General features: G+C 39.3%; 2 protein-coding genes and 1 pseudogene across 2 annotated transcripts; 1 reads left to right on the top strand and 2 right to left on the bottom strand.

Annotated features, from left to right (window-relative positions):
- The first annotated feature begins 52,963 nt into the window (after nucleotides 1–52,963).
- LOC114311549 (septum-promoting GTP-binding protein 1-like) lies at nucleotides 52,964–55,927 on the top strand (annotated as a pseudogene).
- Nucleotides 55,928–66,378: 10,451 nt separating this feature from the next.
- On the bottom strand, nucleotides 66,379–67,296 carry LOC145796096 (uncharacterized). Its single transcript, XM_082881099.1, has one exon. The coding sequence runs from the start codon at nucleotides 67,294–67,296 to the stop codon at nucleotides 66,379–66,381; it is 918 nt and encodes a 305-aa protein (XP_082737225.1).
- A 288-nt stretch (nucleotides 67,297–67,584) lies between these two features.
- On the bottom strand, nucleotides 67,585–68,247 carry LOC145796095 (uncharacterized). The gene has a single exon (XM_082881098.1). It carries the CDS (start codon nucleotides 68,245–68,247, stop codon nucleotides 67,585–67,587), a length of 663 nt encoding a protein of 220 aa, XP_082737224.1.
- Nucleotides 68,248–72,089: the final 3,842 nt, after the last annotated feature.

Here is a 72,089-nt window from a genome sequence, read left to right as displayed (position 1 = left end):
TATTGCTTTTCTTCCTTGAGGGTCGACACCTCTACCCGAAAGGGTCGACCCTTGCGTGTTTTTTTCAGATTTTTGGGCTGGTTTGGGCCCTACTTTTGAGGGGCTTTGGGCCCATTATTTTATTGAGTTTAGGGCCACTTTTGTACCACTATAAATAGGCTCCAAACATGTTTGATTTCACTTTTTCTCTTCTTTCCTCTCTCTCAAACCGTGAGCTCTCCTCTCTCTCTCTAAACTCAAGCTTTTGGCAGTAAGATCTCTAGATCTACTCACCTAGAGTGATTGTTCCACCATGGTCCTTTGAGAAAAAGTGTAGATCTCATCAAAAGTTTCCTTTTGGTCCGATTGGTTCGTGGCTTCGTCGCCATTGATTTTTGGGTCGTCATCTCTTGGCTTCAAGAGGTAGGGGTTTCTAGTTCTCTTTCAATATCTTCGTCTATGGATAAATTTGTGGTATTTTCTTTATCTAAACACAAAAGTTTATATTTTTATGCATATTGTGATGAATCACGAGATTGGGGGTTGGGGTTTGAAGAGAGTTGGGATCATTTGTTGGGTTATTATCTTGGGTCATGAGTTTGGGTGTAAAAATAATAGAAGGGTTTGAATAAAATGTGCTTTGTGAAAAGGTTTAATTTCGCTTAAAAACCCTAAATTGATTCATGATGATAATTAATGATTTTGCCCAAATTGAAAGTAAAATCATGAAATTGAGGTATTGAATTATATATATACAAGTTTAATTTGAACTTTGGAAGTGTTTGAAGATTATGTTAAAAATTAGCAAATGAACCCTTATTATGGACATTGTAGATCATATTATAAAGTAAAATGAAGATTGGGGAAAATGATTTATTAATGATATGGATGACATGAGCCTTGGGGTGAAATGATGAAGTGAAAGTTTAAGAGTTCACCTTGAATTATGTTGAATTGTGTTGAGTTATGTAAAATTGTGTTGATTATGTTGAAGTGAGTTGACTATGTTGAATTGTGTTGAATCATGGTGAGTGTGTTGAATTGTGTTGTGTTGGGTTATGTTGAGTTTGAATTGTGTTGTGTTGGGTTGTGTTGAGTTTGAATTGTGTTGTGTTGGGTTGTGTTGAGTGTGGGTTGAGTTGTGTTGGGTGGTGTTCTGTTGGTATCCGCGTGGGGAGTTGAAAAATGGTTTTTCGGTGCCCACCGACCGTCCGTATCATAGCCGATAAAAGTGGGGTATTGTTTTGAAAAATTGAAAAATGGTTTTTCTCGGTGCCCACAACCGTCTGTATAATAGCCGGTAAATGTGGGGGTGGTTTAAATTCAAGGTGCCCAATTGCCCTATCCAGGCTTATCGCTGGACGAATGTGGGAAAATGATTTTGGGTGTCCACACAGTCCTGCCGTATTGTAGCCGGCGAAAGTAGAAAAATGTCTTTGGGTGTCCACATAGTCTTGCCGTATTGTAGCCGGCAAAAGTGGAAAAACGGATGGTTTTCGAAAATGTTTTGTGTGCCCACGTCTTGCCGTATGATAGCCGGCAAATGTGGGGTATGGTTTTTAAAAGGTTGAAAGCGATTTTCGGAAAAGGCATGGTTTTTGAGAAAATGATTTTTGGGAGTTCACTTCCCGTCGTATAATAGTCGGCAAAAGGTGGAATATGCTATGAATTGGGTGCCCGCTATCCCACCGTATCAAGCCGGCCAAAGGTGGAGTGTGTTGTGACATGTATTAAGGTCAATGATGATATATGTGACTTGTGATGAACTTGTGAAATTACCATTTGATGTGTGAATTGGTGTGGAATGGAAATGCTTATGGGAATTATTTGAAACGAATCGATAATGAAATGGTAGCTGGATAAGGGATTGGTGATAAAGAACTCACCGGGTTATTTGTATCTATAAAGAAAACTTAAGAGTTTTGCTTTATGATTAATTGAGAAATTGAATTAAAAGAATTTATTATCCTAGTGATATATCAAATTATAGTTGGTAATGCAAATGTGGATGTGATGTAAGTGTTATTGGATTTCTATGTTAGAGAGTTATAGCAATAAAAGATCGGCAGGTGGGAATGGAGTGTATGAGGGTTGTTTTGAGTATTAAGGGAACATGAATTTGAGGTCATGGAGTTGTAATAAATTTAACTAGTAAAAGAGGAGAATGGGAATAAAAGGATAAATGTTAAGATGGATATTTTGCAACACCCTCAAATTAAACCCATAAACCATACATTCTTGATATGCTTAGACATAAAAGAATAAAGCATAATTGCATATCATCAGAGTATTCATTACATAATGTATTACATGTTGACAACAAAAGTAAGTGTCCTATAGGCTTACAACTTTCCAAGTCAACACTTGGTTACAAAACAAGAGTACTAACTCAAGATACAAAATAAGCCCTTGACTTGATATACGTGCAATACAAAGGGAAACAACAAAAAGTCCAATAGCCTCAAGCCTACCAAGCTACGTCCTTGGACGTGGCATGCTACCTGTACCTGAAAATGATGTCCCATATAGGGTGAGCCAACGCCCAGTAGAGATATGCTAAACATGATATAAGCAAATACTAAAACATTGGCCAATGATAAATGTTTAACTCATATGGATCATTTCATAAACCATTTCTTATCCAATTCTCATGCATACCTATGGCTCAGAACCTGGCCAAACAATTTGATTGAGATCACATCTCATATCAACAACATTTCTATTTCAGATGAGATAATAACTCATATTAAACATTTCACACTACATATCAGATACACATTTTGGTGCTGTATAAATAACACCTGACGCACTTCCATACCTCATAAATGATACACATTTTAGTGCTGTATCAATATCAAACAAAAACACTTTCACACTTTGCAAATGATACACATTTTAGTGCTGTATCAATGGAGTCTATCCCCTATCTCCTCCCACACAATATCCGGTTTAGAGGTCTATCCCCTATCTTCTCCTAAACCGTGGAGTACATCCCCTATCTCCTTCTACATAACACAATGTATATAAATACATATCATATACATAATCAAATCAATACATAAAATTCATGTATTATATCGACCGCCATATTCGATGGCATACTCATTTGATTAGTTTTAGTTTGCCTAATCATCATGCATTGTCTACAACAATCAAGACTATCCTCCACCGATAGCCCATAGCAATTATTTCTAAACAGATAATAAATGCGTCAACAGATAAATAATCAATATTTTCAACAGTGAGCGATTAATAAATCCAACTCCACAATCTCATCTCATAATGAACCATTTTCATTATATTCAACTCAATTTCAATAAACCCATAATTTTCTCGAATTAATTATACCAATTAATTTATGCACAAATTAGGGCTTTCTCTCTCATTTCTCAATATTAACCCAAAGGTTCAAATATCGACAACCAACACAATACTACCATTTTGAGACCCAAAATACATGTTTAAGAATCAAAATAACAAAACCCCCTTTATACATTTTGAAACCCTAAGTCCCAAAATTTCCCAACTTCCACATTTTATCCAAATGACCAACAATTTAAGTCAAAGCCCATAAGAATGAGTAGTTATCCCTACCTCAAGAGATGAAGCCAAATGGTGATGATGAAGAAATTCGAAATGCTCCAAATCATGAATTTTTCAGATTGATAGGAAGCCCACACCAAGCTCTACAACTTTTGCAAAGGAACTAAGGTAGAAGGTCACTCTAACTAGATCAACCTTAGAGAGAAGGTAGGTTCTAGAGAGAGGAGCTCTCAAAATCAATTTTGGGAAAGTAAGAGAGAGAAAAGAAATGTAAAAAGTGATCCAAAAAGTCAAATCCCGAAGTGATATACCAGTCGCCCCGCTCGGGCGTGGAAACCCCCGCTCGAGCGTCAGACACAGACTCACGCTTAAGCGTTAAAAGAGCCGCTCGAGCGTCGATTGCACACCTGCAAAAGTTTTGCAGACATGGTCCCCACTAGAGTGTCAAACTCCCCGCTCGAGCGGAAGAACAAAAACAAGGGATCACGCTCAAGCGTCAAAACTCCCGCTCGAAGACCTGCAGAGCAAAGTACTGGGAGATGGAAAATTATGCTCGAGTGTCAAAACTGCCGCTCGAGCTGAGAAGCAACAACAAGGGGCCCGCTCGAGCGTCAAAAGCCCCGCTCGAGCCTAAAGGCCAAATTCTAGGCATCAACCTTTGGTTTCAAAAAACAACCAACCTGTTCCAAACCCACCCAACACAATCCATGACTCAAATATAACGAGTAAAGGATGGAAATGAGAATGAGACAACAACACAACCACGGAACCAAGTCCGGAATACAGTATACAAAGGAAAGGAAAACCGGGATCGCTATAACCTTCCCCCTCTTAAAGAATTTCGTCCTCGAAATTTAGTATGCGTTTTCAAAAACAAGTTTTCTCAAATCCCTACAACATTACAACTCATTATTCAACATTCCGACCCGTTACCAGTCATCTCATTTCTTTCCAAGAGGCAAATCACAATATAAAATTCAATATGCATTATTAACATGCTTTCCCTTGAAATTTACCAATTTCAACACATTCTCCACAATTCTATAATATTTGCAGCATTAATATCATGCTTGCATTTCCACAATATATTTAACATACACAATGTTAAAATAACTTCCATTAATCACAACATATACAGTGTTTTACAACTTAAGACATATTCAATGCTCTTAAAGTTCAACAAGATCACAAGATTCCCATTACATGATTACACATTAACAAACATGTCCGGATATTTTTCACGGACTTCCAACTCACGTTCCCAAGTGGCTTCCTCCATTCCGTGATGCTTCCGCAAAACCTTTACCAAGGGGATGGTCTAGCCTCGCAAGACTTGATCCCGCCTTTCCAAGACCCGAACCGGTCTCTCCTCATACGAGGCATCCTCATCTACCTCCAAATCAGTCCAATCCAACACATGGGACGGATCCGGCTCGTACTTCCGAAGCATACTAACATGAAACATGTCATGCACTCCGGACAACTGCGGCGGTAAAGCTAAACGGTATGCAACCTCCCTAATCCCCTCAAGGATCTCAAAGGGACTAATAAACCGAGGGGATAACTTCCCGCTCTTCCCAAACCTCATCAAACCCCGCCTAGGTGATATTTTTAGAAAAACATGATCACCCGTCTCAAATGCTAAAGGCCTCCTCCTACGGTCGGCATAACTCTTTTGGCGACTATGGGCTATAACAAGCCTCCTACGGATAAGCTCAACTTTCTCCGTCATTTCCCTCACCAACTCCGGACCCAACAAAGGTGCATCACCCACCTCGGCCCAACAAACTGGAGACCTACAAGGTCAGCCATAGGCCTCAAACGGTGCCATACCGATGCTCGACTGAAAACTGTTGTTGTAGGAAAACTCCACCAAGGGTAAGTGCCTCTCCCACGTCCCACTAAAGTCAAGGACACAACCTCAAAGCATATTCTCAAGGATCTGAATTGTACGCTCGGACTGCCCGTCAGTCTGAGGATGGTAAGCCGTATTAAAGGTCAACTTAGTACCTAAGGCACTCTGCAAACTCTGCCACAACCTAGCAGTAAAACGAGGATCTCTATCTGAGACGATCGTCACTGGGACCCCGTGCAACCTTATTATGTCCCGAACATACAAATCGGCAAGATAATCTACCGAATCTGTCACGCGCATAGGAATGAAATGCGCGGACTTGGTCAACCGGTCTACAACCACCCAAATAGGCAAGGGTTGTAACAAACCCGCTGGCCTCTGATGCTCGGCCTTCACTTGCTGACAAGTAAGGTACTTCGATACGAAAACTGCCACATCCTTCTTCATACCCCGCCACCAAAACTGGCAACCCAAATCACGATACATCTTGGTGCCTCCCGGATGCACAACAAGGCACGAATGGTGAAACTCTCGGAGTACCTCCTCTCGGCAAGACTCCGGCACAAACAAACGGTCTCGATATCTCACACTCAAGTCGGGATACTCAGACAGACCCTTCTCAACCTTCCCGCTGGATATCTTCTCTCAGAGGGACTCTACCTCAAGGTCACCTCTCTGTGCCTCTAACATTCGAGTCACAAGTGTAGGCTGTGCAATAACGAAAAACAAGGCTGCAGCCTCAACAGATTCACCCAGAAGCAAATCAAACTCGCCAAGTGCACCCAACATCTCCCACTCCCGGATGGCTATACAAGCTACATCACTAATGCATTTTCTGCTAAGGGCATCGGCCACAACATTGGCCTTACCCGGGTGATAGTGCAACTCAAAATCATAATCTTCTATTAACTCCATCCATCTTCTCTGCCTCAAATTCAAGTCCCTCTGTGTAAACAGATATTTCAGACTCTTATGGTCCGAGAACACCTCGAACCTCTCACCATAAAGGTAGTGCCTCCAAATCTTCAAGGCAAAGATCACGACTGCCAATTCTAGGTCATGGGTAGGGTAATTCTTCTCGTGAATTTTCAACTGACGTGAGCCATAGGCAACCACGTTCCCCTCTTGCATCAACACAAAACCCAAACCCTCTTGTGAGGCATCACAATAAACCGCATAACCCAACCCTCTCTCCGGAATAATCAGAACCGGAGCGGTGGTCAATCTAACCTTCAACTCTTGGAACGACTTTTCACAAGTCTCACTCCATACAAACTTGACCCCTTTCCGCATTAACCTAGTCAGCAGCGAAGCTAGCCTGGAAAAATCCTTCACAAACCGACGGTAGTACCCAGCTAATCCCAGAAAAATGCGTATCTCAAAAATGCTCTTAGGCTGTACCCAATCTTGCACTGCCTCCACCTTGGATGTATCAACAGGCACCCCTTTCTCGGATACCATATGTCCTAAGAATTTGAGCTCTCCTAGCCAGAACTCACACTTCCCAAACTTGGCATACAACCTATGGGCTTTAAGCAATTCAAGCACCACTCTCAAGTGTTCCTCGTGCTCCTCCTCTGAAGGTGAATAGATAAGAATGTCGTCCACAAAAATGACCACAAAATGATCTAAGAATTCCCGGATGATCCGGTTCATCAAATCCATAAAGACTGCTGGTGCATTGGTGAGCCCAAATGGCATCACCAGGAACTCATAATGGCCATACCGCGTATGGAATGCCATCTTAGGAATATCCTCCTCCCTGACCCTTAACTGATGGTAACCCGATCTCAAGTCTATCTTAGAGAAACAACGGGAACCCTTCAATTGGTCAAACAAATCATCTATATGGGGCATAGGGTACTTATTCTTAACCGTAGCCCGATTCAACTTGCGGTAATCGATACAAAGTCTCAAGGCACCATCTTTCTTTTTAGCAAAGAGAGACGGTGCTCCCCACGGTGAAACACTAGGGCGAATGAAGCCCTTATCTAGCAATTCCTGGAGCTGAATCTTCAACTCACTCAACTCAGCTGGGGCAAAACGATAAGGTGCCATAGAAATCGGCGTCGTGCCGGGCACTAAATCAATAGAGAGCTCGATCTCTCGGTGAGGTGACAAACTAACGAGATCCTCGGGAAAAACATCCGAATACTCACAGACCACTCTCGGCAACTCAACCCCAGTCTCATTACACTCACTACTCATAAAGCTAGCGAGAAGACCACTAAGCTCACTCTGCCCTCGCGGATCATACACCGGTGGCAACACACTACCAACCCGATCCCCCAGAAAATGGAAACAATCCCCGCTCAAGGTACATACTGTGACCCTCTGGCAGTAACAATCGATAACAGCCCGGTATGACGATAGCCAGTCCATACCCAAAATAACATCAAAACCCGACATAGGCATAACTACAAAAGGAAATGGAAGTCGGCGATCTGCTACCTCTATATCACAACCTCTACACCCTTGGTTCAAAATCAACTCACCCCCAACAGGTGATACAACACAAATAGGAGATGCTAACTGTGCCAACTCTAAACCCAAAACAGATGCAAATGCAGCAAATATAAAAGAATGGGATGCACCCGTATCAATCAACATATTAGCAACCGAGTTACAAAACAAATAGGTACCTCTCACGACAGATAGAGCCGGTACTAGATCTTGCGCGGTAACAGCATACACACGCCCTGTAGGCCCCTGATCTACCTGCTCACCTCTAAGAGCAAAAGACTACTGCACAGACTGGGACGATGAAGCCCCCTGATTGGCCCTCGAGGCCTGAACTGACTGTGCTGGCTGAAAACTCTGCGTCTGGCTAGAACCAGACGCCCCCGAAGTGGCACTCAACTGCGGGCAGTACCTCTTCAGGTGCCCCGCCTGACCACGCTGATAGCAAGACAGTCGCTGACCTCTGCCCTGATTCTGGCCCTGAGATCGAGCCGAAGACGAAGTTGCTCTCTGCCCTCTGCCCTTCTGCGGGCAAGCTGGAGACTTGTGGCCCAGATGACCATATTTGTAACTAGTCACATCTCCCTGACTGCCTCTCCCATAGCCTACACTCGGCACTGGAAAGGTCGATCTAGCAAAACCTCCCTGAGACTACTGAGGGTTAGAACCCCTCTGTCTCCTGCCATCACCCTGGCAATCCTGACTCCTCTTGGAGCCTTTCTACCCCTCATCCTCCTCCTCCTCCTGTATCATAATCTCCATATGTGCCGTAGCGTCTACAAGACGTCCATAATCTCGAGTCATAGACCCTCCAACTCTCATCTTGAGGCCATGCCTCAACTTCTTCTCAAACTCCAGACAACGGCGTTCCTCAGACGCCACAAGCTCAGGTGCAAACTTGAACAGACTAGTAAAAGCGGCCTCAAACTTGGCCACAGATAAACTCAGCTACTTAAGCTGGTAAAACTGGTTCCTCGGCTTCTCTCTGGCAGATGGAGACAAGAACTTCTCCTGAAAAGCATCTATAAAAGCCTCCCATGTGCCACCAATACGGCCCCTGATGAACTTCCACCACTGACCCGCATCTCCCTTCAGCTGGAAAGATGCCAAGGTCACTTTCAATGCTTCGTCTTCGATGCCAAGCATCTCAAACGTCTTTGTCATCTATTCCAACCACTCATCCGCCTTAAGTGGCTCCTTCGGATTCCCAACAAACTTGTCCGGGTTAGAACGGAAGAACTCCCTCATCTCAAACGTCTTTGTCATCTGTTCCAACCACTCATCCGCCTTAAGTGGCTCCTTCGGATTCCCAACAAACTCGTCCGGGTTAGAATGGAATAACTCCCTCTTCAAGAAGGAAGGCCCTGCATCAACAACCTGGGCCTGGACTTGTGCCTGAACTAGATTCTCAGCTCTGAGAATGCCCATAGTCTCCCTCAAAGCATCAGCTATCCCTCGGGCTAAGGCGCCCATAGACTGCTGACCTGATGGCTTGGCCACATTGGCTTGGCCAACCCCCTCCTACTGCGTCGAAATATCCTCCAATAAAGGCATCTCCTGCCTACCATGCCTATCACGTCTGCCACCTCGTCCTCGTCCTGACATCCTAATAAAGGTAACGAAGACATTAGCACATTCACAAATGTGCCGAAGCTATAACACTCGCGTCCTAATACATGGACAACGGTAATTCATTCCACGTAAGCACATAAACACATAAGCACTTACGAATTTTGTTTCTGGATAATGATAGTTCCGAGGCGTTACATGAGTTCCGGTTAGAAACAACATTGATCAAGTGCTTTTCCAACAAGACTCACAGAAAACTAAATCCCATACCCAAACAATCACGTAAACATGTTATCACATAAGCACATAACATTACATCTAAGTCTCTAACAGGCGAGACAAACCCATTGTGATACTAATCACTTCCCACGTACCCAAAGTATTCAAACCTGGTACGCTCTGATACCAAGTTGTAACGCCCTCAAATTAAACCCATAAATCATACATTCTTGATATGCTTAGACATAAAAGAATAAAGCATAATTACATATCATCAGAGTATTCATTACACAATGTATTACATGTTGACAACAAAAGTAAGTGCCTTATAGGCTTACAACTTTCCAAGTCAACACTTGGTTACAAAACAAGAGTACTAACTCAAGATACAAAATAAGCCCTTGGCTTGATATACATGTAATACAAAGGGAAACAATAAAAAGTCCAACAGCCTCAAGCCTCTCAAGCTACGTCCATGGAGGTGGCATGCTACCTGTACCTGAAAATGATGTCCCATATAGGGTGAGCCAACGCCCAGTAGAGATATGCTACACATGATATAAGTAATAACTAAAACATTGCCCAATGATAAATGTTTAACTCATATGGATCATTTCATAAACCATTTCTTATCCAATTCTCATGCATACATATGGCTCAGAACCTGGCCAAACAATTTGACTGAGATCACATCTCATATCAACAGCATTTCGATTTCAGTTGAGATAATAACTCATATTAAACATTTCACACTACATATCAGATACACATTTTGGTGCTGTATAAATAACACCTGACGGACTTCCATACCTCATAAATGATACACATTTTAGTGCTGTATCAATATCAAACGAAAACACTTTCACACTTTACAAACGATACACATTTTAGTGTTGTATCAATAGAGTCCATCCCCTATCTCCTCCTACACAATATCCGGTTTAGAGGTCCATCCCCTATCTTCTCCTAAACCGTGGAGTACATCCCCTATCTCCTTCCACATAACACAATGTATATAAATACATATCATATACATAATCAAATCAATACATAAAATTCATGTATTATATCGACCGCCATATTCGATGGCATACTCATTTGATTAGTTTTAGTTTGCCTAATCATCATGCATTGTCTACAACAATCAAGACTATCCTCCACCGATAGCCCAAAGCAATTATTTCTAAATAGATAATAAATGCGTCAACAGATAAATAATCAATATTTTCAACAGTGAGCGATTAATAAATCCAACTCCACAATCTCATCTCATAATGAACCATTTTCATTATATTCAACTCAATTTCAATAAACCCATAATTTTCTCAAATTAATTATACCAATTAATTTATGCACAAATTAGGGCTTTCTCTCTCATTTCTCAATATTAACCCAAAGGTTCAAATATCGACAACCAACACAATACTACCATTTTGAGAACCAAAATACATGTTTAAGAATCAAAATAACAAAACCCCCTTTATACATTTTGAAACCCTAAGTCCCAAAATTTCCCAACTTCCACATTTTATCCAAATGACCAACAATTTAAGTCAAAGCCCATAAGAATGAGTAGTTATCCCTACCTCAAGAGATGAACCCAAATGGTGATGATGAAGAAATCCGAAATGCTCCAAATCAAGAATTTTTCAGATTGATAGGAAGCCCACACCAAGCTCTACAACTTTTGCAAAAGAACTAAGGTAGAAGGTCACTCTAACTAGATCAAGCCTTAGAAAGAAGGTAGGTTCTAGAGAGAGGAGCTCTCAAAATCAATTTTGGAAAAGTAAGAGAGAGAAAGGAAATGTAAAAAGTGATCCAAAAAGTCAACTCCTGAAGTGATATATCAGTCGCTCCGCTCGAGCGTCAGACACAGACTCACGCTCGAGCATCAAAAGAGCCGCTCGAGCGTCGATTGCACACCTGCAGATGTTTTGCAGACATGGTCCCCGCTTGAGCGTCAAACTCCCCACTTGAGCGGAAGAACAAAATCAAAGGATCACGCTCGAGCGTCAAAACTCCTGCTCGAGCGTACAAAGACCTGCAGAGCAAAGTACTGGGAGATGAAAAATTACGCTCAAGCGTCAAAACTGCCGCTCGAGCAGAGAAGCAACAACAAGGGGCCCGCTCGAGCGTGAAGGCCAAATTCTAGGCATTAACCTTTGGTTTCAAAACACAACTAACCTATTCCAAACCCGCCCAACACAATCCATGACTCAAATATAACGAGTAAATGATGGAAATGAGAATGAGACAACAGCATAACCACGGAACCAAGTCCGGAATACAGTATACAAAGGAAAGGAAAACCGAGATCGCTATATATTTAATGAGAAAATTTTTTGAATGGGTTAATAAGTATAAAATGATGTGGTTCCTTAAACATTTTGTTTCCAAAAAGGATTTTTGGTTTTCTAATAAATAGGATGGTTTTGATGGTTAAAGGTTCCCCTTAAACTGTTCAAATAAATTTTGAGAAAAGATACCCTACGTATGATATTTTGAAATTACAAAACGTCACCTACTATATGGTATCACTATACATGCATGATCATTTCTATATGTGTGTTGGTTATTGATTTAGAACTATGAGATTCCTACTGGGCATTAGTGCTCACCCCTGTTGTTTTTATTTTTTTACAAGAAGGAAGTGTGGATTCTGTAGTTGAAGAGTTGCGAAGTCCATAAGTCTGTGTGTATAATTTCGTTGTGGATGTGAAGAAAGTAATTGTTGTATTTTGATATTTGTATTTAATTATTTGTAGCTTCTCAGTAAGAGATTGGCATGTATCATTGTTATCATTGTATTCATTGAGAGAAAGAACATGTATTATTATGTTTGTATTACTCAAGTGTAATAGATAGTTGTATATATATATGAAAAAAAAAATTGACCTAAACTAAAGGCTTTGGTAATGATTTCGAGTAGTTAAAATTTGAGGCGTGACAGTATTAGTCCTATCAATAACCCTTGGATTACTCCCTTCATTAACCTTTGGAATCTGTTTCACCTTCATGCAGATTGTTGGTTCTGGATTGGTATTCCTAATCTCTTCAATGTAACTCCATAACATTGCAAACTGCTCAGTTGCAGTACCCTCTACTTGTGTCAACACCTTGTTTCTTGCCCTTCTCACTTTTTGTAAGTCAACCTTCACATTGTGCTCACTTGAAATAGTGTCTACCAATGATTGAATTGGCCATGTAGGATTTAACCTAATTCTTTCAAAGTACCTCTTGACAATCCATTTGGAACTCACATGTGCCACATTAAAAAATCTAGTACAAGTGTGCTCATCAACAAGTGTTTTGATCCTATGCAATCCATCATGTTTTACATATGAAGCATAACAAACCCAAGGACAACCAACTTTGTACTCTACCCTCACCTTTTGTTTGTCATTCTTAATAAATGTTATATGTTTTCCCCACTTAATTGCATACTCCTTCACAGCATCCCTAAACATATCATGACTCTTGAACTCCATACCAAGTTTGAATTGAGGATTGTGCATATCAGAGTGAACATTAAAAACAGGGTATTGCATCCTATGAGAAGTACCTTCTTCATCAGATGAGCTGTCAATACTTTTTAGCTCATCAGAGAAGCTTCCAAGGCTTTGTAAGTCATCAACTGCCTCAGCCATTGCATTCTTACTACTTCCTACACCAGCAAACTCTAGCTCTTTGTCAACATTGGCCTCATACAATGCATCATCATCAGAAAATCCATAGTCATTATCCTCATATTTCTCAAACTTATCAGATGAGGAAGAGTCTGAGGGATTAGGATCTTAGTCATCACTATTTTCCTCTTCTACTACCTGTATATCTACAAGTACTCCCTTTCTCTGACTTCTTTTTGTACTTGACCCTATAACACCATCCATTCCTAAACAACCTACATAAACCTCTACTACTCTGTTTCTATCCACAGGTCTCTCCAACCTCATTACATCTTCATCAGTGTTAATCAACTCTAACCCAACACAATAATTAAGCTTATAGTAATAGATGTTACATCTAGTGCAGCCCACTTCCTTGGCCATATTATCCAATTCCACAAGTGAAATTTCATCAAAATTACAAAAGTCAAAATGACTTATCAATCCATCACTATAAACCCTCTGAGGATTATAACTAACTAACCCCCCATGATGCATTTTGATTGTGAAATAACAAGATCCTTTCTCTGCATTTTTAAATGAAAAAATATGCTATTATGGACTAATTATACTAATAAATAAATAAAAATATTATGAAACTACTATTACCATAAGACAATTCCAATTGAAGAAATCCATGTATGAATAAGTAAATTTGTATTCTAAAAAATGATTAAACTAAATTGATTTTTAATAAGTATTACATAAAAAATGAGTTTCTTTTAAGGACTGATTAAACTAAAACTAATCAAGTATTACACTATTCAAGTAACACAATTACGATTAAACAAATCCTTTTCAAAGACAAACAGACAAAGATATATTCTAAAAAATGCCAAATCAAAATAGTGTTATAGCATAAATCGATTTTTCAAAATCATTAGCTTCAAAATTAAACAAATATTAAAAGTAAATACCATAAACAATTGGTCGCTTCCTTCGCTTGCCATCCTTCTCTCTTCGAACCCAACCCATGATTCAATGTTAGTTTGTGCCCTTCGTTCACTGATGAACTTTGATTTCGATTTCGAATAAGGAATTTGAAAACCCTAAAATCAATTTTGATCCCAACGAAGCCCTAATTGAACTGTCTACTAAACCAACTTAGTTTGTAAGGAAACCCTCTTATATTCCCTCCAAAAGATAGTTCAGGGGGACAGGTCATCACATTCTGTCCAATTGTGGACGGAAGGTGACGGAAGGGGTCTAATTGATCAATTTGTGGGAAGTTCAGGTACTAAATTGAAATAAATAGAAGTATGGGGGTGCGCGTGAAAAACGAGTGATAGTTTGGGGGGTAAAATGATATTTACTCTTGTTTTTTCAAACTTCCTACCCTTGTTAAGTATGTTATAAATAAAAAGTATGTTATCAATAAAAAAAATCTCATATTCTTTAATACCTATTCCAACCCTTTGATATTGAAAGTTAGGCAGCTAGAATGAAAATGTCATGTATAGGATCTATGAAGAAATTGAGAAAAATTTGGCATGAAAATTTTTTATTATACAATTTTGTTTGTACTTTGTAATTTTAAATTTTTTTTTATTTTAAAGGAGGCTTTTTGAAAGTTACTCTCAGGTTTTCGTTGGTGGATTAGAATCATATATTAGCTGGTTGTTGTAATTCCCTCTAAACTTGAAATTTCCAAAACAAAAACAAAAATGGGGCCATCAACCTCTTGGTCTGATGGCATTTATGTTTAGTGGTGGATTAGAATGATATATTAGCTGGTTGTTGTGATGTGATTCCCTCTGAACTTGAAATTTCAAAAACAAAGGCAAAAATGGGCCCATGAACCTATTGGTTTGATGGCATTTGGTTAGTCCAAGTGACATAGGACTATGTTTGGATTTTGGATTCATTAAGGGATTTACAGAGAAAACAAAATGAAATGACAGTTGTCACGCCCCACATTTTATTACTCGGATTTCCATTACCAAAGCCATTATTATAAATTCATTCTCAGAGATGGCATACAGAAGCTTATTATATTTACAAGGCTTACATCAATAAGAATTCTTTCATTCGAATAAAAATGAATGCAATATGAAAGTACTATTAAATAAATTGTCCATAGGCTTACATCATTTAAATCAATAGGAAGGGTTTAACCCTTTTACATCGATGGAATTCCGCCTACACATAAAAGGCCCCGTGGCCAACAGTTAAAGAAGATCCATGACCTTGAAACACTTCTCGATGTTCACCTAAAAAAGGATTAGCAACGTGGGATGAACATAAAGTCCAGTAGGGATCTCAACATGATCCTAAACAATAACAGCTTACAGATAGCTATGATCATGAATGCTTAGTCTCGTACTGTATAAATAATGTGACATTTTATAACCAAAGTATACATACTTAAATACTTTTCTCGGAAACGTGCAGTTTATTCAACAACACCAAGGTTTGCTTTTACTACCCATTCCCCAATTAAACAATCATTACACAATAACCGTATTTTCCATTAGTGACAAAATAACACATAATATCCATTTTATTTCTCTTGGTTTTTCCTTCTTTTGAAAGCGCGTTCACCAAATCCGATTTCTTCACATTGTTCATACCCAAAATACAACCCTAGGCTGACTCCACACATTCATCACATTCTCAATTTTTTACTCAAAACTTTAAAAAAAATACCTTCAATAAAATAACTCAACATGGAAATTCCCGTAACACCCTCTAGCACGTCCACACATACATGAACACATCTACTCAACATATGAGACAACTCTACCTTACTGAATCATAATCACCATAACACATAACACACTCAATATACCGAAGTAATAGTATCAAATCAATTCCACTCCACCTGCCTCAAGCACAGTAAGCCAATAATACATTTTCTCACAGTAAAATGCCAATTTACCAGACACCAACTGGAAGGGAATGGTATCTCTGTCAATTTACCAGGCACTAGCTGGAAGGGAATGGTACCTCTAATTATCAGCGCATTACACATCTTCCAACTATCACATTATACAACATTCATAGACCATTCGAGTGTACTACAGACACATAACCACTTCAACATTCACAATGTCATCCTCCGCCAATCACCAAGGACAAAACCTCTAAGCAAAATGTAATAAATGCATGAAATATAGTCATTCAATTCTTAAGAGGCATTAGATCCAACAACATTTATGATGTTCCAAGGTTTTCAACTTTTACCAAGGTTCTTTCTTAATTGTAAAAGAGTCAATTTCCAAAATTTCCAATTCACAAAACACCAATTATATATGTATATATATACATGCATTTAAAATAAATGAGACTCCTTTCTTCCATTTCATCCAAAAGTTCAACCCACGAACAGCAAGGTCATAACCCGCTCAATTTCAACACAACAAGGGTACTACCCAAAATTCCTAATCTCATGGTTAAATCCCCTTTTTAACAATTAACAAATTATCACTTCATTATATTCAACTATAATCAACCCAACACAAAGTAAATGTTAAAAATCATAAGGCCCGATTTAATCACAAATAAATTACCGAGTCATTAATCAAATTCTTTAATTCACAACATGATTATCTCACCATTTTAACCATTTTCACCTACCAAGCATTACTACAAAAACAATTAGGGCTTTACTTCTCTTTACCCATAACATGTTAAACCATTTCCCTCCCAAATTAACTCAACAACAAGCTATTTCCCAAATCTCAACCTTACACATCAACACTTAGATACAGCTATATGATTTTCCAAAAAGATCCATAACAACATGGTTTTTATGCAATAGAATATACCACATGTCTATCTATAAGAGAGATATTGAAAAAGATCAAAGAAATCCCTACCTCAAGAGAGAAGAGGAGAAAACAACCTAAAAATCATCGACGACAAAACCATGAACTACTTGGATCAATACGAAGCTCTTGACAAGCTCTACACTTAATCTCAAAGGAGCAAGGCAAGGAGATGCTCCTAAGTGAGTAGATCTAAAGATCTTTGAGCAAAAAGTGATTTTGGAGAGAGAGAGAAAGAGTGACTCACGGCTTGTAGAGGGAAAAAGAGAAGAAAAAGTAAAGAAAAGGTTAAGTGAGTGACCTATTTATAGTGCTAGGTCAAAGTAAAATGAAGTCCCAAAGTCAACCCAAAAGATCAAGTCAAAATCACCAAAAGTAGGGCCAAAAGCCGGACTAAAATCTGGAAAAAAAGTCTGCAGGGGTCGACCCTTGCAACATAGGGGTCGACCCTATGAAGAAACTTATGTTTGACAGCATGTAAAGGGGGTTGACCCTATTTTCTAGCAACTAACACACAGACATAAGAGGGTTGACCCTCCCCAGTCTGGTGTCTACCCTATTTTCCAGCAACACCTCCAGAAACTTCACCAACAGGTAAAGGTCGACCCTTAGGAAGACTAGTGTTGACCCTAGAATAGAATTTCTAAGTTCCCAAACAACTTTTCAATGTAAACAAGCATGAACGAACAATCCTAACAAGTTTAATTAATCTGTACTCCTCAAAAACCAAGATATAACAACACCAAAGATTCCCAAAATAAAATAAAAGATTCAAATACACTTCCCAAAAGTTTTAAAAAGTGCTACAACAGTGAAGGGAACAAAGAAAAAAAAAGTTTCTACTTGGTTTTTGTTTCCTTGCAAAATTTATCAATCCAAACGTAGCCTTAAATTTAGGAGGTTGGGATTTCTAGCCATCCTAAGTTACTCAACAAATGTTCTCATCTCATGTTACCAAAATTGAAATGGAAATGGTGTTATCCCCATTAATAAGTGTTGATACTGCAAAGTGGTTGGGATTTGTGTGAGGTAGGTAGACTGGTGACAATGATGCTCTAATCAAGTTAATCTTGAAAGAGACTTGGAACCATGTTGTAAGTAATTGAATAATTAACGTGTCACTTACAATGATATTCATTCTCATCATTACCCAAACGTTATATGCTTGTCACCTTGAAATTTTGATTTTTGGATTTTTAGTCTATTTTTTATAATAAAAAAAATCCAATTAGTACACATTAATGTCTGTTCTTAACATTGTTTTTTGTAATATATTTAAATGTTTTTATATTTTTATTCTTTAAACAATATAAGATAAGTGACTAATCATACAAGTTTTGTAATAATTTAGGGAGGAAAACATTTATAACAACAACTTTTGTAACGCCCTCAAAATACAATACAAATAATCCATTCATAAGATCCATCGATTTAATGAAAATGATATACTATCATTTATCAGAGTTTATATTACAAAAGGTGTTACATGCTTTATACATTCTTAATCGTTTATTTTGAATCTACAACATGTAATGTAAGTTACTAACAACAAAATAAACGCCTTACGGGCTTACATCTTTCCAAGATATCACTTGGTTACAACAAAAGAGTCCTAGGCTCTATACATGTAAAACCCTTGGCTTGAATAAACATTTAAATACAAAAATAACAAAATAGAGCCTTCAGCTCCTCAGTCCTCCCAAGCTACGTCCTTGGAGGAAGGATATCACATTTACCTGAAAATGATTTCCCAAGTAGGGTGAGCCAAAGCCCAGTAGAGATAAACTACCACAATATATGAAGTTTAACTAAGATATAAGTGTCAGATAAAAGTTCAATATTCATACTTATATTCTTCCCATGACCATTCAATGTAGATAACCATACCTCAATCCATTTCCATTCATCCATTTCAGGTTAATCTATTAACCAAATTCATTGTTATCTAATTAACCAAAATGAGACTACAACTCAACAGTTCACAATTCAATACATTCATCACTCCAACACTTCTATTTTGCCATTTTACGGATTAACGTCCGAGGGAATCGGCACCCATACATATAAGATTTCGGGACTTTCACCCTGGACACTCCAGCCAACTTAACTTTAAATGGAGTTCATCTCCTATTTCTTCCCACACAATGGAGTACATCTCCTTTCTCCTCCCAAACAATTATACATATACAATGTATTAAAGGCATAGTCATATACAATGACTATCCACAACACATATTCAATGTCTCAATCATACCGTCATATTCAATGACATCATTTAATTAATAGGTTTCAATTCACCTAATCCTCATGCAATTTTTACAACAATCATAGCTATCCTCCACCGATAGCCCAAACAGATATTTCTAGACAGATAGAAAATCTTCATAATAGATAATTAATCGAATTTCCATAGGTGAATGATTTAACAAATCCAACTACACCATTCATTCATACATCCTCCCACTTTCACATTTCCCATATTAATTTCATTATTTATACAAAGTAATTTATTTAACTCAACTTAGGGAAAATCTTCCAATTTTCCTCAAATTCAACCTAATGGCTAGATTCCACCATTTTAGCATTAGAGAAACTTCATACACAAGGCCCCATAGTCATTTTATAGATCGACATGGAAAACCTCTCTTTTAAATTTTGAACCCAAACCCTAGGTTACTCAAAATCACTCTCAAATCTCATCATCTATACCGAACAACACATATCTAGGTTAAAAGCCATATTAAGGTGTAGAAGATCCCAACCTGAAGTGTAGAAGCCCAAATGAAAGGAAAAAGAACCTTAAAATGCACAAAATCGAGTTTTGTTCGGATGGACTGGAAGCCCACAAGATGCTCCACCTTTTTCTCAATGGAAGTAGGGTAGTGGTGCTTGTATCAAAGAGTATTTGTAGAGAGAGAGGGTGTCAGATTAGGGTTTTTAGGAGAATGGGAATCAAAAAGTGATGTAAAATTTCTCTACTACAAACTGATATACGCGACCTTCGCTCGAGCGAAAGAGTTGTCGCTCGAGCAACCAGACACAACAAGTGACCTCGCTCGAGTGCAGAATGCAAAGTTTCAGAAGTGTTACAGACGCACACGCTCGCTCGAGCGCAAGAAGCCTCGCTCGAGCGAAGAACTTCACCATCCCAGAAATTCTGTGTCTGGGAAAGAAACCTAAGGACTCTCAAATCTCGCTCGAGCGCAAGAAACCTCGCTCGAGCGAAGAAGCAAATTTCACAAGGCTCTCTCGAGCGCAAGAAGTCTCGCTCGAGCGAAGAAGCCAAAATCTGGGCAACAACAATTTAGACCAACTAACAACCAACCTGTTCCAAACACGCCCAATATATTCCAAAGCTCAAATTCAAAGAGTTATAGGAGGAAAACAAGACATGGATAACAATATTAAACCACGAATCTCGAGTCCGGAATACAACAAGGTCGGGTCAAAACTGGGATTGCTATAACTTTTATCATTTTTTTTTGTCCATTCCTAATGTGAGATTGTACAAGTTTTTATAAAAAAATCTATTAAAATCTCATGTGAATCCTTCTTCTGCATCAAACTGACAAGGCTAATAAAATCAAACCACAATCCATTTCTTTACCTCAACCAACAAAATCGAAAAGTTTTAATTGATGTTAATTTTATTTTATTTTTCAATTCCAACTAAACCGAACTGTTTGTACTCATAAAATACATACATACATATACATATATATATATATATATAACTCAATACAAGAACTATTACTTCTTTTTATAAATTTTAGCCTAGGCTTAATAAGATGTCATATTTAAACAAATATCAATAAAATATAATTGTATAAATTATTTTAGGCCCTTCATTGCATATTGTTGTACAAATTGTGTGCTTAAGTAAAACAAATAGATTCATAATTAACAATTGAAATTTCACAACAAGACACATGCTCAAAAATTACAAGTAGAAGGAACAAAATTACAGAATAAAATAAATTGGCAAAAGGAAGCAAACCAAAGCCTACACTAGACAGTCTCCTTAAAACAGATTTGCTGCCTCACCAGTTGGGTGCTGGAGGTTGTTCGATGTTTGTCTCCAAGGATACGATGGTTGGACCAACTATAGCAATGCACCTACTGAGTAGCTTTGGTGAACAGAACTATGGCAGCACTCTCTCACTAGAAAGAATATAAAGCTAGAGGAAAACTTTTGAAGACAGGAAGAGTAAATTTTCTAGTGGTGAAAACTGAAGGAGGGGGCCTCCTTTTATACACGTGGAGAGAGAGAAAGAGAGAGAGAGGAAAAGACTCATGCCATTGAGGCCCATTACAAATGCAAAAATGAATTCTATATTAACTGCAAATTTGATGGATTAATCCATCATCATTATGGAGGAGTCGCACACATTTTATACACATGTGTAATGTGTATAATTCTACAGCCTACAACACTGGCTTAGCCGAAAAAGATTAAGATGGGCGGGCGAAGCCCAACCTCTACACTCAAGCCAGCCCAGCAAGACTCAAGCATCAAGCCCAAGCCCAAGTCCCAAAATCCAAGATCCACAATCCCCGGACCACGGATTCATGGACCCAGACCCGGACCTGAACCTAGACCTGGACCTGGCTCGGTCCGGGCGGGCGGGTGGGCGGACGGCGCATGTGGCAATTTTCGCATAACCATTTTGGACCATAGTTTTAGCCCAAGCCCATCCTTCAAGTATCCATTACTCCCTTCCTTCGGAAAATTTGGATGCCCTAAAGGGCTCACATCCTTAGGCAAAAAATGGAATTTAAATACCTATCAATGCTCTCATCTACAATCAATGTGGGATAAAAGGTTTCACCTTTCCCAACACCTTTTTCATGAGGCCAACTTAATGAGTCAATTTCTCATTCATGTCTTAATGGTTTTTTGTCATTCTTTTTGTGTTGTAAAGATTTCATTACAAAGAATCTAAACCCACTTTAACCACCCCCCCCAATAGAGGATTAAAACCTACTTTAATTTCACATTAAAGTCACTGAAAAACCATTATTTTCCAACAATCCCCCACATGAATAAAAATTGACCGAATAACAACAAACAGACAACGCTTAACAACAAAGACTTGGAGAGAGAGTGCAAAGGAATAACTCCTGCACCAAAAAAGGTAGCTTTTGGCTTTCAACCCCTCCTAGTGATGTGTATCGGATTTACTGGCGGCCTAGTGAACACGAAGTCTTGAACTGTTCTGCTGTTTATGTAAATCAAGACAACAGACCTCACACAGGAATTACTCCAACCATCGTTCTTATAGCGATCCCGGGTTTACCCTTGTTGTATAGTGATCCGGACATGTGTCCGTGGATGTTGGTAGTTGTTTATTATCTTGTTTACATTCCTTTTTCTTCGTATTTGAGTTATAGGATGTGTTGGACGGATTTGTTTCAGGTTGGTTGAGTTTAGAAACCAAAACTAGTTGCCCAGATTTTTGGCCTGTACGCTCGAGCGGAGGTGTTGGCGCTCGAGCGGGGAATACACCCATCCAGTATTTCCTGTGCAGTGTTGTACGCTCGAGCGTGGGATTGGCCGCTCGAGCGGGGTTGTGTGAGTGCCGCTCGAGCGGGGAGTTGGGAGCTCGAGCGGAGGCCTGGTTCTGCAAAAGTGCTGGGCGAGTGCATTCTGCGCTCGAGTGGGAGGTTGGCCGCTCGAGCGGAAGTCTGTGAGTGGCCGCTCGAGCGGGGTGTTTTACGCTCGAGCGGAGACCTGGGTTAAAGTTCCGAAATTGTGACTTTTCAAATCACTTTTTCACTTTCTCTTCTCTCTCTTACTTTTCCAAAATCACCATTGTTGAGCCTCTCACTCTAGACTCTACCTTCTCTCTAGGTTTTGATCTAGTAGGAGTGATTTACTCACCTTTGGCCTTTACAAAAAAAGTTGTTGATCGTCGAGGGCTTCATTTTAATCTGAAAATCTCGGGTTTTGGAGCACGTTGGGTTTTGTCGTCTTCTCCTTTGGGACTCCGAATTTGAGGTAGGGATATCCTACTCCTCTCTATGGGTTTTGTCTTTAAATTTTGGTATTTTGAGATGTTGGGCTTGGTTTGGTAATTTAGTGAAAGTTTGGGGCTTTTGTGTAATTTTACAAAAGTTGGGGTTTTATCCATAATAAACCTAGATGCATGTTTGGCATAGAAAAATGGAATGATTGTTGAATCATTGATGAAAATGGGACCTAAGGGTTGAAATAGTAATTATGGAAAATGGCCTAATTACATTGTTTAATTAATTGGGATAATTAATTGGTGAGAAATGAGGAAATGAAATGTTGATTGAATATCCATTTGTGCATTTATTTTCTGTTTTAGAAATAACTGCTTTGGGCTATCGGTGGAGGATAGTCGAGATTGTTGTAGACAATGCATGATGATTAGGTAAACGGAAACTAATCAATGGAATGTGTCATGGAACTTGACGGTTGATAGAATACATTAATTGTGTGTATTGTGTGATTGTATATAGAACCAATGTGTTTATATACGTTATGTGTAGAGGAGGAGATAGGGGATGTACTCCGCGGTTTAGGGGAAGATAGGGGATGTACCTCTAAACCAGATAGGTATTGGGAGGAGATAGGGGATGAACTCCGTAGACAGAGCTCATATGCTTGTCTAGAGAAGTGAAGATAGAGCTCATATGCTTATCTTTGTGAAGTGTGGATACAGCTTGTATGCTTATCTGTGGATATTGTTGATATACATATCTGTTGTGAAGTGTGGATACAGCTTGTATGCTTATCTGTGGATATTGTTGATATACATATCTGTTGTAGAATGTGGATACAGCTTGTATGCTTATCTGTGGATATTGTTGATATACATATCTGTTGAGAATGTGGATATAGCTTTTATGCTTATCTGAATGTGAGATATAGTTTTTATACATATCTGTGGAAATGATGATAGAGCTAGCATGCTTATCTGTTGAAAAAGGGAAAATGAAAAGTAAATGGGACTTGTAAGTCGTTGACATAAATATGTAATTTATGTGATTGTATCAGTGATGACCAACTATCAATTGCTAATGTTTTAGTCATGGTCCATGGTTGGTTTAGTGTATTTCTACTGGGCTGTGGCTTACCCTATATGGGAAAATCATTTTCAGGTACAGGAAGCATGCCACCTCCAAGGACTTAGCTGGGAGGCTAGTGGCGGGCATAGTTTTGTCGTTTTACTTTTGATGTATTATATGTAACTTCAAGCCAAGGGCTTAATGTGTAAACGAGTTAGAACTCTTTGTTGTAACCAAGTGTTAACTTGGAAAGCTGTAAGCCCGTAGGGCATTTTGTTATGAGGTTAACATGTAATATTTAATTAACGGAACTCTAATGAATATAAGAGTGTGGTTAATTTATATGTAAATGCATGTTTTATCTGATGGGTTTATTGTTATTATTTTGAGGGCGTTACAACTTGGTATCAGAGCGTACCGGGTTCGAATACTTTGGGTACGTGGGAAGTGATTAGGATCACAATGGGTTTGTCTCGCTTGATAGAGACGTAGATGTAGTACCATATGCTATGTGTTTATTTGATAACATGCTTATGTGACTATGTGGGTATGGGATTTAATTTCTAGGATGTTGAGTGGATCCTTGAGTTTCTGGGAGTCTTGTTGAAAAAGCACTTGATCAATGCTATTTCTAACCGGAACTCTAGTAACGCCTCGGGACTATCATTATCCGGAAATGAAATTCGTAAGTGCTTATGTGTTTATGTGCTTATGTGGAGTGAATTACAGTTGTCCATGCATTAGGACGTGAGTGTTTAGTTTCGGCACATTTATGAATGTGCTAATGTTCTGTGTTGCCTTTATTAGGATGTCAGGACGAGGAAGAGGTGCTAGGCGTGGTAGACCTGCGAGGCAGGAAGTACCGTTACAGGGTGAGATTCCGGCAGTGCAGGAGGGGGTTGGGCAGGCCACTGTGGCCGAGCCAGTAGGTCAGCAGGCTATGGGTGCCTTGGCCAGAGAGATAGCGGGAGCTTTGGGTATTCTTAGAGCTGGGAATCAGGCAGCTGAGACAGGGCCTTCCTTCTTGAAGAGGGAGTTCTTTCGGTGTAATCCGGACGAGTTTATCGGGGATCCTAAAGAGCCGCTTAAGGCAGATGAATGGCTCGAACAGACAATGAAGACGTTTGAGATGCTTGGCATCGAGGACGGAGCACTGAAAGTGACCTTGGCATCCTTCCAACTGAAGGGAGATGCGGGTCAATGGTGGAAGTACGAGAAAGCTCGTGTTGGTGGTACTTGGGAGGCGTTTGTGAATGCTTTTCAGGAGAGGTTTTTATCAGCAGCAGCTAGGGAGAAGCTGAGGGATCAGTTTAGCCGGCTTAATCAGCAGGGCTTGTCAGTGGCCGAGTTTGAGGCTACTTTTACCAGTCTGTCTAGGTTTGCACCTGAACTGGTGGCGTCTGAGGAACGCCGTTGCTATGAATTTGAGCGGAAGTTGAGGCGGGGCCTCAAGTTGAGAATTGGTGGGTCTTATATTCGAGAGTATAGACACCTAGTGGACGCTGCAGCTCATATGGAGCTTATGATGCAGGAGGAGGATGAGGGCCAGAGAGGCTCCAAGAGGAGCTAGGATAGTCAGGGTGATGGCAGGAGGCAGAGGGGTTCTAACCCTCAGCAGTCGCAGGGTGGTGTTGCTAGATCGACCTTCCCAGTGCCGAGTGCAGGCTCCGGGAGAGGTGGTCAGGGGGATTTCACCTGTTACAAGTGTGGCCAGCTGGGTCACAAGGTATCTGTGTGCCCGCAGAAGGGTGGGGGTCAGAAAGCTGCTTCTTCTTCAGCTAGACCGCAGAGTCAGAGTTTGGGCAGGGGGCAGCTCTTGACTTGTTATCAGTGTGGACAACCTGGGCACATGAAGAGGTTTTGCCCACAGTTGAGTGCCACTTCGGGAGCGTCTGGTTCTAGGCAGACGCAGGGTTTTCAGCCAGCTCAGTCTGTGCAGGCCTCGAGGGCCAATCCGGGAGCTTCGTCATCCCAGTCTGTGCAGCAGTCTTTTGCTCCGAGAGGTGAGCAGGTAGACCAGGGGCCTACGGGGCGCGTGTATGCTGTTACCGCGCAGGATTTAGTACCGGCTCCATCAGTAGTGAGAGGTACTTTTCTGTTTTGCAACTCAGTTGCTAATGTGTTGATAGACACGGGTGCATCTCATTCTTTTGTATCTGCTGCATTTGCATCTGTTTTGGAATTGGAGTTAGCATAGTTAGCATCTCCTATTTGTGTGGTATCGCCTTTGGGTGGTGAGTTGATCCTGAAGCAGGGTGTTAGAGGATGTGATATAGAGGTCGCCGATTATAGGCTTCCTTTTCCGTTTGTTGTCATGCCCATGAAGGGTTTTGATGTTATTTTGGGTATGGACTGGTTATCGTCATACCGGGCTGTTATTGATTGCTACCGCCAGAGGGTCACGTTATGTACCTTGAGCGGGGAGTGGTTCCATTTCTTGGGAGACCGGGTTGGTAGTGTTTTGCCACCGGGGTATGATTCGCGAGGGCGAAGTGAGCTTACTAGTCTACTTGCCAGCTTTGAGAGTGGTGAGAGTGGTGAGACCCAGGTTGTATTGCCAAGGGTGGTTTGTGAGTATTCGGATGTCTTTCCCGAAGATCTTGTTAGTTTGCCACCTCACCGAGAGATAGAGTTCTCTATTGATTTAGTGCCCGGCACGGCGCCGATTTCTATGGCACCTTACCGTTTTGCTCCAGCAGAGTTGGTTGAGTTGAAAGTTCAGCTCCAGGAATTGCTCGATAAGGGCTTTGTTCGCCCTAGTGTTTCACCGTGGGGAGCACCGACCCTCTTTGTTAAAAAGAAAGATGGTGCCTTGAGATTGTGTATAGACTACCGGAAGTTGAATCGGGCTACGGTTAAAAATAAGTACCCTATGCCCCGTATAGATGATTTGTTTGACCAGTTGAAGGGTTCCCGTTGTTTCTCTAAGATAGACTTGAGATCGGGTTACCACCAGTTGAGGGTCAGGGATGAGGATATTCCGAAAACGGCATTCCGTACGCGGTATGGCCATTATGAGTTTCTGGTGATGCCATTTGGGCTTACCAATGCACCGGCAGTCTTTATGGACTTGATGAACCGGGTTTTCCGGGAGTTCTTAGACCGATTTGTGGTTGTCTTCGTGGACGACATTCTTATTTATTCGCCTACTGAGGAGGAGCACGAGGCACACTTGAGAGTGGTGCTTGAGTTGCTTAGAGCCCATAGGCTGTATGCCAAGTTTGGAAAGTGTGAGTTCTGGCTGAGGGAAGTCAAATTCTTAGGCCACGTGGTATCCGAGGAAGGGGTATCTGTTGATACATCCAAGGTTGAGGCAGTGCAAGTTTGGGCACAGCCTAAGAGTGTGTTTGAGATCCGCAGTTTTCTGGGATTAGCTGGGTATTACCGTCGGTTTGTGAAAGATTTCTCCAGGTTAGCGTCACCGTTGACTAGACTGACTTGGAAGGGAGTCAAGTTTGTGTGGAGTGAGACTTGTGAAAAGTCGTTCCAAGAGCTGAAAGTTAGATTGACCACCGCTCCGGTGTTGATTATTCCGGAGAGAGGGTTGGGTTATGCGGTTTATTGTGATGCCTCACGAGAGGGTTTGGGCTGTGTGTTGATGCAAGAGGGGAAAGTGGTAGCTTATGGCTCACGTCAGTTGAAAATACCCGAGAAGAATTACCCCACACACGACCTAGAGTTAGCAGCAGTGATCTTTGCCTTGAAAATCTGGAGGCACTACCTTTATGGTGAGAGGTTCGAGGTATTCTCGGATCATAAGAGTTTGAAGTATCTGTTTACACAGAGAGACTTAAATCTGAGGCAGAGGAGATGGATGGAGTTCATCGAGGATTATGATTTTGAGTTGCATTATCATCCGGGAAAGGCCAATGTTGTGGCCGATGCCCTTAGTAGGAAAACCATTAGTGATGTAGCTTGTATAGCCATCCGGGAATGGGTGATGTTGGGAGCACTTGGCGAGTTTGATTTGCTACTGGGCGAATCTGTTGAGGCTGCGGCCTTGTTTTCTGTTGTTGCGCAGCCTACACTTGTGACTAGAGTGTTAGAGGCACAGAGAGGTGACCTTGAGATAGAATCCCTCCGAGAGAAGATCTCCAGTGGGAAGGTTGAGAAGGGTTTGACGGTATATCCCGACCTGAGTGTGAGATACCGAGACCGTTTGTTTGTACCAGAGTCTTGCCGAGAGGAAGTACTCCGAGAGTTTCACCATTCGCGCCTTGCGGTGCATCCGGGAGGTACTAAGATGTATCAGGATTTGGGTCGCCAGTTTTGGTGGCGGGGTATGAAGAGAGATGTGGCTGTTTTCGTATCGAAGTGCCTTACTTGCCAGCAAGTGAAGGCCGAGCATCAGAGGCCAGCGGGTTTGTTACAACCCTTGCCTATTGCCGAGTGGAAGTGGGAGCATGTCACTATGGACTTCGTTGTAGGTCTTCCGAGGACTCAGCGGAGTAGTGATGCTATTTGGGTGGTTGTAGACCGGTTGACTAAGTCGGCGCACTTTATTCCTATGCGCGTGAGAGATTCGGTAGATCATCTTGCCGATTTGTACATTCGGGATGTAGTGAGATTGCACGGGGTCCCAGTGACGATCGTTTCAGATAGAGATCCTCGTTTTACTGCTAGGTTGTGGCAGAGTTTGCAGAGTGCCTTGGGCACTAAGTTGACCTTTAGTACGGCTTATCATCCTCAGACTGACGGGCAGTCCGAGCGTACTATTCAGATCCTCGAGGATATGCTTCGGGGTTGTGTCCTGGACTTCAGTGGGACGTGGGAGAGGCACTTGCCATTGGTAGAGTTTTCCTACAACAACAGTTTTCAGTCTAGCATCGGTATGGCACCGTTTGAGGCCTTGTATGGCCGACCGTGTAGGTCTCCAGTGTGTTGGGCCGAGGTGGGTGATGCACCTTTGTTGGGTCCAGAGTTAGTTAGGGAGACGACGGAGAAAGTTGAGCTTATCCGTAGGAGGCTTGTTACAGCCCAGAGTCGACAAAAGAGCTATGCCGACCGTAGGAGGAGACCTTTGGCGTTTGAGGTAGGTGACCATGTCTTTCTGAAGATATCACCTAGGCGAGGTCTGATGAGGTTTGGGAAGAGTGGGAAGTTATCCCCTCGGTTTATTGGTCCTTTTGAGATTCTTGAGAGGATTGGTGAAGTTGCTTATCGGTTAGCCTTACCGCCGCAGTTGTCCGGAGTGCATGACGTGTTTCATGTGTGTATGCTTCGGAAGTATGAGCCAGATCCATCACATGTGCTGGATTGGACCGATTTAGCGGTAGATGAGGATGCCTCGTATGAGGAGAGACCGGTTCGGGTCTTGGATAGGCGGGATCAAGTCCTGCGTGGTAAGACCATTCCTTTGGTGAAAGTCTTGTGGAAACATCACGGAGTGGAGGAAGCCACTTGGGAACGTGAGTTGGGAGTCCGTGAGAAATATCCGGACTTGTTTGTTGATATGTAATCTTGTATTTACATTTTACATTTTGTTGAACTTAAGAGCTTTTATATATGTCTTAAGTTGTGAAACATTGAAAATGTTTGGTTTATTGGAAGTATGTTTTGGGAACTTGCCTCATATGGGAGTTGAATGTAACGTTGTATATGTTGAATATACGGTTGAAATTGGAAAGGTAGTGCATAATGTTGATGCATGTTGAAAATACATATGTTGTTTACATATTGTGATATGTCTCTTGTTAAAGGGATGGGATGACCGGTAATGGGTCGAATTGTTGAATGTTCAAGTGTAACATTGTTTAAATGGAGAAAAACTTGTTTTGAAAACTTGTGCTTAATTTCGGGGACGAAATTCTTTAAGGGGGGGAGATTATAGCGATCCCGGGTTTACCCTTGTTGTATAGTGATCCGGACATGTGTCCGTGGATGTTGGTAGTTGTTTATTATCTTGTTTACATTCATTTTTCTTCGTATTTGAGTTATAGGATGTGTTGGGCGGATTTGTTTCAGGTTGGTTGAGTTTAGAAACCAAAACTAGTTGCCCAGATTTTTGGCCTGTACGCTCGAGCGGAGGTGTTGGCGCTCGAGCGGGGAATACACCCATCCAGTATTTCCTGTGCAGTGTTGTACGCTCGAGCGTGGGATTGGCCGCTCGAGCGGGGTTGTGTGAGTGCCGCTCGAGCGGGGAGTTGGGAGCTCGAGCGGAGGCCTGGTTCTGCAAAAGTGCTGGGCGAGTGCATTCTGCGCTCGAGCGGGAGGTTGGCCGCTCGAGCGGAAGTCTGTGAGTGGCCGCTCGAGCGGGGTGTTTTACGCTCGAGCGGAGACCTGGGTTAAAGTTCCGAAATTGTGACTTTTCAAATCACTTTTTCACTTTCTCTTCTCTCTCTTACTTTTCCAAAATCACCATTGTTGAGCCTCTCACTCTAGACTCTACCTTCTCTCTAGGTTTTGATCTAGTAGGAGTGATTTACTCACCTTTGGCCTTTACAAAAAAAGTTGTTGATCGTCGAGGGCTTCATTTTAATCTGAAAATCTCGGGTTTTGGAGCACGTTGGGTTTTGTCGTCTTCTCCTTTGGGACTCCGAATTTGAGGTAGGGATATCCTACTCCTCTCTATGGGTTTTGTCTTTAAATTTTGGTATTTTGAGATGTTGGGCTTGGTTTGGTAATTTAGTGAAAGTTTGGGGCTTTTGTGTAATTTTACAAAAGTTGGGGTTTTATCCATAATAAACCTAGATGCATGTTTGGCATAGAAAAATGGAATGATTGTTGAATCATTGATGAAAATGGGACCTAAGGGTTGAAATAGTAATTATGGAAAATGGCCTAATTACATTGTTTAATTAATTGGGATAATTAATTGGTGAGAAATGAGGAAATGAAATGTTGATTGAATATCCATTTGTGCATTTATTTTCTGTTTTAGAAATAACTGCTTTGGGCTATCGGTGGAGGATAGTCGAGATTGTTGTAGACAATGCATGATGATTAGGTAAACGGAAACTAATCAATGGAATGTGTCATGGAACTTGACGGTTGATAGAATACATTAATTGTGTGTATTGTGTGATTGTATATAGAACCAATGTGTTTATATACGTTATGTGTAGAGGAGGAGATAGGGGATGTACTCCGCGGTTTAGGGGAAGATAGGGGATGTACCTCTAAACCGGATAGGTATTGGGAGGAGATAGGGGATGAACTCCGTAGACAGAGCTCATATGCTTGTCTAGAGAAGTGAAGATAGAGCTCATATGCTTATCTTTGTGAAGTGTGGATACAGCTTGTATGCTTATCTGTGGATATTGTTGATATACATATCTGTTGTGAAGTGTGGATACAGCTTGTATGCTTATCTGTGGATATTGTTGATATACATATCTGTTGTAGAATGTGGATACAGCTTGTATGCTTATCTGTGGATATTGTTGATATACATATCTGTTGAGAATGTGGATATAGCTTTTATGCTTATCTGAATGTGAGATATAGTTTTTATACATATCTGTGGAAATGATGATAGAGCTAGCATGCTTATCTGTTGAAAAAGGGAAAATGAAAAGTAAATGGGACTTGTAAGTCGTTGACATAAATATGTAATTTATGTGATTGTATCAGTGATGACCAACTATCAATTGCTAATGTTTTAGTCATGGTCCATGGTTGGTTTAGTGTATTTCTACTGGGCTGTGGCTTACCCTATATGGGAAAATCATTTTCAGGTACAGGAAGCATGCCACCTCCAAGGACTTAGCTGGGAGGCTAGTGGCGGGCATAGTTTTGTCGTTTTACTTTTGATGTATTATATGTAACTTCAAGCCAAGGGCTTAATGTGTAAACGAGTTAGAACTCTTTGTTGTAACCAAGTGTTAACTTGGAAAGCTGTAAGCCCGTAGGGCATTTTGTTATGAGGTTAACATGTAATATTTAATTAACGGAACTCTAATGAATATAAGAGTGTGGTTAATTTATATGTAAATGCATGTTTTATCTGATGGGTTTATTGTTATTATTTTGAGGGCGTTCTGTTCTCACTGTTGTATCCGGTTTGGCCCTGGAACACTAGCCTGGTTTAGTGAGTGGTTTAAAGAATTAGGCCTTGTCAATTCTTATAGAAAAGGCCCCACTTCACACTCACATAGGTGACTCTACTTGAGTATCCTACTATATTTAGCTCAACAACCCAACACACCAGCGTCATTAAAAGCTCAGCTTAATCTCTACACTTGCAGGTATCACTGATAAAAGGAATGGCTGGAGGTTTAACCTTTTCAATGACATACCACCATTGCACGCAATTACGTTTTCCCATTGAACCTAGATCTCGGGATCCCCAGTCAACTAGGTTGGGTTTCCATTCCGGTAACACCTTACACTAAAGGCCTTAAACCCATTCCTTCTGACTTCTCTACTAACAATCGATTTAACCCTTTCGTTAGCGGATCTGCAATGTTGTCCTTAGACTTCACATAGTTTCAAGTGACAACTCCCATTAGAGAGTAGTTGTCATATGAAATTATGTCTACGACGGATATGTCTAGACTTTCCATTATATATATTACTCTGTGCCTGTCCAATAGCTGATTGGCGAAGCCATTCCGCCTCTTATGTTGCTTTGTCCAACGCTAGAAACTCTGATTCCATCGTTGATCGTGAAATACACATCTACTTGGAAGATTTCCAAGACACAGCTACCCCTCCAAAGGTGAACACATAACCACTAGTGGATTTTAAATCCCTAACATCAAATATCCAATTTGCATCACTATAGCCTTCTATTACTGTTGGATATTTGGTGTAATGCAGCCCTTAATCCCGGGTCAAACGGAGATACCTTAACACCCAAATGATACCCTTCTAGTGAGTGGCATCACCATTGCTTGTGTATCTACTAAGCCTGCTAATAGAGTAACTTACATCCAGCCTTGTACAACTCATCAAATACATCAAACTCCCAATGACTTGAGAATATTCTAGCTAAGAGACACTCTCACCATTATTCTTGGTCAAGTGTAGAATCAAGTCTACTAGCGTCCTAGGCACACTTATATTTGATTTACCAAATTTCTTAAGTATTTTCTCAACATAATGAGATTGGGAAAGTACAATACCATCAAATGTTCTAGTAATCTTAACACCCAGAATTACATCTGCAAGGCCCATATCTTTCATGTTAAACTTAGAGTTTAACAACTTCTTGGTAGTTCTAATCATCTCATCATTACAACCAACAATGAGTATGTCATCAACGTATAGACACAAAATGACATAACCTCTGTTAGTGTCCTTGACAAATACGCATTTCTCTTGACAACATAGCATTGTCAAACTTCTCATGCCATTGTTTAGGAGCTTGCTTCAAACCATACAATGATTTGACAAGCTTATAGACTTTTTTATTTTGTCCTAGAGCTGAAAACCCCTCGGGTTGCTCCATGTAGATTTCTTCATCTAAATCTCCATTTAAGAAAGCTATCTTTACATTCATCTGATGTATCTCCAAACCATATAAAGCTGCTATCGCAATCACCATGCGAATAGATGTAATCCTTGTCACCGGTGAATACATATCAAAGTAATTCAGGCCTTCTCGCTGCTTGTATCCTTTGATAACTAACCTAGCTTTATATTTATTAATTGATCCATCTACTTTCATCTTTCTTCTAAAGATCCACTTGCTCCCCAAAGCCTTACTGGCTGGGGGTAAATCAACCAACTCCCAAGTGTGGTTCTGTAGGATGGAGTCAATCTCACTCTTAATTGCATCTTTTCACAAGGGACTTTTAGGTGAAGTCACAACTTCATGGAAAGTTCAAGATTCTCCCTCTAACATATAAGTCAAGAACTCCAGACCTATAATGCCCTGAAATAAATACAATGAACCATCCACGACAATAAGTAAATAACAATATGAATCAGAATATAATGTCCTTCCATTATATAAGACTCAGTTGTACAAAAGGGTGACACATGCGAATATACATTCATAAGTCCTAACCCTGAATCTATAGCATGTGTCAATAACAAATATATGAAATAGAAGTTAAACAGATAACAGAAATGCCCTGAAGGCTACAATTTTCCACGACTGTACTTGGTTACATCAAAATGGATTTAAATCCAATACACGTAAAGCCTTAAGCTTGTACAAAATAATTACTACAAGCAAGCAAGCAAAATGAAACTCTAGCTCCAATCCTCCCAAGCTACTGCCTTGGCGGAGGCATCTCACCAACACTTGAAAATGATTTTCCCATATAGGGTGAACCAAAGCCCAGTAGAAATAATCTAACACAATATATGAAGCTTAACAAAGATATAAGGGTGAAATGCATATGCAATGATCATGTCAAGACATTTTACATTTCTTTCCCAAAAACCATGTCATGCTCAATTTATATCACAATTCTCAAATCATGTCCCTTACAATAGAAAACAATGGCGAAATTCTCAATCGGTGCAACCTTTCACAGATATTTCGTCTGCGAAAAACCGTCAAATGGAACCCATGTAAACGTAGCCTATACAAGTACTACTATTGCCATTTTATAGATATTTCATCCGCAGGAACCGGCACCCATGTATGCGCGCATTTTTCGGGACTTTCACCCAGGACACACAGGCCAACTTAATTTGGTGATACACACTTCTTTTCTACGTTCACCCCTTTTTCTCAAAATCGTATACATTTGCAATGTATTAAATGAGTAACAATGTTCAATGCACATGAATGAGAAATTAGTTTCAATTCACCTAATTCTCATCCAATTTCTATAATAATTATAGCTATCCTCCACCGATAACCCAAAATAGATATTTCTAAACAGATATAAAATTTCAAATACAGATAAACTTTCCAAAATTCAAGATGTGAGCGATAATACATATCCAACTCCACCATCCACATCAATATGCATCTAATTTCACATTTCCAACATCAATTTTATTTATTTATACAAAATAAATATTTGAGACGTTTAGGGCAAAACCCTTTTTTTTTCAAAATCCATTCCAAGTGTCAAATCAACAATTCTATCACAACTCAACCTCATTTCCAATCCCACAACCATTTTCAATATATCCATTTGAAAACCTCTCTTTTGATTTTAAACCAAAACCCTAGGTTTGTTCAAAATCTTCCAAAATCACAAGATTGTTTCATAACAACAAATAGCTAAGTTAAAAATCATAAAAGAGTACAGAGAATCCCTACCTCAAAGCTAGAAGATGAAAAAAGCAGGGATGAAACTCAGATGAAGCCAAAACCCAACTCTATTCAGATGAAAATGAAGCTCTAGGTGAGCTCTACCTTTTTAACAAAGGGTATAGGGTGGAGAAATGAGTAGATCTTGGTGTATTTGTAGAGCAAGAGTAAGTTCTAGAGAGAGGAGCTCTAGATTTAGGGTTTTGAAATATTTTAGAGAGAAGAAGAGATGAAAAAGTGATATAAAAAGTAACTTTTGCGAACTGATATACGCATAGTCCGCTCGAGCGCAAAAAGTGACGCTCGAGCGTCCAAACACAAAAATAATCACTGCTCGAGCTCAAGAGATGATGCTCGAGTGTCAAGACACAAGAATAAAGACATCACCGCTCAAGCGCAAGAAGTGACACTCAAGCGCAAAATACAAACTCCTAGTAGTTTTGCAGAGAGAAGGCTAAAGCTCGAGCTCAAGAAGGGATGCTCGAGTGCACGACCGCTCGAGCACAAGAAGCACTGCTCAAGCGTAGAATGCACTCGCCCAGTAGTTTTGTAGACCTACAAAAGTACTGAGAATTCACAAAAACCGCTCGAGCGCAATAAGTAACGCTCGAGCGAAGGAGCAAAATTCTAGACAACAAGGTTTTTGAAAAATAAGGTACCAACCTGTTCCAAACGCAATAAACACAACCCAAAAGCCAAACTCAAAGAGGTATAAGGGGAAACAAGATATGACTGACTATACAAGACAATGAAACCCGAATCCAAGCATCAAATGGTTCGGGTCCAAACCAAAATCGCTATAAGACCAAAGGACTTTGCAGCCCTAGCCCTTTTACTCCTTCTTGGCTTATCTACTTGCTCAGCTTGATCATCTACTTGATCATCTATGTGATCATCTGTGTGATCAGCTATGTGATCATTGTCACCTTCAACCTCTTTCATGAAACTTGAAACCCCTTCTTGGAGATGACAATGAAATACTTCTTCAAAGAAAGATGAATTTCTTGATTCCATGATAGTAGTCTTGTGTATATCTGGAATAGCAGACCTATACACAAGAAATCGATATGCACTGCTATTATGTGCATAGCCAATGAATATACAATCCACTGACTTCGGGCCTATCCGAACCCACTTGGGTGTAGGCACCACCACTTTCGCAAGACACCTCCACATTCATAGGTATTTATATGAAAGCTTGTGGGCTTTCCACAACTCATATGGAATCTTGTCTACATTCTTCCGAGGTATTCTATTAAGAATATAATTCGCGGAGAGAATTGCTTTCCCCTCACCTCCAAGTTCTGTGGCAACCCAGAATTTATTAACATTGCATTCATCATTTCTTTTAATGTTCTATTCTTCCACTCAACAACACCATTTCATTGAGGGGAGTAAGGTGCTATGGTTTGGTGAATAATCCTAAATTGAGCCCAAAGCTCAGCAAACGGAGATTCATACTCACCACCACGATCACTTCTTAAAGTCTTGATCTTTTACTTAGTTGATTCTCAACTTCATTCTTGAAAAGAATAAATTTATCAATTGCCTCATATTTGCTTTTAAGCAAATACACATAACAGTATTTAGTGCAATCATCAACAAAAGTGATGAAGTACTTGTTACCACTACGTGATTGTACGACTTTCAAGTCACACACGTCACTATGCACTAAATCTAAAGGCTCGGTACTTCTTTCAATAGAATGAAATGAAGTCCTTGTCCATTTTGCTTCTACACAAGTTTCACACTTGTGATTTGGATTAATCTTGAAAGATGGTATGCGATCTGATTTGATTAATCTACGTAAAAAGTCAAAATTTACATATCTACCATGCCATAAATTAAGGGACTCAAGCATATAAGCAAAAGAAGAAAAAGTTTTCTCATTAATTTTAGGGACAAGAATCATTACATTGAGCTTAAACATACCGCTTGATATATATCCCTTTCCCACATAGACCCCGCTCTTGGTCAACACGAGCTTATTAGCCTCAAACGCCATGCAGAAGCCATGCTTACTCAAGAGCGACCCTGAGACAAGATTCTTACGAATGTCCGGCTCAAATAGGACATCGTTCAGAGTTAGGTCTTTTCCTGAAGTCATCTTCAAGACCACCTTGCCTTTACCCTCAACAGTTGAGGTTACAGAATTCCCCATGAACAATTTCTCACCGTTTGAAACCAGTTCGAAAGTTATGAACATCTTCTTCTCAGCACAGATGTGGCGAATGGCCCTAGTGTCCACCCACCATTCCTTCAGGTTAGACCCTCCCCATGTTTACTTCCGTGACGATAGCTACTAGATGCATGTCGTCCACATTTTCTGATAGATCCTCCATCTCAGCCATGCGAGCCCGGCTTTTGTTCTGTAGAGGGTACTTTTTGTAAGGCTCCTTCTTCTTGCAGCAGTCAACCGCCCGATGCCTATTGCTTTCATAGTTGAAGCACTTTTCATTGAACCTAAAAGTAGGTTTCTGCTTCTTGTAGACTGGCCTTCTGGAGACACTACCTCGCGTCCCCAAGTTCGAGCTTTTGCCTATCGGTGATTTTTTCCTTACCCCCGAGGACTGGCCATGCTCAACCACGTTTGCTTTCACCATAGAGGCACTCCCCTCTTTCTTTATGTTGTCTTCCTCAATACGAAGCCTGACAATAAGCTTTTTGACTGTCAGCTCCTTTCACTTATGCTTCAAGTAGTTCTTGAAGTATTTCCAGCTATTAGGCAGCTTATCAATCAGCGCAGCTTCCTAGAATGATTCACTGAGGAACATTCCCTCAGCATGAATCTCATGTAGAATTACTTGAAACTCTTAGACTTGACTAATGATGGTTTTTGAGTCCACCATTTTGAAATCCAAAAACCGGCCAACAACAAATTTTTTTACCCTGGCATCCTTGGTCTTGTACTTCTTGTCCAAAGCATCCCACAGCTCCTTTGCCGACTTCTTAACATAAAACACGTTGAAAAGTGAATCTACCAAGCTGAAAAATCTAGAAATCCCCTAGATGTTGATTTGTGACTATGTATCAATTTTAAGCAGTAAACAACAATCCCAATCAAACAATCAAGACAAATCAACACAACGATTTTGTGTGAAAAAACCACAATTGGAGCACCTCCAATTGTGATAAAAAAAACCACGGGCAAAAGACACAAAACAATCCACTAAAAAGAAATAAAGGAATTACACAGGTATACTCCCAATTACCTGGCGAATCCACACCCAAATTGAACCAACCCCTATGTGCCTTTTCCAGCCCCGTCTTTACCTCGAAATTGTCTTTCCCAACGTTCAATCCACAATGCCGATGTCGAATCACGACGATGAGCCACTCTAGAATCCATCAAAGCTTCAGGCTCAAATTTCCCAGAATCCACTGAAGAACAACACTCTCATTTGTATAGAATGAACAAACAATCCTTTGATGTATACTTCTTAACCCATGAGTTGAATACTTAATGAAACATCAAAGAAAACTAGCAAAATAGCCCCAGATATAAACCCTAATATCCAAGAAGAAGATCTGGAGGCGTAATCCTGGATTTGGACTAAATCACATATTTATAGAAAACTATCCCGCAATGCTCGCTCGAGCGAAGACTCTCTCGCTCGAACGAGGAACCAAAAAACACGTGTTTTCTTTAAGTGGGTTTGCTCAAGCCACGCAACCTGCGCTCGAGCGTACGTTCATCCTTCTCAGGTTTTTTCAAACGCAGCCTTCGCTCGAGCGAGGACTCCTCTACTCGAGCGAGCAAGGGCGGACAAGCAACTTCAAATGCCTTTTGCATTTTGCTTCGGGGGCGCTGCCCCTCAACCCCGCCGTGGCATTGCTCCGAACCCGCCAAGGGGTGCTGCCCCCTGGACCCCCTCGAGCTGACCGGGCAGCTCAATCCCCGTTATAGTCAACGAAGTGGCAATCTTGAAAGAATTAACATCACAAACTTCTTTGCAAGGCACAATTCAGCCTTACTGAAATAAAAAGTGCCAATACAAATACAGCTGAAAGGAGTTTTGTCAAACGGGATTACCAAGAATAAAAACATAACACAAGACATTCAAAACATAGTTCCAGCAAAGGAAGTTTGACTGCTTCCAAGCATCTAGAGCCATGAGCTTCTTCTTGTCTTGGTCATTCTCTTCCATGGCTGGTGGATCTTCACTCAAAAACCTTGCAGCTTAGAGTAGTCAGGTAGAACAACATCTTCTTGGTCATTCTCTTCCATGGCTGGTGGATCTTCACTCAAAAACCTCGCAGCTTAGAGTAGTCAGGTAGAACAGCATCTTCTACTGCCACTTTTTGAAATTCACTCTAGTGAACTTCTCCGGGCGCTCATGATGGTTGAGTGGGCCTCTTAGAATAGCAGGAGCAGTAACAGGGTTGACTACAAAAGTCACAGCAACCGGGTTGACCACAGAGGTTACAGCAGCAGGGGTTGACAAGCTAGTTATCCCGAGGTTCTGATCCCCACCAACATTAGTAGCAGCATCGGTGATAGTTGCCATTTCTAAAAAATACAACAGAATTTCACTATTCTGCGTTCCAGAAATTAAACTTAACACCAGAAAATCCCAAAGTTGGCAATTTAATTCAAAACTTGTCTCATCACTTCCCCAGAATCGAACATGGTCATGATGTTTCTAGGAAGACTGGAGGGGTCACACCGGTCCCACTTGAAACCCAGTTAAACTTAAACAAAACTTTCAAGAGTATGTTGACTCCTAGTCTGTGGAAAACAATTTTTAGAATTAAGTTTTCCAAGGGATGAACTAGGTTAAAACCAACCAAGTTTCAAACTTAAAAGCAATTTAAAAATTGCTAACTAAATTACAAGCAATGTAAAAAAATAAATAAATTGCTATAAAAATTACACACACATAAAATGCTTCCAACATGCCAAGCAAACAACCTTGCTTAAAATAAAATTTGCAATTAACCACTACTAAATCTCAAGCAAAAAATTGCTTCAATTATAAAGAGAGTAACCACTCCATAAGGATTTTATATAGGCCAAAAACCTTTCCACGTTTAGATATTTCTGTTCAACAAAAAAGTTAGTAGTCTAAATTTGTTTTTATTGCAAGCCCAAATTTTTATTCATTTGGATTTGTATTTACTTTCAAATCCCTTTCGCATATATATTCCTGTAAAGAAAGTTAGTAGAAAAACACAAGAAAATACAAACCAAACAATCTAAAGAAACTGTATACCTAATAAATTAATTGAAACCGTCTAGCAAACTATTTAAAAATAAAATTAACTAATGAATTAAAATGTTAGATGAGTTACAAAATAAAATTTATAACTCCACAATTAAATTAAAACTTTTAATTGCAAGAGTTATATATGAACTTATTACACATTAAACATGTACATAACTATAAACACTTAACATGTAAATAAATAATTCTAGAAATTATAAACCAACTAACATGCAAGTTACACTAAAAATTAGAAAGCAATTAGCATGCAAATTAGATTATAAAGTTATAAATTAAAAGATATGCAAATTATGGTAGAAACAATGTATCATGCTCATATACTTATATTAAAATCCCATAAGCATGCAAAATTATATTAGAGGTCAAAAAAACAAACATTCTTATGAACTGGAAAAATTAAAACATAACATTGCATATCTTAATTCCAATCATGCATTCTCAGAAGAAAAATAAATAAATTAATTAAAAATTAAAAAAAAAAGAAGAAGAAAAAGTGGGTAATTCAATTCTTTGAAACAGTTCCAGTTAAGTATGTATTACTATTTTATATTCATACACTAATAATAACAATCAACTACTATGCAACAGTAGGCAATAAAAATGAAAACAATGACATTCAAATTAGATGAATTTAATATTCCAATCATGACTATCATAGAAGTTCTGGGCAAAATTTATATTCCGCAAATATTACACGGAAACCAAAGAAACCTAGACATTGTAACCAAAGCAATTCACAGTGACATGTTGGGAATTAAAAACTAATTGACCTGAGATATTTTATTACTATGGGGCTAACGCAACAGCATGCAGATTCATATATTATTATGGTAATTTACCTTCACATGCTACAAAACCCAGGAACTCACACACAGGTTTCCGAAACAGTTCAACGGACATGATGTTCTATATTAAAAACCTAACATAAGCAAATATAATGTAATACTTAACCTATTACATATAGGAAATTATTTATCTAATTCATGGGAAACATTGTGATTTTGTTTTAAGATTGTTATAAAAATTGTGAAATCAAATAGAATACAAAAATCCATATTTTATAATTGAAATTATAGGATAAAACAACATGGTAGGAATAACAATGAGAAGAAGAGAAATACATAATAAAATAATATATCTAAAGTAAGCAAACTGAAGCCTGCACTAGATAGTTTCCTTAAAACAGATTCGTCGCCTCATTGGTTGGATGTTAGAGATTGTTCGACGTCTGTCTCGCAAGATACGACGGTTGGACCAACTACAACAATGCACTTACTGAGTAGCTTCGACGAACAGAACTATGACAGCACTCTCTCACTAAGAAGAATATAAAAGTAGCTCCGGCAACCAGAACTATGGCAACACTCTCTCACTAGGAAGAATATAAAACTGGAGGAAAACTTTTGAAGACAGGAAGAGCAGATTTTTTGGTGGTGAAAACTGAAGGAGAGGGCCTCCTTTTATACACATGGAGGGAGAGAGGAAAAGACTCCTGCCATCAAGGCCCATCACAAATGAAGAAATGAATTCTTTATTAACTTGCAAAACTGATGGATTAATCCACCATTGATATAGAGGAGTTACACACATTTTATACACGTGTAATGTGTATAATTCTGCAACCCACAACGCTGGCTTTGTCCAAAAAGATTAAAATGGGTGGGCCAAGCCCAACCCCCACACTCAATCCAGTCCAGCAAACCTCAAGCCTAAGCCCCAAGATCCACGGACCAAGGATCAAGGACCCGGACCGGTTTCAGGCGGCACGTGTGGAAATTTTTGCATAACCAACTTGGACCATAGTTTTGGCCCAAGCCCATTCTTGAAGCATCTATAACTCCCTCCTATCGAAAAATTTAGATGCCCCAAAGGGCTCACACCGTTAGGCAAAAAATGGAGTTTAAATACCCATCAATACTCTCATCTACAATCAAATGTGGGATAGAAGGTTTCACCTTTCCCAACACCTCTTCATGAGGCCAATTTAATGAGTCAATTTCTCATTCAAATCTTATTGATTTTTTGTCATTCTTTTTGTAGTGTAAAGATCTCATTATAAAGAATTTAAACCTATTTTAACCCACCTCAATAGAGGATTAAAACCCACTTTAATTTCACATTAAAGTCACCGAAAAATCATTATTTCCCAACACATAGTAAATCCCAAATATCCTGAGTCAAGTTGCAAACCATGTGTCCATTAGGTCCATAAGTTTTTAATCAATAAGTAATCCCATTATATATGGGATTTGCCAAATTACAATAATAAAGTATTTTAATTCCAGCATTGACCCAATGTTGGTATCTACTTAATTCTCGTTTGTCAATTATATATTTTAGTCAAAAAGTCACTATAAATTATCACATCACTTTATTTTTCTACAGACCTTTTTATAAAAAGTTAAAAAATTTCAAAAATAGGATGTTACCAAACGAGACCTTAGTAATCATACCATTCTAATTCTTATTTTTATACCTTACGAATATGATATGAAGCTCTTGAACCATATGATTCCATTAAACAATCATTGGAATAACATACTTCTTGAAAACGTGTGAGATGTATTTATATGGTTGGTTAATTTTTTGGAAAGAAGAACCAAATTCCAATCAAGGACGTTGGAAGCTATCATAATATTATACTAATTAAAAATAAAATACTTTATAATAAATGATGATCACATGTCTTGATGAGGTTAAGCCACATTTTCCCCAATCATTTGGTGGAATACAAACCTCTTCGGCTTGTTTTGTCCACACCTATCAAGATTCTCTCATTATTCAGTTAATTTAATCAAGCAGCTGACAGATTAATAAAATTTCACTAGATGATATTTACACACCACTATTATTTGCACTTCACTAAAAAAAATAAATGATTCAAATTCATATCATAAATAAGATTTCACGTTCCTCAAATATGATATTGTGTAATGTAAAAATAGAGTTTGTACAGATAAAATTGTTAGGAGTTCAATCTGAGCAATCCAAATCCAAATCCAATTCAAAAAAAGAAAAAAATAAATAAAAAATTAGAACATTGACAATATAATTTTAAATTGAAAATTGTTAAAAATAGTTGTTGGTGTTGAAAAATATATAAAATTATTTTGAAATGTGTAAAAGGTATATAAAAGTATTTTAAAATATGTAAAACAAAATATATTGAGATTATAAATATTTTATCATTTTTTATTTCTTATTAACAACTCTTGAGACTATCATTAGCATGACTCTTTTAAATTTAATCAATTTCTAAAATAAAATTTGTCAACTCAAAATTTTGATCGGTATCTAGGCATAACTCTCACAATCCAAACAATTTGAATACTACTATTAATACATCAGAATAAATTACAAACACACCCTCTGAAGTTTACTTAAAATATGAATTATTTCCTGTGATTTTTAAAATTACACCCCTGCCCCCTAAGGTTTCTAATTTCATAATAAATAGCCCATTTTATTAATAAATCATCAAATCAATTAACAATTTTTAATGATGTTATAAATATATTTGAATTAATAATTTACGTAATTTAATTATTATATAAGAGAACAGTTAGAAATTTCATTTTTTCAATTAATCCTATTAAATAAAATTTTTTGACAATGGAGTATTTGTAACTTTCCAAACCACCGAGGTAATCTGTATTTTAAACAAACCTCAAGGAGTGCATTTGTAATTTACCCTAACATATAATTATATATAATACTATCTAATTATTTTTCCCTAGTTGAATTAAATTACGAGTTAATTACCTAAAAGTCCTGTTTACAAATGTTATGATAGCTTAGGTCCTATCCAAGTTTTTTTGAACAAAAAATCCATATTTAGTAAAATTGAGAATATTATCAAAATTTCCCAATTTTTAAAATTAAGAACATTATCAATTTTGCGTAGTAATGTTCTACATAATTGTTTCACTAATTGATAAAATAAAAAAATAAAAAAAAGAGCATTAGATTAAACATTTTTGCTCTTCTATTTATTGGTTTAATTCAACTGTCCAATAAAACTGAGAATATTATCAGTTTTTTTTTTCAGCTTTAAGACTGAGAACATTATCAATTTTTCATTTTTAAAGTTTTTTTTTTTTCAATTTTGCACATCAATATTTCATCATCATGCTCCTTTATAGACACAAAATGTAACGCCCTCAAAATAATACGTAAAACCCATCATTCTTGATATGCAACAATATAAGAGAAATAAACATCTTTCTATTTATCAGAGTAGTTCTTACAAAAGTATTACATGTTGACAACAAAAGTAAACGCCCTATGGGCTTACAACTTTCCAAGCCAACACTTGGTTACAAGAAATGAGTACTAACTCATATACATATTAAGCCCTTAGCTTGAATTTACATGTAATACATCAAAGGAAAGCAAAACACCCAAAAAGTCTGTCAGCCTCTAGCCTCCCAAGCTATGTCCTTGGAGATGGCATGCTACCTGTACCTGAAAATTGTCACACCCCATACTCGCCCCTAAAAGTTTGGGCATGACCACCTCAGAAAACGGACATAAAACCTGATGAATATAATCTACGAGGCCTGAACGGAAGCATTTAATAGTATATAATAGCAAACAAAAAAAATAATAATAATAACAATATATCCATTGAGCTACTACTACCATGCCAGGATCACAAACAGAACATAATGCAGATAAATATACAGTGACGTGCACCTGAAGATAGCTATGTACATATACATATACGCCGATCTTAATAGACATTTAAGGTACAAATTAAAACTTAGTAAGACTCCATAACTTGAATGATCAACAGCTAAGAGCTTAGATACTCAGAGTTTGACAACTGGGTAACAAAAGCCATAGGTGAAGGTTGATCTCCAGGTTGAGTGCCTACAGAAACAAACATAAAATAGAGTGAGTCAAGCTCAGTGAATAATAACACATAACAATTCAATGCTCAGCGTGAATTATAATCCATATCCATGTGTTTATCAATAAAGAGGACATATGGTTTATTTGTTTCTGTATGCATAGCTAAGTATCTTTTTCAGAAAACTTGTCATATCTTGAACATTCGGGGTTTCATAGTGCATCTAGGCATTTTGGGGAAAATTATCCAGCAAGCATATCATATTATAAACATATCATAAGTTCATAGCATTTTTCTCATTTCAAAAATTACTTACCATATGAAACATTTCGTAACTCCAAATAAGGATTTCATCAAAATCATTTATATTTTAAGTATCTTTTACGGAACGGCCTTGAGCCTAATCTTAAACACAATGGCTTTAAGCCCTTAACAGAACGGCTTGAAATCCTTAACAAAATGGCATGAAGCTCTCATCGAAACGACATAAAGCCCTTGAAACACATTGGCATTAAAGCCCTGAAACATATGGCATAAAAGCCCTTGGAACATCTGGCACAATAGCCCCTTGAAACATATGGCATAAAAAGCCCTTGAAAGATGGCATATAGCCCTTGAAAAGTTGGCATGAAGCCCTTGAACATAGATTGGCATTAAGCCCATGTGATGGCATAAAGCCCTTGTAATGGCATAAAGCCCTTGGAATGGCGTAAAGCCCTTGTAACTTGTATAGCGATCCCAGGCTTACCCTTGTTATACAGTGATCCGGACATGTGTCCGTGAATGTTGGTAGTTGTTTATTTTCTAGTTTGCATCCTCTTTACTTCATATTTGAGTTATAGGATGTGTTGGGCAGGTTTGTTACAGGTTGGTTGCGTTTGGGAGCCTAGAGTTGCTGCCCAGATTTTTGGTCCTTCGCTCGAGCGAGGAGTCTGTCGCTCGAGCGAGAGTTGTGTTGCACCGGTTCTGGACCTGAGAGCTGTCTTTCTTGGCTCGAGCGAGCTTTTCTTGGCTCGAGCGGTCTGGGTTTTTCTTCGCTCGATCGAGAACTTCTTGGCTCGAGCGAGAGTTTTCTGTGTCTGGTCGCTCGAGCGACCAATCCTTCGCTCGAGCGAGAGTGTTTTATATCAGTGCACAGCAGCGTCTAAAACATCACTTTTTCACTTCTTTTCTTTGAGCAAACCCTTAACCCGACACTCTCTCTCTCTAAAATTATATTCTCTCTAAGATTTGATCTCCCTAGAGTGTGAATCTAGCCTAGGGCCTTTGTTAAAAAGATAGAGGGTGTTGAGAGCTTCGATTTGATCTGAAAAAGTTTGGATTTGGAGCAAGTTGATCTTGGAGTCTTCATCTCCTTTGTGGCTTAAACTTCGAGGTAGGGATAACCTACTCCTCTCTATGGGTTTTGTCTTTAAATTTTGGTATTTTGAGATGTTGGGCTTGGTTTGGTAATTTTGTAAAAGTTTGGGACTTTTGTGTAATTTTACAAAAGTTGGGGTTTTATTCATAATAAACCTAGATGCGTGTTTGGCATAGAAAAATGGAACGATTGTTGAATCATTGATGAAAATGGAACCTAAGGGTTGAAATGTTAATTATGGGAATTGACCTAATTACATTGTTTAATTAATTGGGATAATTAATTGAGAAGAATGAAGAAATGAAATGTTGATTGAATATCCATTGTGCATTTATTTTCTGTTTAGAAATAACTGCTTTGGGCTATCGGTGGAGGATAGTCGTGATTGTTGTAGACAATGCATGATGATTAGGTAAACTGAAACTAATCAATGAAATGTGTCATGGAACTTGACGGTTAATTGAATACATTAATTGTATGTATTGTGTGATTGTATATAGAACCAATGTGTTTATATACGTTATGTGTAGAGGAGGAGATAGGGGATGTACTCCGCGGTTTAGGGGAAGATAGGGGATGTACCTCTAAACCGGATAGGTATTGGGAGGAGATAGGGGATGAACTCCGTAGACAGAGCTCATATGCTTGTCTAGAGAAGTGAAGATAGAGCTCATATGCTTATCTTTGTGAAGTGTGGATATAGCTTGTATGCTTATCTGTGGATATTGTTGATATACATATCTGTTGAGAATGTGGATATAGCTTTTATGCTTATCTGAATGTGAGATATAGTTTTTATGCATATCTGTGGAAATGATGATAGAGCTAGCATACTTATCTGTTGAAAAAGGGAAAATGAAAAGTAATTGGGACTTGTAAGTCGTTAACATAAATATGTAATTTATGTGATTGTATCAGTGTTGACCAACTATCAATTGCTAATGTTTTAGTCATTGTCCATGGTTGGTTTAGTGTATTTCTACTGGGCTGTGGCTCACCCTATATGGGATTATCATTTTCAGGTGCAGGAAGCATGCCACCTCCAAGGACATAGCTGGGAGGCTAGTGGCGGGCATAGTTTTGTCGTTTTACTTTTGATGTATTACATGTAATTTCAAGCCAAGGGCTTAAAGTGTAAACGAGTTAGAACTCTTTGTTGTAACCAAGTGTTAACTTGGAAAGCTGTAAGCCCGTAGGGCATTTTGTTATGAGGTTAACATGTAATACTTATGTAATGGAATTCTAATGGATGAAAGGAATGCGGTTAATTTAAATGTAAATGCATGTCTTATCTGATGGGTTTATTGTTATTATTTTGAGGGCGTTACAACTTGTGATGGCATAAAGCCCTTGTAACTTGTAATGGCATAAAGCCCATGAAACTTGTAATGGCACAAAGCCCATGTAACTTGTAATGAGAATGATTTCAGTCTTCTTAAAGTATCAGTATGCAATAATGCACATAAGTTTCCCATGGCCTGATTACAAATTAATACAGGTGTCTCGCGAACAACCGAATAATAATAATCATAACAATTATTAACTGAGACCACATAATAATATTAAACATTGCATGCGTATCACAGGTTCTTGATGACCTCGGGTCCATAAGTAACACAATAGAATAATCTCGGTTTCATATAGATACTTGGCTTAAAGATGAACATAATTCTATTTATTCATTAAGAAACGACGTAGCTTGCTTATAGATAATAGAGAATTTTTATTCGCTATTGATAGAACGAAGTCATTCTAAAGTCGTACCGATATATGCCAATCTTTCAACGTTCACATTGACTTTCACTCATCATAATTGTTCATGTAACATGTTCGTTAAAACTTACAAGAAACAGAGCGTTAGTGATAATAATTATCAATAATAAATAAAATGTACATCTCCGTACTATTACTCACAGTGTGCTGGTAGAGCGTTTATTCCTCCCGAAGCGTGTCCTACATACATATGAGGTCACACATTAATTTTCTAAATCATTTCCCCTAATTTCCTTTCTCATTTTAACACGATTCACAATGCTCATAACAAAGTTCATTCGCAAATTTTAATATTATTTCAAAACATCTCAAAAATCCAATTCAACTTGTACATGCATAATTCAATCCACCAATTCCATGATTCTATTTTCAATTCGGGCAAAAAATCATTATTTATCATCACAAATTAACCTAGGGTTTCAAGAAAAAATATAAAGTTTTTCATAAAAATACAAACTTCTCATACCATGACCTTACATCCCAATTTTCTCCTTGATTATACATCTATGGGTCATATTTCACCACCTTAACTATAAATTGAACCTTCCATGCTTCAAACCCGAAATTCCCAAATCTCATAATTACTCTAAATGCTCAAAATGAAAATCCGTACATTTACACAATGAAAATACTAAAAATCTATCTCTTGATGTAAGTATTGAAGAAAACTAGAACCCCTACCTCAATAATCAAGCAAAGGAGTGAGCTTGAGAAGAAGCCTTCGCAAATCCGAGTTCCAATCGGGTAAAAACATTGATCTTCTCTTATTCTCCATTCTTGATGCAAAAACCATGGTGGATTGTTGTTCAAAATAGAGGAAATCAAGGTTTTGAAGCTAGGGTTTCGGAGGGTTTCGGACTTAGGAGAAGAGGGAAGAAGAAAGGGGAAAGAAAATGTGGAAAAAGATCTCAAAATCCCGTTTTTACGTTGCTGTACTCGCCAACCCCGCTCGAGCGTCCTTATTCCCGCTCGAGCGTACCTGCTCCCAACACAGGTCCCAAAACTTTAATCATGTGTAACTCTCTCATCCGGGCTCCGTTTTAGGCCGTTCTTGTGTCCAAATTGAAGCCCCGGAGATAAGCTTTTCAATGGTTCTAACCTCACATTCAAATTCAAAGTGTGGAAAAATAAAAGGGCAAAAGAGTGACTGTTGAACATAAACAAATTGTTCGAATTAAAGTTTTTGGTCCTATCTTACTTCACCATCAAATTACCATCTCAATCAATACTCCAAAATAAACTAGGAAGGTTCCAAATACACTACTACAATGTCAAGGGTAATCTTGCTTTTCACGCTTGAGCGCCTCTTTCCCCGCTCGAGCGCGCACAGACCAATAGAGCAGTCCGCTCGAGCGGAGATTCACAACTCCCAGAATCTCAGGCCGTCTGCAAAATTTCTGAGAACCCCAAAAGTCCACTCGAGCGTCAACTCCTCCGCTCGAGCGGAGGGAAAAATTCTAGGTTGTCACAAAAATGATGTCTCATATAGGGTGGGCCACAACCCAGAAGAAATACACTAAACTAACTATAAACAATGACTAAAATAACAGCATTCGATAGATGGTCCACACTTATATTCCCACTTATAACACATTACAGTTTCATGACATTCAAGTCCATGTTACATTTCATTTCCCACTTCTCTTTCAACTTTGAGTTTGAAAACAAGGCTCAGAACCTAGCCAAATAACTTAATGAGATTATGACTCATCTTTAAAACACTGTTGAAATTTATGATGGATACACATTTTGGTGCTGTATCAATAATACATAAACCACTTCCATACTTCACGAAGGATACACATTTTGATGCTGTATCAATATAACATAGAAATACTTCTATACTTCACAATTGATAACGATATACATTTTAGTGCTATAACAAATCAATTCAAACACCTCCATAATCCACACTTGATACACATTTTAGTGCTGTATCAATGTCAAACAAAATCCGATTTAGAGGTCCATCCCCTATCTTCCCTCAAGCCGTGGAGTACATCCCCTATCTCCTCCCACACACACAATGTATATAAACGCAGATGATATACATAATCAATCAATACATAGAGTTAATGTATTATTCCAACCGCTATATTTGATAGCATACTCAATCGATTAGTTTTAGTTTGCCTAATCATCATGCATTGTCTACAACAATCAAGACTATCCTCCACCGATAGCCCAAAGCAGTTATTTCTAAACAGAAAATAAATGCACCAAATGGATAAAATATCAACATTTCAACTACATGAGTGATAAATGATCCAACTACACCCTTTAATCTCATACATTCCCAATTTCAACAGTCTCAATTCAATTTCTCATTTCTCAAAATTAATTTTACAACTTAATTTATCAATGTAATTAGGGCATTTCCCATAATTAACAAAACAACCCTAAGGTTCCATTTCTATCAATAACCCAACATTTACCTCATTTCTCCATGTTAAACATGCATATAGGTTTATATAAGTAAAACCCCCTTCTTTTGTAAAATTACATAAAGGCCCAAACTTTCTCAAAATTACTCAACAACCCCCAACATATCAAAATGCTAAAATTTAAAGACAAAGCTCATAAGGAGGAGTAGGATATCCCTACCTCAAATTTAGAAGGGGAAAAAGGAAAAAAAAATCCAAAAGTCAACGGAAGAGAAACCAAGCTTTGCTTCGATCAAAATGAAGCCCTCGACAAGCTCTACACTTTATCTCAAAGGAGCAAGGTGAGTAGAGGTCTTCAAACAAGTAGATCTAAGGATCTTTGAGTAAAAAGTGCCTTTTGAGAGAGAGAGAGAGAAGGTGTTTCACGGTTTGGAGAGAAGAAAGGGAAGAAAAAGTGAGAGAAAAGGTCAAGTGAGGGCCTTTATATAGCACTAGGTCAAAAATAGATATAAGCCCCAAAGTCAACTCAAAATATTTAGTCAAAATATCCCCAAAAAGCAGGTCCAAACCGTGAGAAAAATCTGGGAAAAAGTTGCAGGTGTCGACCCTTCACAACACAGGTGTCGACACCTAAGAAGAAATCTGGAACACTAAGTGTGACTGCACTGCAGGTGTCGACCCTTCCCTAGGCTGGTGTCAACACCATAATGCAGTGGGCAATTTCAGAACAAGGGTCGACCCTTGCGGCCAACCAAAAAGAGAAGGTGTCGATACCACCAAGGCTGGTGTCGACATCAGAATGCAGTGAACAAATTCAGAACAAGGTCGACCCTTCCCAGCTTTGGTGTGGACCCTTATGGAAAACAAAAGAGAAGGTGTCGACACCACCAAGACCGGTGTCGACCCCAGAACATGATTTTCAAGCTTCCAAACAACTTTTCAACGCGAACGAGCGTGAACGAGCAATCCCAACAAGTTTAAATCAATTTGTACACCTCCAAAACTGAGGTACAACAACACCAAAGATTCCCAAAATAAAATAAAGGGTTCAAATACATTTACCAAAAGCTTTAAAAGGCTCAAGTGCTACACAAAATTTTCAATTTTGCACAAAAAAAATAATTCAATTTTTTCAAAAAAAAAAACAATAGTTTTTTTTTTTTTTTTGCACACACACACACACACACACATATATATACATATATATATATTTAGATTTTTCAATTTGAAAGTTGATGTTTTGAAAACTCAAATGAATGTCAAATCACCATGTTCCTTTATAAATAATCATAAATAATAAACAATCATTATTTGAAGAAGAATTCCGACTATTAAAAATTTAATGGGACTTGAAGGTCTAAAAAATCTTAGTTAGGACTTAATGGAATATAAGTTCATAAATTAGAACTGGTGTGTAAATGCCGCATAATTATATTGCAGTGACTTGGGCTTTGACAAGTCAGTTAAGACTAGAGATTAGTTTGGATCAAATTTAGACAAATCTCTGCATGCTTTAGAGTGAAATTGAGTAACCAGACTTCAACCGAATCGAATTTATCCGAGTTTCAGCCTAAAAAACTGTTTGTCACATCATTAGATAAGTCGTTAGAGCAATAGTAGCCAGAGAAGAAAGCATTTTATGTAATGGGTATATTATGTAAATAAGATAAAGTAGCGGATTCTTTCATTTATTAATTAACATGTGATAAAAATAAAATTCAATAAGTCACTTTGTACTTGGCCCAAAATATTGAGTGTTCGGCCATATCAAATTTTGACCTCACTTCTTATCACATGTTAATTAATAAGTGGATTTAAAAAGCTGACAATGTTGAATTTGTTTTAAATTTAGCGTACCCAAAAAAACAAGTCAACTGTCCATATAAATCGGCCACCGTCTTAGCCAAATAGTGGTTAAAAATATAAAAACAGTGAGTTCCAAAAATACCCCCAAACACACCCACAAAAATATTATACCACAAAGAACCCAGCTTTCCCTTTCCATGACCGCACTGCGCCTGCTGTTTTGAGGCCATCCCACATGACCCTTTTTCTTCACTACTTAAGCTTCGCCCAAAAAAAAAAAAAAAAAAAAAAAATCAAAAGTTAAAAAAAAAACATGTTACGTGTCACCGTTCATCGACGAATCCTCCGTCGGGCCTCGAGCCTCCAGCGCTGCTTTCGCTTTCACTGGAACCAAATCCTGGCTTGCACGCTACGAAAGTCATGTACTTATAGGCAGCTACCACACATCGCCACCATGTCGTCTTCATCTCTGGTGGCTTCAGAGAGAGGGTTTGAGACCCCCGACATGCCTTGTGGGTGCTGTGAACACAGTAGGGACTCTTCAGACTTGGTTGCGTTGAAGATCAGTCTCTTGGGTGATTCCCAAATTGCGAAAACTAGTTTTCTGGCAAGAGCTTCTTTTTTTTTCTTGGAAATGTTGTTTTATGCTTTCCTGGCAACCAAACATAGCATATTAAAATGTTGTTCTTGCTCTAATTTTTTTTTTCTTTTTTGTTATTTATTTTTAGACAACGTATGTTGGGGGAGAGAGACAAGAAGAAGGATTTGAGATATCAAATTCAGGACTAAATCAGATGGATAAAACACTCTGTGTTGGAGGGGCACGTATTGCTTATAGAATCTTGGAGGTTGTAGGTATGCATGGTTCCTTCTTTTCATAATAATTTACTAAATAATAAGTCTACAAGTATAGAACTAATCGTAAAATATACAAATGGAACAATCTGAATAAAATCGTTTCTCTAATGACAAGCCTTGCCATCTGATATTTATTGATTGAAATGGAAATATATGCATATATATCTACTGATCAATTATAATTTTGAATGGTGTACAAGGAGATGAAACATCCCAGAATCCGATTCCTAGTGCTTGTAAAGACTCGATAGCAATGTTATTCATGTTTGATCTAACAAGTCGATGTACTTTAAACAGGTAATTTTTCAAAATGCCCAAGGTTTTCACAAATTATGATTATAAAATTGTAGTTATTATTTAGGTATGAATAATAAAGTAAACTCATGAGATTACTACTTAACTCTCTCTGTGTTTGTAGTGTTAAATGATATCAAAAATCAAGGAAATGGAATCAGGTACCCATGCTCTGCTTCACCACCTCATGTGATCTTTTTAGGGAAAATTTCAATTTAGTGTAAATTATAAAAAAAAAAATAATAATAATTACAGATAAGTGATAAGTTTTACAAATATTAATAATTATAATTATAATTTTTTTTACAAATCTATAATAACTTTCTAAAAGTACCACTGAGTGGTAATTTCCCCCATCTTTTTACCCAAATCTCTTTGTTTTTAAATATTAATATACTCCCAAAAAGTAATAATCTACAAACTCATGTCCATAAAAAAAAAATGATGTGACTTCTTATGATTTTTTAATTTCTAATCAAAACATTCATAATTGCCCTCATATTTTAAAATGTCATTGACAATCATTTTAGATATGTTTTCTGTATAAACTTTCTGTTCGAAAATCATTTTTAATTCATAACCTCTCTGTCTTTTGTCTCATTATATTCCTTAATAGATAATCTAGTGGGAATTTTGAGACAATCGTTGGGTTGGGTTGAATTGAATGTGCATTAGTATTACATGATGTAGTAAGAATTTGAAGATATATAAATTTCTGAGACATAATTGTATAATTAAAAATGCATCAGATTGGAAAGATATAGAAATTTAAATATAGAGGACCCTTGACCTTGTTTCTAATTTGTATTAACTAAATTTTTTGTAATTGTTGTAGACGGCAATTCCAATACTCATAGGTCATGTTTGATTCACAAGACTAATAGTGAAGATATTAATAATTCCATCAAATTATTGTGGTATTCACTATCCAATTGGATTAGTAAGATAAATTATCCCATTGTCCATTGTCCATTGTTTGATTTGCATTGGATAAGAAAACATATGAAGGTAAAAGAGTCTTTTTATTTTATTTCCCAACTCAAGATATATAATCTCACCCCTACCACATTACTAATAATCCTACAAATTTGTTAGATTAATTATCCATTAGATTAATAATCCTGAAACAAAATTTCAAAACAAACACAGGATTATTGAGCCCACGGATTAATAATCCCAATCTCATGCTCTAAATTCGACGATTTTGTACAATTACCGATAGATGTTCAGTGGACAATTGCAAGTTAGGTAATATATTTGATCTCTTCTGATCATGCAACAATATGCATATAACTGATTCAGATACAAAATATATATGACTAAATTAACTATCACTAAAATCTTATCCATTTACTATTATCATGTCTCAAAATGTGGACCAAGCTGGCGAGACTCATGGATCAATTAACTGAGAAATTTGCTGTAATTAATTTTCACATGATAGAAGAAAAATAGAATTAAAAGCAGAATGATTGAAGAAAAAAAAAAGGGAGAGAAAACAAGTACATTAGGGCATCATGATTTACTGGGTCATATCCATTTAATGATTTCTAGCTGGAAAAAATACAAATCAAATTTGATTATTCTTTTTTTGAGTATATTCATAGAAAGGGATTGAAGGGACATAGACATCATAGTCAATTCTTTAGTAAGAAACATATTTTTTGACTCTTGGAACACACTGATTAAGTCGCAAACATGGCCTGTTCGGTATTTTTTTCAAAAAGATTTAATTTCGTGTTTTTAGAAACAAAAATAATGAAAAGTTTCAAAAACAATTTTCAATTTCAATTTTGTGTAGAAACAATTTTCTAAAATTCATGAAACAGTTTATAAGTGTTTCCTGAAACTGATATGTTTCCAAAAAATAATTTTCAAAAGAACAGCGGTTCGTTGTTCCCACCTAAACCCTAAATCCAATATAAGAAACTATTTGTCATGTGTGCATTGTTGTTAACAGGCAAGAGCATATGCAAGGGCCCTGAATGCAACACTTTTCTTTCCAAGTGCAACCTACAACATAAATGTGAACAAGATCTTCAAGTTCATCACGACAAAGTTGTTCAACCTACCATGGGCTCCTGAGCGAAACCTCACAATCGGAGAACCCATCATTGATTTCTAGTTGTTGCTTGGGATTAAACATATTTGGTTTGTAAGTAGAGTAGGAAATTTATGGATCCTACGTAAGAAGATTGAAATCAACCGGTTCACTAGGTTTGTATTAATTGTCTGTTCCCAGTGAATATTCAGAGCTGTTTCAATTGAATATAATGAAGAGGATGATACAGGCTCAGGAGCCCACATCTCCATGTAAGAATAACTCTATTTCATTCAACCTATTACTGAGCTCAATAAGCTTATATATATTATGAAAATAAAGCTACTTGAGTTCTAGTTATCCGCTCAATCGAAACTCGTTTGAGATCGACTTGAAAGGTAAACAAGCCATGCTTGAACATATTTTGGAAGCTTGTTAAGTTTTTAAATCAAGTTTGAATAACCTACTACTTAGCTCGACTCAACTCATTTACAACCCTATATGTGTTTCAGTTGAGGACATGATGCATCTTCTGAAAATAAGTGGGCCTATAAAAGACACACCGACTTGTTGGGGAAGAAAATGTAAGTAAACTAGAGGGAATTTGAATGGTCACAAGTGCTGCGTATCAAAGGAATAATTAAAAGTGTCATCAATTGGCTAGTTTATTCAAAACAAGCTTTTCCACTACAATGTGAAAAATCATATTATTTTGAACTTGAAAGCCAAAATATATGCCATATTAGCATATCAGGCAACGATAGCAAAACTTGAAATTCAGAGGACATAAGGGTCCAATCTAAAAGCAGATATATGGCATTTGGAGACGAGCATCACTCAAGCTTCACTTCTCTTGTTGGTGGGTCCAATTGCAAATAGTAGAATGGTTCCGTTGGTTCTTCACTGTACACCAAACATTCAATCAATTGATTAGCGGCAACAATTTGTAGACGTCCCCCGAACGCCCCGGGAGGGTGAGTTCCCGTTCTGTTCATTTGGGGGTGCTACAGCTCGGACTCGATTTGTGTCACGGTTCTAAATCTTGAACCAAAGAGTCCAAATCCGGCAAATCGTTTTGAGAAAAACAGATTTTTTGAAAAGTAGTGCCAAACATGGACTGCTTTGCCAGATACAGAGTCGCTACCTAAATATTTTTAAAATGGGAGAATTTAGGAAACCCTGACTCGGTGCCGAAGGCCACGTGTCTGTCATCACCGGAGTTGTCTCGGCTCGGGAGCTTGGGTACGATCGGGGAAGGTCAGCTATGAGCACCCCCTTTCGCCCGGTCCGAAGACCGGCCTCTACTAACCGTGATATCCGATTTTGAAAACGTTATGTGTTCTTATTCCAGTTGTTAGCCTAGAATTACTATGTTATGCGCACAGCAAACAAGTATAGACTAGATTGCCTAATTTGGAAATAAGCATTGCATATCCGTTTGTTTTGAAAAGTGCTTTGGAATTTGCTACTCGCGAGTAGGCTAAATATGGATTTCAACGAGTTTTTCCAACTCAAACAATCCAACCTTCACCCGCAGGCATCCAAACAATTTATAACACATAAGCATCTAGCCACATGTTAAGCATGCTATCATGGCGACATTCACACTCATGCGATATGCTAAAGCGGAAATACTTACATCGTACTCCGTGCCAAAACAATAAACTAGTTAGCAAACATGCATGTCCTAGCTCATGTTAAATTGCCTGATGCAACACATACAAGATGCAATCAAAGTAGGCTCGGCTAACCTAAACATGGCATATGAAATGCGATCAATTGATGCACGTATTCAATTTGGAATTGAAGTACAAATGCAGTTAGCGTGATGTGCCGAGCCCAATGCATGTAATACAAATGCATGAATGCACGCATGCATAGCATAAGGTATGCTAATCCGAAAAATGCCCTAATCTACCATTATAAGCAGGTAAATAAAAGGGAAGAAAGACGTGAGATTGGAAGACATTCACACACTCACACACACTTATTACAGATTTGCCCTCGCTCAGAGGGACCGAATAAATATTACAAATTAATTAACTACGCAAGCTAATTAAATATTACAAATTAATTAATTAATTAACAAATTAATTAATCTAAGAAAAAACAGTAAACCTCCTCGGGAGGAGAGCCTGATGCAATGCACGCTCGGTCTTGCTCGGAAATGCACCACCATGCACAGGCTGCCTCTGTTTTCCTTCCTTTGCTCCTCTGGAGGCTGTCAAAACCTCAGGACTGCTTCTCTGGATGCTGGGGAGTGCCACCGGCTGCATATAATTGCCACCGGCAGTGTGGTTTAGTCACCGGCACAAAATGAAGCTATCGGCTGCTGGTTCACTGCCGGTCGGCAATATATACTGCCGGTCGGCAAAAAAGGCCTGCAGAACCTGCAACTCACAGCAGCAGAGGACAAGGCAAAGCATGGCAGCACAATTCAAGACATATATGCACCAATCATGTCCCTTATCATGGTAATGACTCAAAGGGGCATGCGTCTCGATTCTCGGACCACCAATCGCGCATTTCCATGCATGATGGCCCAAAGAACCAAGTATGCGACTTTGATTTCAAATGCGTGCAAACCAAATCAAACCAAAGTCCCAATCCCTATCACCAAATCAAGGGACAAGGAATGCATGTTGATGCAATGCAACCTAAGCATGTTATCTTTCATGCAACATGAACAATGCAATGTACTTATGCAAAGCATACAAGCAAGCATGCAAGGTAAGCATGCAAACCAAATAGAGGATGGACTTAAACATGAATTAGGCAGCTCTAAATAGGCCTAAAACAGCGGCCAAAATGCCCAAAAATGAAGGATAAACACACATGCACACATACACATGTTATGGTCCAAGCCTTAAGCATTAAGCAAGCAACATTCAAGCATACTCGAAAAGAGATTTCATGGACAATTAGCATGCAACATGAGCTCTAAAATCATGCTATAAAATGATGCCAAATCATGTTAAACAAGATAAGCAAATGCATGCAAGCATGGTCCAAATACTTGAGGCAAGTCATAAAGCTTTGAAGCACATTTAGCACAACAATCATGGCATGCATTAAACAACTAAAAACAGATTTTTAGCATGTTAAAGCAAGGCTAAAGGACTACTTAGATGGCATCTAAGTGGCTCAAATTCAGAGGCATGCACAATGGTCAAAACATGAAGCATGCAACACATGCTTCCAAAGCATTAAAGAAGCATGCAAGGCAAACACATAGGCATGAAAATGGGACTGAAATAACATGTAGGGTGGCCCCAAACCACCAAATCAATGCAAAGATGTCATGCTATGCATGCACATACTTAAGGCCAACAAGCCGAAATGCAAAGAGGCTATGCTAAGCATGCTAAAATCACCCCAAACACCTATGGACAGACCTAAAACATGTCAAGATAAGCACAAAATCTTCACAAATGTAAGCCTAAAACATGCTAAAAACAAAGGCACACAACCTAAGACATGTTAAGGGATCACAAGGCATTACATGGCAACTATGCTAAGCATGCATGGAGTACCAAAACCAATTTAAAATCATGTCATATTATGTAAATATAAGCATGAAAAACAGCCTATACATGCTCAACACACACTCAAACATAGGCTCCCTTTAGAGGCCAAAACATGTCCTTTTCAAGGACAACAAGGAGAGGGGGTGACCCTCTCCTTCTTGGGACTTCAAGGCATCACCTTCACAACTAAAATCCCTCAAGATTTCAATGGTGAAGAGACCCCGGCACCAAAATCCGGGAGTTCACACAAAAGGGCACAAAATGAGGCCTTTCAAGGCCTAAGGGTTTTCAAACTTACCCAAATCACAAAACACTCTTAACAAACAACCAAGAGGGCTTAAAAAAAAGAACTTTTTTGTATTATACACCAAGCTCAAAAACGATTTTAAGACAGGTAAAAATACAATGCAAAAACGGGGTAAAAAGGGGTAAGGTTCTTACCCTTGTAGACCTCTTCAACAATGGTGACCTTGTTGCTTCCTTGGGCTCCAAACCAGTCAAGAACCTCAAGAACAAGCCCTTAGAACCTTAGTTTCAAGAGGAAGGTGAAACACTAGGTGCTTGTGTGCAATAGTATGGACTAAAACACACACAAGAGTGAATATAGAGATAGGATGTGTACGCAACTCAAACCCTAAAACCAGAGCTTGGTCTGTGTTTTTCCCTCCCTAAAATGTCTAAAGTCCCTAACCTTGCAACAAGAGAGAGCCCCTCTCTTTATAGAAGCTTTTGTCTTGTAAAGCTTACAAGACAAGCTTCATAAGAGGGAGATCCCTCCATACACGTGTATGGAGGGGAGCAAAAGGCAAGAAAGCTGTCTTAAAATATCTGCAAAAGCAGATGCACAGTAGTCGGCCGGCCAAAAATGCCATTTTGGCAAAATAGAGTGCCGACCGGCATTAAAAAGTGCCGACCGGCAATATAAGATGTCGACCAGCAAACTACAGTGCCGATGGAAGCAAAAACCAGCCGGTGGCCTCTAGCCACTGCCGGTGGTGGGTGGGGATGGTCTACAAGCCCTACCCTGCCCTTCCAAGGCAAAAAGCAAGTGTTTGGTGCAAAACCAGACACTAAACGGTCGAGTTCGGAGATCCTGAGGCAAGGCGCGTAGCCGAGACCTCCGGGAACTCCAAACGAACACAAACATGGATGATCACCGAGTGTTCAAACGGTGACGTCCAAGTCTTGAGGACGGTCAAAAATGGGGTGTCTACACAATTACTTCAGAATGTAATGGAACAATTGAAATTAGAATTAAGCAATTAGTTATCTCAAAAGGTAGAAAAAGACTTCAAATTATTGTGCGATGGAAATTTTGGACAATGAAGCAACTTCTAACAAATTATAATCTACATATCTGGTATTCTATGTGATTAACTGCCAACGAAAGGCTTTCAGTGACCAATTAGAAAATTCTGAAGATTTAAAGAAGACATAATCTTAGATGCTTCATGAGTATATCAAAAGAATGTACTATAGTATAAGTGAATGAAAGAGAAAAAATAATCTTTTTTGGGATAAATCACCGAATGAAAGAAAACATACTCAGGTTTTGAGCACATGCATTGCCAGAAGAGCTTGAAAGGACCAAGAATTGTCTTAAATGGGTTACCTTCAAAGCAAGCCTACACAGAACACGATTGAAATAAACTCAAAATGTACTAAAATTGAGCTTAAACTTAATAGTGAACCATCAAATACAAGGCCATTGTAACGCCCCAAAATAATTTGACATGAACTACCCACAAGTGATCAACATTCACTCAACAATAACAATAATCTACCCATCTTTACATAATTAAATTAGAGTCCTTACAAAGGTTTTACATGCAGGTATACATTCATCGATACAAAGCATATGAATCTATAGCATGTAAAGCATCCATTCTCAAATCAATACAATGCCCTTAATGACTTACATCTTCCAAGGCATAAGCCTAGTTACACAAAAGTGGTCACTCGGACCCAAAACAAAATAGCCCTTGGCTTTAAAATTAATCACAAAAAAATAAAAGTGCACTACTCTTCTCAAAATACTTCCATGCCCTCAATTTGGCAGGATCACCACATCTTTACCTGCACCAAAACCCATAGGGCTGAGCATATAGCCCAGTAGAGAAACCTTAACAAAGTATGTACATTTGCGCAAGATTCACAATATTTTATGTAAATGCATATGTTTTGCCACACCATTTGAAGGAAAACTCATACTATGCTTACAGTCAACATTTATACAACCTCATTAATTTCCCACACTCCTAATTTTAAATCAAAAGGGGACGGTAAATACATTTCTGGTAATCCCTAGGCTGATGTCTGCAAGTAGGCTCAACAAACACTACCAAACTGTCATTTTTACCAGTGCTAACCAGAAGGCTCGACACCTATCCGCGTGGTTTTCTAGTCTTTCACCAAGGACACTCAGGCCATCTTATCAAATACAACTACACCCTCTATCTGGACTTACCACGTATTTACCCCTTTAACATTCTCATAATTCTTATTACAATATAACCTTTCTCAATGTAGATGTTTTTCAAAACTCCTGCCATGATGTATAGAAATGACAAAATTTACATGAAGATATGATGCAACAATGACATTCCATAGCGTTTCTTCCTTTACCTTCCTCCAATACCATTACACAATAAATAACATGTTCCACTGGTGTCAATTAACACGTAGAATTAGCTCATTATTATACATATTTCATAACACCCTAGTCATTCCATGATTATGTGAGACTTTCAATATCAACCTCCGAGTTTTCAATTCTCAAAGTCAATAGTGTTCAATAACTATCTTCTCACAATAAATTATTTTTCCATGTCACTAGCAACAACCTTCAAAGTAAATTCCTCACTCTCATATATCAAGAAAATTATCATTTTTCTTACCAAATATAAACTATATACTCACACACCCATATAAACACAAGAAAGGATATTTTACTCCATGGATTTCCATGTTTTCACAAAAAGCCCCAATTTCTAGTTTTTCACAAAATCTAAACATTTTTCATCTCCTTTATGAACTCTCTCCATGCATATCAATCTCAATCTACAAGGTTCCACACTTCTCAAATATTCTTTAAAAGAAGATGAGATGAGTTTTTCTTTAAGCAAAAATCAACAATTTCTTGAGCCCTAGGCTCCATTTTCAAATACATAGAGGGTTTCACAAAATCAACAAGAAACTTGCATAAATACACATATAACTCAAAGGAAACCCTACCTCAAAGCTTGGTGAAGAAATGGAGATGGTGAGAGAGAAGAAACCCTAGAAACCCAAGTTGTCAAAGCTCTAACCACACCACACAATGTTGCTCTAGCTTGTAGACCCAAAATAGAGAGGAATGATGTTGAATCTAAGCCCCAAGATTTGTAAGATCAAAGAGTCTTTAATGCTAGGGATGATTTCTAGAGAGAAGGTGGGTAGAAAATAGGTTTTAGAGTGAGAGAATGAGCCCCAAAATGTGTTACAAGTTCGACACAAAATGTAAGAAAAATGGGGTTTTCGGGCTGCCCAAGTCCCGCACGTGCGGCGCCCATCCCCGCACATGCGGCACGTCCCTCCCCCACGTGCGGCACTCCCACCCCGCACGTGCGGCGCTCCCCGCACCTGTCTCCCGTTCGTCCTTTTTAGGCAGTATGCTGCTCAGCCAAACACACCACTACTCGCACGTGCGGCCCTGGGCCCCTGCACGTGCGGCCCCCTGCTTTCCAGCCCGGATTTTCACAACTTGGCTCCCGAACGCTCCGAACTTGCTGCAACGCGCTCCGGAACAAACGAGATTCAACACACCCAAACAAAACATGAATAAGGGCTTAGATTTGATATAACTTTCGGACGTTTCAAACCCAACGGAAGTAAGAGAGGACGAAGCCAAAGAGAAGGAAAGGAATGAAGGAAACCTGGTCATTACAACCTCCTCACCATAGGAAATTTCGTCCCCAAAATTTGAATAAACCCACTAAACAAGAGTGTTCTATCAACAATAGTTAATTCAACAACATTAACAATTTACAACATTCATGTTCAACTGACATTTGGCATTTTCCTTATCATTTCCTCATCAAAGTGCAATTGCTCAAGCTAGAATGAAATGAAATGTCCACCCTATGGTATTATACTTTTTATCCTCATTCTCCAACATAATAATTTCTCATATCAAACATCCGGGATGCAATATAAATGGCAAAATGTCTTTCTTTCACAATATCAAGGTTAGAGCAACAACATATACAACAACCTACAATTAACCACCTAACCCCTCTCCCTTCATTATAGGGAAACATTACAAATTAGAGTATGCAACTAAACATTTTCAAACAAATCCGGATATTTGGAGCGGACTTCTGCCTCCCTCTCCCAAGTCACTTCTTCAACTCCATGGTGCCTCCACAACACCTTGACTAATGGTATGGTCTTACCCTGCAACACTTGCTCCCGGGTAACTAGAATTTGAACCGGTCGCTCCTCATAAGAGGCGTCCTCATCTACCTCCAAATCAACCCAATCTAACACGTGAGAAGGATCGGGCTCGTATTTCCTACGCATTGACACGTGAAACACATTGTGAACCTCCAAAAGTTGTGGCAGTAAGGCTAACCGGTAGGCCACTTCTCCGATTGTCTCTAATACCTCAAAAGGCCCAATGAACCTTGGAGACAACTTCCCGCTCTTGCCAAACCTCATTAAACCCCGTCTAGGTGAAATCTTAAGAAACACGTGATCACCCACATCAAAGGATAAGGGTCGCCTCCTCTTATCGGCATAACTTTTTTGTCGGCTTTGAGCTGTAGCCAACCTTGTACGAATGAGAGTAACTTTCTCGGTTGTCTCCCTCACAATTTTCGGACCCAACAACGGTGTATCCCCTACCTCAGCCCAACAAACCGGTGACCTACAAGGTCGGCCATACAAGGCCTCAAACGGTGCCATCTCGATGCTAGCCTGGTAACTATTGTTGTAGGTGAACTCAATCAACGGTAAGTGTCTCTCCCAAGACCCCTTGAAATCTAGGACACAAGCTCTAAGCATTTATTCCAAAATCTGTATAGTGCATTCCGATTGCCCATCGGTCTGCGGGTGGTAGGCGGTACTAAAGGTTAACTTGGTCCCCAATGCCTCTTGAAGGCTTTGCCATAATCGGGCGATAAAACGAGGATCCCTATCTGACACAATGGTGACCGGCACCCCATGAAGCTGAACTATCTCCCTAACATATAACTCTACCAAGTGCTCAACTGAGTCGTTACTTCGAATAGGAATGAAGTGAGTGGACTTGGTTAGTCTATCAACAATTACCCAAATGGTATCATTGCCCCGTTGCGTTCTAGGAAGCCCAACTACAAAGTCCATGGTCACGTGCTCCCATTTCCACTCGGCTATAGGTAAGGGTTGTAGCAAACCTGCTGGTCTTTGGTGCTCGGCCTTGACTTGCTGACAAGTAAGGCACTTGGACACAAAGGACGCGATATCCCGCTTCATACCCCTCCACCAAAACTGACGGCTAAGGTCACGATACATTTTGGTGCCTCTCGGGTGTACCGCAAGGCGTGAATGATGGAATTCCCAAAGCACCTCATCTCTATGAGATTTAGGCACAAATAAACGGTCTAGGTAGCGTATACTCTGGTCCGAGTGAATATTCAAACCCTTCTCTTCCTTCCCATTAGAGATCTTATCCCGAATTTACTCTACTTCCCGATCCCCTTGTTGTGCTTCTATAACTTTGCTAATCAAAACAGGTTGAGCACTCAAGCTAAACAATGTTGCACCTCCTTCGGACTCACTCAATTGCAATTCAAACTTGCCGACTTCACGCAACATACTCCACTCCCGAATGGCCACACACGCCAAACTACTCACAGTTTTTTGACTCAAGGCGTCAGTCACTACATTGGCCTTCCCCGGGTGATAGTGTAATTCAAAATCATAGTCTTCTAAAAATTCCATCCATCTACGTTGTCTTAGATTTAAGTCTTTCTGGGAAAACAAATATTTCAAGCTCTTATGGTCGGAGAAAATCTCAAACTTCTCACCATACAAGTAATGCCTCCAAATCTTCAAGGCAAACACTACTGCAGCTAGTTCTAAGTCATAGGTAGGGTAATTCTTCTTATGGATTTTTAACTGTCGGGAACCATACGCTACAACATTTCCCTCTTGCAACAAAGCACAACCAAGCCCATCCCGAGATGCATCACAGAAGACAGTATACCCCAAACCTCTCTCTGGAATGATCAACACCGGTGCCGTGGTCAACCTAGTCTTTAGCTCCTGAAAAGACTTTTCACAAGCTTCACCCCACGCAAACTTGACCCCCTTTCTAGTCAATCTAGTCAAAGGCGCGCCTAATTTAGAAAAGTCCCTCACAAATCGCCGATAGTACCACGCCAATCCCAAGAAACTCCGGATCTCAAAAACATTTTTAGGTTGCTCCCAATCTTGCACAGAATCTATCTTCGAAGAATCTACTGTTACTCCCTCACTTGACACAACGTGGCCCAAAAACTTCACCTCGAGGAGCCAAAACTCACACTTTTCAAATTTGGCATACAACCGATACTCCCTAAGCAAGTCAAGCACTATCCTCAAATGAGTCTCATGTCCCTCCTTGGAGGTCGAATAGGTAAGGATGTCGTCCACGAAGATGACCACAAAACGATCCAAGTACTCCTTAAAAATACGATTCATCAAGTCTATGAAAGAAGCCGGTGCGTTAGTCAACCCAAAGGGCATTACTAGGAACTCGTAGTGGCCATAACGCGTACGAAAGGCCGTTTTCTGGATGTCCTCCTCCCGGACTCTTAACTGGTGGTATCCCGACCTCAAGTCTATCTTCGAAAAGCAACAAGACCCTCTAAGTTGATCGAACAAGTTGTCTATTCTGGGTAAAGGGTATTTGTTCTTAACAGTGACTCGGTTCAACTTACGGTAATCGATACAAAACCGTAACGACCCATCCTTCTTCTTCGCAAAGAGGGTCAGCGCTCCCCAAGGTTACGTACTAGGGAGCATGAAGCCCTTGTCTAAAAGCTCTTGGAGTTGGATCTTCAATTCATGCAACTCCGCGGGGGCAAATCTATACGGCGCCATAGAAATGGGTGTCGTTCCAGGCACTAAGTCGATAGTGAACTCAATCTCCCGGTGGGGTGGCAAACTGATAAGGTCTTCGGGAAACACCTCCGGGTACTCACACACCATCCTTGGCAACTCAACTCGAGTCCCAACACTCTCACTATTCAAGAGAGTAGCTAGAAGGCTGCTAAGCTCGCTCCTACTACGAGGATCAAACACCGGTGACAAGGCCCGATCAACCCTATCCCCCAGAAAATAAAAACAATCGCCACCTGAAGTGCACACTGAGACTCTTTGCCGAAAGCAATCAATCACTGCCCGATACGAAGACAACCAATCCATGCCTAGAATAACGTCGAAACTGGACATGTCTAACAACACAAAAGCAAACGAAAGTCTATGCCTAGCAACCTCTATCTCACAATCACGACATCCCCGGTCTAGGTCAACTGTACCCCCAACTCGCGACTCAACTCTGAGTGGAGACGCTAACTGTGCCACCTCTAACCCAAATGCGGATGCAAATGCTGCAGACATGAATGAATGTGACGCACCCGTATCTATCAACACACTGGCCAATGAATTACACACAATAAATATACCTCTCATGACCGAAGGTCCTGGCATCTGCTCTGGCACTGTAGCAGCATACACGCGCCCCTGAGGCCTCTGGTCAACCTGCTCATCCCTTGGAGCATAGGCTTGTTGAACTGACTGTGCCGAAGCGGCTCCCTGGTGGACTCTCGAAGTCTGGACTGAATGGGTCTGCTGATGACTCTGGGTCTGCCTCGACCCGGATGCGCCAGAAGCGCCTCCCAACTGCGAGCAAGCTCTCTTCATGTACCCTGATTGACCGCGCTGGAAACAAGTAGGCCCTTGCCCCCTACTCTGAGACTGAGACTGATTCTCGGATCGGTTAGGTGGTGGTGGTAACATCTGTTGTTCCCCTCCCTTCTGTGGACACGCAAAGGCCTTGTGACCCAATTGGCCACATTTGAAGCAAGAGAACCCACTCGATGCACTCTTTCCCGAGCCCGCACTAGGCAAGGGAAAAGTGGACCTAGACTGCTGCGGCTGGGATTGGGATGTGAAAGTGCTCCTACTCTTCTTGTTAGGCCTAAAGTCCCCCTATGACCCTTGGCCCTTAGACCTCGAATTTCGAAGTCTCGCCTCCTTGGCCTCCACCATAATCTCCGCATGTACGGCCACCTCCACAAGGCTATCATACTCTCGGATCATGTTCCCGGCAACTTTGAACAAAATTTTTTTCCTCAACCTCTGCTCAAACTCAAAGCAACGACGCTCTTCCGTTGCTACCAACTTCGGTGCAAACCGGGACAAGCTAGAAAAGGCCGCTTCATACTCGGCCATGAACATATTTAATTGCAAAAGGTCCTTGAATTCCTGCCTCAACCTCTCCCTAGCCGTGGGAGGTAGGTACTTATCTTGGAAGGCCGTCACAAATGCCTCCCATGTTGGTGGTATCCGGCCCTTTGCATACTTCCACCATTGGCCAGCGTCGCCTTTGAGGTAATAACTAGCAAGGGTCACCCTCAACTCCCCATCCTCTATGTGAAGCATATCAAAGGTCTTCACAGTTTGTTCCAACCATTCATCCGCCTTCTTTGGATTGGACCCACCATGGAATTCATCCGGCTTGGCCCTTAAGAACTCCCTCGTGAGGAAGCTAGCTCTAGTCTCTGCAACATTCTCCCTTGCTTGGGTCTCCGCCCTCAGAATGTTCATGGACTCCCTCAAAACCCCTGCCATCTCCCGGGCTAGAGCCCCCATTGCGGCTTGGCCGGCTTGCCCTGGCACTTCCGCTTGCCCCACTTGTTCGGCCATGTCGGTTTGGCCTAAACCCTCTTCTTGTACCGGGACCCCTTGGACCGGCACCTTAAACACACCTCAGTGACCTCGACCTCGCCTTCCACCCCTACCACCTCGAGTCCGAACTCTTCCTAACATCCTAATTAAAGAACAAGGTAGATAATTTAGCACATAATTCCAAATGTGCTCGTAACTTGCCTCACACGTTAAACTATAATAATTACATCCATATATCATGCAACAATTTAATTCACTCCACATAAGCACTTAGTCACATAAACACATACAAATTATCCTTTAGTGATGAGATTCGTCCCACGAAAAATCAAGAATTCTTAGTAGAATGAGTATTGATCAAGTACCCTTCTAATAAGATCTCAAGGAATCTAATAGACGCGAACAACATCCCTAAAGTCTAATCCCATACCCACGTAGTCACATAAGCATACCATCATACAATCACAAAAACAAAATATTTCCTAGTCATGCGAAATGAACCCATTGTGGTATAACGACCACTTCCCGCGAGCCCCAAATATTCAAACTCGGTAGCTCTGATACCAAGTTGTAACGCTCCAAAATAATTTGACATGAACTACCCACAAGTGATCAACATTCACTCAACAATAACAATAATCTGCCCATCTTTACATAATTAAATTAGAGTCCTTACAAAGGTTTTACATGCGGGTATACATTCATCGATACAAAGCATATGAATCTATAGCATGTAAAGCATCCATTCTCAAAACAATACAATGCCCTTAAGGGCTTACATCTTCCAAGGCATAAGCCTAGTTACACAAAAGTGGTCACTCGGACCCAAAACAAAATAGCCCTTGGCTTTACAATTAATCACAAAAAAATAAAAGTGCACTACTCTTCTCAAAACACTTCCACGCCCTCAATTTGGCGGGATCACCACATCTTTACCTGCACCAAAACCCATAGGGCTGAGCATATAGCCCAGTAGAGAAACCTTAACAAAGTATGTACATTTGCGCAAGATTCACAATATTTTATGTAAATGCATATGTTATGCCACGCCATTTGAAGGAAAACTCATACTATGCTTTTCTTGAAAATCACCATGCTTACAGTCAACATTTATACAACCTCATTAATTTCCCACACTCCCAATTTTAAATCAAAAGGGGACGGTAAATACATTTCTGGTAATCCCTAGGCTGGTGTCTGTTAGTAGGCTCAACAAACACTACCAAACTGTCATTTTTACCGGTGCTAACCGGAAGGCTCGACACCTATCCGCGCTGTTTTCTAGTCTTTCACCAAGGACACTCAGGCCATCTTATCAAATAAATCTACACCCCCTATCCGGACTTACCACGTATTTACCCCTTTAACATTCTCATAATTCTTATTACAATATAACCTTTCTCAATGTAGATGTTTTCCAAAACTCCTGCCATGATGTATAGAAATGACAAAATTTACATGAAGATATGATGCAACAATGACATTCCATAGCCTTTCTTCCTTTACCTTCCTCAATACCATTACACAGTAAATCACATGTTCCACCGATGTCAATTAACGCGTAGCATTAGCTCATTATTATACATATTTCATAACACCCTAGTCATTCCATGATTATGTGAGACTTTCAATATCAACCTCCGAGTTTTCAATTCTCAAAGTCAATAGCGTTCAATAACTATCTTCTCACAATAAATTATTTTTCCATGTCACTAGCAACAACCTTCAAAGTGAATTCCTCACTCTCATATATCAAGAAAATTATCATTTTTCTTACCAAATATAAACTCTATACTCATACACCCATATAAACACAAGAAAGGATATTTTACTCCATGGATTTCCATGTTTTCACAAAAAGCCCCAATTTCTAGTTTTTCACAAAATCTAAACATTTTTCATCTCCTTTATGAACTCTCTCCATTCATATCAATCTCAATCTACAAGGTTCCACACTTCTCAAATATTCTTTAAAAGAAGATGAGATGAGTTTTTCTTTAAGCAAAAATCAACAATTTCTTGAGCCCTAGGCTCCATTTTCGAAATACATAGAGGGTTTCACAAAATCAACAAGAAACTTGCATAAATACACATATAACTCAAAGGAAACCCTACCTCAAAGCTTGGTGAAGAAATGGAGATGGTGAGAGAGAAGAAACCCTAGAAACCCAAGTTGTCAAAGCTCTAACCCCACCACACAATGTTGCTCTAGCTTCTACACCCAAAATAGAGAGGAATGATGTTGAATCTAAGTCCCAAGATTTGTAAGATCAAAGAGTCTTTAATGCTAGGGATGATTTCTAGAGAGAAGGTGGAGAGAAAATAGGCTTTAGAGTGAGAGAATGAGCCCCAAAATGTGTTACATGTTTGACCCAAAATGTAAGAAAAATAGGGTTTTCGGGCTGCCCAGGTCCCGCACGTACGGCGCGTCCCTCCCGCACGTGCGGCACTCCCCGCACCTGCCTCCCGCTCGTGCCTTTTAGGCAGTATACTGCTCAGCCAAACACACCACTCCCTGCACGTGCGGCCCTGGGCCCCCGAACGTGCGGCCCCCTACTTTCCAGCCCGGATTTTCACAACTTGGCTCCCGAACCCTCCGAACTTGCTCCAACGTGTTCCGGAACCAGCGAGATTCAACACACCCAAACAAAACATGAATAAGGGCTTAGATTTGATATAACTTTCGGACGTTTCAAACCCAACGAAAGTAAGAGAGGACGAAGCCAAACAGAAAGAAGGGAATGAAGGAAACCCGGTCATTACAGCCATCATAATACATGCCGACAAAGGTCAAATAGTCGTAATCTGTTTCAACTTAAACATAGTGTTTCATTTGGGATGTCTACCATCTCCTCGCACATCTAAGCATTATTGGTTATTTTCGTCTCCTTGCGAAGCAATCATATTGAATTTTCTATAATTGAACTTACTTCTACTTTATTTTGTGGTTGCCAGCAAGGAAGCAAAAATGGAAAACAACAATGAAGGCCGAAATGTGATATGGAATCAAAATTCTAAAATAGAGGCTTGATAGGAAAACTTTAAGAAAACTTTGAAAAAATCAATATGAAACATTAGAAGACTTCCACGATAAATAGACATGCGACCTCAACATAAAAAAGATGAGTTTGATCCTAGACTTCTATGCATTGGGGTTCCTTGTGTGTGTATGTGCTTAGGTAATGACTAATATAAATGCCAAAACCAGCATAACATATTCAATCAAGAAAATCGATTAACTCTAGCAAAATATTGTACAACATCCATCTAAAATAATACTAATTTTAACAGTGGTAGCATGCAAGTCCAACAGTATGCAGCAAAGAAATACTACAAACTGTTACACAAGAATCTTTGTGTCATTGAAAAGGGTATGAACTTTTAAAGTCCCTTTCAAGGTAGGTTTTACGTGTGGATTGCTGCTCTCAGGAAGATTTTGTAAATTTACAATTGCATTAGAAGACGACATGTTCCCCTAAATTGAAGTTCAAAGTGCATGGAGGTGATGGAGTTAGAGGACCATCTCCCTTTGTAAAGTGGCTAGGGAGGTACGGAATTGCTCTGGGCTAGTTTCATTCAGACCGAGTGTTTTCCAGGATGGGTGGTAGCTGAGTTATTTCAAAGTTGAGTAAGTAAAAGGAGAATCGAACTAAGGAATGGAGACCTTTATGTGGAGCATTTGGGGAAAGAGACTTTCATGCTTCTAAGGAGTTGAGTCAATTGACAAGAAGGCGAAGGACAAGTTTCAGAGTTTGATATGTAGTTGAGCCCACAAAGAGTTAAGTCCTTCACTTGATGGTTTTAAG

The sequence above is a fragment of the Camellia sinensis genome, chromosome 7 (assembly GCF_055761805.1).
Source record: "Camellia sinensis isolate YWXY chromosome 7, ASM5576180v1, whole genome shotgun sequence".
In the NCBI taxonomy this organism is placed as follows: domain Eukaryota; kingdom Viridiplantae; phylum Streptophyta; class Magnoliopsida; order Ericales; family Theaceae; genus Camellia; species Camellia sinensis.
Note: the sequence above shows the minus strand (reverse complement) of the source record. Positions and strands in the feature narration are given on the sequence as shown.

What these genes read in the sequence shown, in the direction of transcription:
- LOC145796096 (XM_082881099.1), bottom strand. Translation starts at nt 67,296, where the DNA reads ATGAAGAGAGCTTGCTCGCAGTTGGGAGGCGCTTCTGGCGCATCCGGG.
- LOC145796095 (XM_082881098.1), bottom strand. Translation starts at nt 68,247, where the DNA reads ATGGGGGCTCTAGCCCGGGAGATGGCAGGGGTTTTGAGGGAGTCCATG.